Source organism: Ambystoma mexicanum, chromosome 6p (assembly GCF_040938575.1).
Source record: "Ambystoma mexicanum isolate Mex_15411 chromosome 6p, UKY_AmexF1_1, whole genome shotgun sequence".
NCBI lineage: Eukaryota > Metazoa > Chordata > Amphibia > Caudata > Ambystomatidae > Ambystoma > Ambystoma mexicanum.
Window position 1 is genome coordinate 93,965,617 of NC_090935.1, and position 72,089 is coordinate 94,037,705.

The window sequence follows — 72,089 nt, forward strand, 5'->3', positions numbered from 1 at the left end:
AGTGCGTGCTCTTAGTCTTGAGTTTCTGCATGGCCGAAGCTCTAGGTTGAAATGGGAAGAAATAAATCTGATTGTGGCTGCAGCCTAAGTGCTGGATGGGATTGCAGCAAACTTGCGCGAGTAGCATCACAAGGACCTAAACGGAAGCTTTTACAAATCTGTCCTGTGTTTTATTTTTTTGAAAGTGTGGAAACGCAAGTAGATAAAATTGTGATTTATCTTTTCCGCCGTGGGCAGTGGCACAATAAATAGTGAGGGTATGGAAAAATTGTTTGAGTCTCATGTTGCAAACTTGATCCCTAGTCCCCGCCAACTCCCAAATGTCACTTCCCTCAATGTGCCCTGGTAGATATTGCTATTTATTTTGAAGAAGGGGGCACCCCTTTCTCTGTCAAATATTAAAAATAGTACTGGACGGATTAGCACCAAACCACAAAAGGGTCGCGAGTCAATGCTTTGTGCCCAAGTTGTTGCAAACCTGGTCCAAATCCATCCAGTGGTTTTGGCTGTGCAGTGGAGCAAAAATGGACCTTTTTTGTCTATGGAAAAAGGTATAGGGTCTAGGCCGATAGTGCATTTTTTTGTTTTTTTAATAACGTTTTTATTTTTTAAAGAATCTATTCCAAACTTTCCAGTCTAGGGGCTCAGACGTACTAAGTTGTCTGCATATTATCGGCCAAATCCATCACATGAGTCAAATGTTATTAGCGATGATTTTTTTTCGATTTCCTATGTAACTCTGACTCACTTTGAAAATGGGGCAGGGCGATTGTTGTCCTGTCTGTCTGTCTGTCTGTCTGTCTGTCTGTCTCTCTCTCTCTCTCTCTCTCTCTCTCTCTCTATAGATGCATTGTCCCCCATAAGGAACAAAACAAGCATTTTGGCAGATGAGGGAAAGGGGTGGTGTGGGACCTCTGACATTACCATGAGCTGCCTGAGAGGGAAGAAATTTAGGTTTACAGAAAAGGCTGCTTGAAATTTGAGGAATGCACTCACCCGTTTCACATTCCTCAGTATGTTTGGTAGCAGGCTGAGAGATGTGTCAAACCTCACTCTAACATGCTATGGTGATATGCATAGTGGCCTGCTGGGTCCTTTGCCAGTCAAGGGCAAGGCGTTTGTCAGGCATTGGTCGGGCTTGGGGCCAGAATGCCTGCTCGTTTCACCCAAGGGGGTATTTCCCCTGCTGTCTCGCACAAGCTGAAGCTCTTTTCACAAAGTCCAAAATGAATCCCCTCCCCCACTAGCAGCCACAACTCGCCAGGTTTGTAGGCGACACCAGGAATTCGGTATCAGGGTGATGCTGCAGCCCTGCCGGGGGTCCTACATGATGATATGAGGAGCAGAAAAGATGCAGGGTTGCATGTGGACTCCTCAAAAAATATGCATAACTTGGCCTAAAAAAGGGGATGGGGTGCGAGGGCTGCAGGAGGTGGCAGACGGGTGTGTTGGCAGGGACAGAGTCAAGTGTTTTGGGGGGAATATGACAGGCTTATCAATAAGACTGCAATCTTGAATTTGCTCAGTGTCTCAGGGGTATTACCTTACTTGTGGCACAGGAAAATGGAGGAACCAGGGAAAAAACATCCACGCTTTGTTCAACCAGATTTCCAGGGCTGTCCTTCCAAGGAGCAAGTTTGAGAATGAGATAGAGGAAGGTGTTTGGAGGAGTTGGCATGCTACAAATCTATTGAGGGGAGAACTGGCAGCGGAGACTTGGGGCCTCATTACGACCCTGCCGGTCTGGAAAGAACGGTGGTGGTAAAACCGCCACCACCGTTCTTTACAGACCAGCTGATTAAGAGTCTTGCAGGCAGGAGGTGTCACTCCTGCCAGGTCTGACCTGGCGGGTTTAACACCACCCGCCTGCAGGCAGAAATGGAAACACCGGCTCCGTCATAGACGGAACCAGTATTTCCATTGTCCCCATCCCCATGGAGTCCTACGGGACTCCATGGGAATTGGGACTTACACAATTCCGTCTCCGGAATTCTCAGTTCACCGGGGTCGTAATGCCTCGGTAATTCCATAATACGAGTCCGGCGGTAACCTGCCGGTTTTTCCAGCTCGGTTACCGCCGGACTCGTAATGAGGCCCTTGGAGTTTGGCAAGAGGATATTATATTGGAGGAGAATTGTTGCTATCTGGTGGGAGAGTTTCTGAGGAGGTTTGCGGGAAAATGTATGAGGGTGTTAGAGGATAATTGTTACCACCTAGAGCTAGAGGGATAGATATTGAACAGGTTGTAGGGAGAATAATTTAGGAGGTTGGGGGGAAGATTTGTTCTCATCTGGAGTAAGAAAACTTGATGAGGTCAGTGGGGGTAAGCTATCTGAAGAGGAGGAGTTGAGAAGGTGGAAGGAGGAGAGAAAGTTTAACATCTGAGAGGGCGGATGGATAGTAGCTAGAGGGGTAGTGTAAGGAACTCATGGTGGCAACAGTAAAGACAGACACAAGTGATCACGCTTCAAGGGTGTTTATTTAAACAATATGCAGTTTGGAAAAAAGCCTATCCTAAACCTATATCTAAGATGGGAGCAAGCTGCGACCATCAAATGAAAAAAAGGCAGTCATGGTGGTGTCTGGTCAAAGTAAAAGGCATATACTAAAAAAATAAACTATTGCCAAATCCTTACAACTAATTATAGAAAGAGTGTGCAATAGGGGTTTCAACAAAGAAAGAAGTGTTCGCAAATAATAAGTCAGATGTGATTGTCAGGGATTTCCCTTTCCCACGTTTTGAGCCCGGGACAAGGTGGATCTCCTGAGCACAGCACACAATCGAGCTCTCCCAGCAAGAGCCGACAGTTCCGCTCCAGCTATCAGGTTTTTCGATAGTTAAGTCTCTTTTCAAAAAAGTCTCTTGCCTTCGAGGGCCTGATATTTTCAACAAACAGACACAAATGTTCTGTTCCACGTATGGCTTTGGGAGACGGCTTCACCCTTGGGTCCCCCCTCTTCCAGACACAGACCCCTCACAGTCATACTCGACAACTCAATTAAGCAGTTCATTTCTTAACGAACTTTGGGTGGTGACTTTCCACCCCTGGATCTCCCTCTATCGGGTTCGAACCCTTTTTAGATTTACAGCCTCTCTCCTTCGGGTTCACAATGGCTTGTTTTTCAGTTCCTTTCTCAACGAACTTTGGGTGGTGCCTTTCCACCCCTGGATCTCCCTCTGCCGGGCTCGGATACCAATGCCAAGAGGGACAATCCACTTCCCCTGGTCTGACAATACTTCTTGTATTCAAGAACTGAATTTTTCTTTAAACAGTTCTTTTAGGCATTGTTCCTTTTTGTTGCCTTCCCTCTGCCGGGTTCACTCTTGTCAACGTTTACAAAAACAGTTCTTTGTGGACATCCCCCCACCTGTTCACTCTTGCCGACACACTGTTCATGGAACTTTTCGACTCTTACTCTCACGACTCTTAATATATTTTCAAACAATCCACTGTGGACTTCCCTCTGCTGGATTCACTCCTGTCAACACACTGTTCATTGAAATGTAGACTCTTGCACTCACAAGTCCTTTCATACATGTGGGATTTGGTTCCCTTCACTTCACAATAATCCGACGGTCAAAGTCTTTTGACTGTACAGAGGATTTTACAAGACTCCCGTGTGACCACTTTGACCCCTCTTCTTGCCTTTCTCCCAAGGTCGTCTGGTAACTGTAGTTCAACAGCAGGGTAATCGCCTACAGTTTCTCAAGTGAACACTTGCGTGTGTTTGATTCTGCTATGCTGGCTTTCCCCTTTTCTTACATCAACAGTTCTTTGTTTATCCAAAGTTCAATTAGCCACTTGCTACTTTCATTCAACACAGTTCGGTTTCTTTATCGGCTCTCCCCTCGACTCACCGGCTGTGATGAACTGTTTTGCTTTCTTGTCTGTAGAGTCAAGGCTGGTACCATTTGGCCTTGTTTCTCTCCCCAGCTTGGCTGTCAGCGGAGAAGGCGCCTGGGTATTGTTGATATCTGCTGCAACACACGCTGGCTACTCTTCGCGGTCTTACGATTCCTTCTCTTGAGGCATCATGGGTCTCTGTCGATAAGAGCAAGGTCACTTCTCCTCTTGGTATTCTCTTGACTTGCGCGTCCTTCTCCTCCTTCTGAACTGCTGGACTGCATTAGCTCTCACGTTGTGCAGTCTGCCTTGCTCGTCTTGTGCCCTTGTGCTCCACCTTTTATCTCTGTGGGGAAGGGAAAGGGTTGTCAGGTGTGTGTGATTCTGGACTTTGCCTGACTCTTGTATTGGGACATGTCAGGTAAACGGCCCTGTTGTTAGTCCTTTGTGTTTCGTGTTGTGCTAAAGTGTTTGTATCAGAAAAGGGGGGGGGCAGTGTTTTGGAATATCCTATGTGATAGGATGGGGAAAAGGTGTTCAAAGAAGGGGGCTACCGTGTCTCACCCGTCGGTGTCCCACTCCCACTCCCAAGGAGCCTCCATCCAGGTGATCCTCCCGTGAAGTCCACCTCCAGGAACTGGATCTAAAAGCGATGGCCGTGTCCTGGACACCTGGATGACAGATCCCCCGGGACTAGATAGGGAGACACCTTCAGGTTTCTCACATGACCTTCCCCTATGCAGGGTGGATATATCTGTTCTTTGTCCAGGTTTCCATTTGTTCAGACCTTAAAGAGGACAGAGATGAGAGATATCGACAGACTCTCGCCTATCCCATTGTTTGGTGTTAGTTGGTTTGTGTAGAGGTATAGAGGTTTTATTAGTCTCTCTACTGAAGCCAATAAACTGGGTGTCAAGGGTTGTTGTTAGTTTCACAAATGTTGCATTCTTCCAGTTCCATGTTGGAGAACTTTGGGAGTAATAGTCTGCTTGCTAGCTACTTTGGGCTCGAAAATCTCCAAATGGAGATGGATTTTCCGGTAAGGGATTTGAGAAGGTAAGGAAGTCTTGTCCCAGGATAACTTCTTTAAGGAGCCCAGGAATTATGGCTGACAATATTTCACAAGATTCACCCCAGATTTTAATATGTACAGGTATTTTGGGGTATATCTCCTTATCGCCGTGTACACAGATGGCTATAGCTAGGGCGGCATTTTCTAGGTCCTTGGCTGAAACTAAATTGGCTCAGATAGCAGCTTGCTTACTACGTGAGTCGATCAAGGCCTTTAATGGTCTTCTGTTTATCCAAGCCTACTCATATATAAACTCTGTAGAGGTCTGGCATAAACAGATACTAAAGGTTTCTAATTCCTCCTTGGGTTCATCCCATTCCTCTCCCTTTAGGCAACCTTTTTCCATAGGTTCATCCCTTAAGTTCTTTGGGCAATATCGAGCCAAATGTCCTGTTTCTCTATAGGAAAAATGGATAGGAGGAGATGTCTACTCCCTTTTCCTTCCTCTTTTTTACTGTCTTCTTTGGCTTTGAGGTCAATTCTTTTAATGTCTACTCTTTCTCATGGCTGCTCATCTTTATTGCGGTATGATCCCCCGGGTCGCTCTATTCCCTGAAGTGGAGGTCAATGGATCTGTCTATGATCCTTCTGTTCCTCCCAACGATGGGTCGAATGGATGTGTTTGCCTGCGTCTGAGTGGTTTTGAGCAGTTTCAATGGCCGTAGCCCGGATAGGCAGATTTAACTGTAGCACAGATTTTTGCAGAAAAGTGGGTAAGGAATGTATAAACTGCTCCAGGGTGATCATTTCTGTGAGCTCGTCTAGAGATTTACCATTGATCCATAGGGCTACAGTATTATTAACCCGTTCCCCCATTTCTAAGGGGTTTCTCCTGAATTTAATTTTACAGACCTTGATTTCCGTCGATAAAAAATGCAGGTTTGTCCCACTCTTTTCTCAGCCAGATTCAGTAGTTGATATGAGGTTCGTAGTTCACCTTTCAACAGTGGGCCCAAATAACATCTTTAAGGTACTCTTCACACACCAGTTGCACTGCTAGATGTTCAAAGTTTAGAAAAATGTTTCCTAAGTCTTCGCGGTCCAGATACAGTTGAAGTACCTGCTGTGGTAGTAGGGCTCTAGCTTGTAACTCAATTAGTTTAGCCAAATATTCTTGGAGTCTAACCCCTGCTTGCATCTGATGGGCCGCTAATTGGGCAACAACGTTAGCTAGATCTGCCATTTCTTCTAGGGGTGTAAGGGCCCCTTCTGTGGATGGCTCAGAATCTGAGAGAAATCAAGTCTTAATCCCGTCTTTGTCAGGTAAACGGCTCTGGTGTTAGCCAGTTGTCTTTCGTGTTGTGCGAAAGTGTTCATGTCAGAAAAGGAGCGGCAGCGTTTTGTAATATCCTATGTGATAGGATGGGGAAAAGGTGTTCAAAGAAGGGGGATTCCGCGCCTCACCTGTCGGTGTCCCACTCCCCAAGCACCCCCTATCCAGGTGATCCTCCTGCACTGGTCCACCCCCAGGAGCTGGATCCAAAAGTGATGGCCGTGTCCTGGCCACCTGTGTGACAGCTCCCCAGGACTAGATAGGGTGAACCCTTCAGGTTTCTCACAGTAGACACATTTACAAGATTTGAAGGAGAAAAAGTGATTGGCTTACTAGTGAGAGAGAATAGGGATGTTCCTGTGGACCAGACCGATCCAGTTCATACTTTAAAGGTGGCAGGAGTAATGAGACTGTGTAATCTCACCAATGGACATGGAGGCTACAACACAGGGTAGAAAGGGGGAGAGTGTCCCAGAACATCGACTATTAGAACAGGGAGGTGGTCAACTGACAGCAAATCCAAACATGGAAACTGTGGGAGAGAGACATCTGGAAGCAAATCCAACACTCTGTTAAGCCCTGATGTTTTGGACCCAGGGGACACTTATGGTGGATGCTTGTGCTGTCCAAGTCACCACGTGGGAAGTATCCTGTACTCATCAGAAATCAATGAAATTAGTCAGTGAGTGGTTATGCGATTGCCTTGAAATGCGCTACAGTGGGACCTTGAAGTGGGAGGCTTGCCTGTGGTGTTATTGTAACCTGATAGAGTGCCATATTTATATGGCCACATACTGAAGGACAGGTGCATGGGAGAGAACATTGTAATATTTTGATAATATAGTGTAAAATATTATTTGATAATTTCAGTTGCTGCACAGATCAGGATTCCTGAACAGGAGGCTGCGTGTTACATGAATGTCACCACCTAAGGCCGTGACATGTAAATTGCTTGTATAACATTTTATGGTACAGTAAGGTCAACTCAAAGAACTGAGGGTGAGGCATGGGGAGGTCTCCCTTGAGGTGATAGGCCAACAATGTAAGCACAGGTGCACCCACAAGTCTCCACTGGGGTACTCTAATGAACGATTGTAGTTGTTTGCTGACCCCTCACCCCCCGGTGTAGGACAAGGTCTGTATCAGCCGACATTCTTTGGTGATGATAAGGATGCCATTTCTCAGCCATAACTCAATAAAGCCATTCATGAATAGAGGCACACAATTGTGCAAAGAACAAAAGCTTTCAGCCAGCCGGGGGACTTTCTCGTGCAACAAGATGTTTAAGTTAGCCAGGAAAGTCTCAACGTTTTCTATCTCAGGAATACATTTATAGCAAGAAAAGCATCACACATCAGTCCTGCTATAACATAAATCCTACATTGCAATTGGTCAGGTTTCTATGAGTAAAATGCATTGCCTTTTTTCATTGGCCATAAATGCTTGCTGAAATACATCATTATTTCCTCTCTCAAATGACCTCAGACTCTGCTGATTAGCATAAATTGTGTTGTTTCCAATTTCAAAAGAAGCATGGAATCTGTGTTGTAAGCTAGAACTGGTTAGAAGCAGCTTTGAGATGACGCAGGCTGTAGCTGAACTCTGCCAAGAACATAAGGCATGTTGTCGTGTTTCCATTGGCTATTTCATCCCTGTGTATTTCTATCTTTCTGCCATCTTTCAGACTAAGACTCCCTTTCTACTATGGCACCACTAAAATCCCATTTCCCTACCATTTAATACTGCTAAATGCATGCATCTGGCTTTTGCCCAGGCCACCCTCTGATTCCAATAACCTTGGCTTGAGTTGCTATTTGTCTGAGCTCTACACAATTCTGTTACCTGTGTTTTCAGGAATTTGAATTTGAATTTCCATGAGGCTTTGAGGCCTGTATTCATTTTAATGCATGCTGTGGCATCCATTTTAAAAGGAATGGACACCTATTGCTGTAGCATTTCTATGTCATGGGTTACATTCTGCATACATTTTAACATTACATTTAGCTGTTACATTATTTATAATATGTTTTTCTAGTGTCTATTGAGTGTTGGTAACCTTCTTCAAGTCTAAACGCAGTTTCACCTAATGTCTGCATAATGTCATATTTGTCTTGTGTTTCAGGCAGCTACGTGTGTCATAAATGAGATGACATCACTTACTTCTGTCATCCTTGGCTCATACCCGTCAGTGCACTCACACCCCTTCCCACAGACGGCTAGAACACTGGGTTCACGACATGCGGCCACTAAACCTACACCTAATCAACCTTGCTCGCTCAAAGATAGGAATCTCCGACTTGGATCTAGACATTACGCAGAAGACACCACCCTCTCACAGCACCATCTCCACCAAAGAACTCAAGGGCGCCCTCATTAATGCCAGATCTATCACGGCCCACGCGTTGGATATCTCTGATCTTATCACTGCTCAAAACCTCGATTTTGTGGCCATCACTGAAACTTGGTTACACGCAGCCTCTGGCCCACTTCTTGCCCTCGCCATCCCCAATGGATACTCGATTATTAGAGCGGACCGACAACCAACCTCCAAAGGAGGTGGAGTCGCATTCATACATAGAAATAACATTACACTCAGAACTATCCCTAACACTGAGCTTAGCTCGGCAGAATCCCTCTCTGTGAAACGTACGCTTTCCCCGACCAACACTGCTACTCTCCACCTCATCTATAGACCGCCAGGACCTCTTGGCTCCTTCACAGATGAGATCACGGCCATTCTGACTGTCAATACCAAACCCAACTCTCAGGTATTGCTTCTAGGCGACCTTAACCTTGGCCTATCCAACACTAAGGACCACCTGGCTTCTGAGGTCGCTACTACACTAGCTAACTTAGGCTTCCAGCAACGTATAGACAAACCTACCCACATCAAGGGCAGAACGCTCGACTGGATCACCAATCTTAATTGTAACACCACCATAAGTGCCAATTATGCCTGCGCCTGGTCTGACCATCACACCATCATCTTCCATATACCAGCGAACAACCCACACACCATTCCTACGATTGCGCCTGCTGTCCCCACAAGGAACAAAAAAGACATTACCAGGGATAAACTACTTCCTCTCATCCTTCCCATCTTGAATTGTGGGATGTTTTACCCATGCCGCCAAGCCCTACCATAAAACTGTGCAGTACTGGCATTGAAAACATCATGATGACAATCCATTTCCTTCCCCCAATCATGGGAGAGGGGAGAATTGGGCCAATGACAAGTAGAGAGGGGCAGGCTTAGCTAGGCCCAGGCACACACCCATTTTCAAAACACATAAAAAGGGCCACTGAAACCCAGGTAGGACATTCACTTTCCACTTTCTTGCGGGACGCTTTGCCGGGAGACTCCAGACTTCAAATCCATCAACCTCTAGAGACCAGAGATCCAGAGAGACCAAAGATCCAGAGAGACCAGAGATCCAGAGAGACCAGAACTGTGCAGTGCTGAGAGCAGAACCAGAGACCAGACCGCTGTGAGCAGAACCGCCAAAAGTCCCATCCAACCTGACCAGACCTTGACGGCTTATTTCAAAAATATAGTGTGAGTACTCACTGTGCCAAAACCAATCTCTTAGTTTAAAATAATCTAATCCAAACTATTTTAGCCTATTAGAACTGCCTCCTAGAATCGTGTCATTCTGTCCTCTGTAAAACTGAAAACTGTCATCTGTCATTCTGAGCTTTAAAATTTCAAATCTGAAAAACTACTTTCACAAAATCGTCCGTATCTCCGGAACCGTTTGTGCTAGGAACGAGATTTAACTTCCATCTTAAAGCTAAGATAACCGACTTCCTACTCCTTATAGTGCCTCCGTAATTGCGCTCGACGCGCGCGATTAAACTTGCCGCGATTTGACATTTTGCACAATTTCAGCCACGTGTAAAAATCAGCAGCTCCTTGCTTTCCTTTGCTAAAATTCGTTTTAACCTGCAAGTTGCTCTACTCATAGGGCATTGCTAAAGTGAGCCTGAACTAATATCAACTAGATATCACCCACCCTGAACCTCTAGAGGGAATTAAAAGCATTTTTAGCACATTTCTCACTTCATTGTCATCACATTCAAAGCATTTTGGGCCTGTGTTTCAAACTTCTACCTGTTTCCTCTAAGCTTGCTGGGGGGAACTGAATTTCGTATTGTATTTGATTGCATTCCTGAGAACTGTGTGCTCCTCTTTCCATCTCCTTCCATTTCTTACATTGCATAGGGGGGGGAGGTGAATTGCCAGAGAAAAAGTGATTATCTTATCTTTTGCTAAAATCATATCAAGTATTTCTGTACTGCATTTTATTCCTCATTGCTTTTCCCTTGAAACCATGAAAGTATTTTTGCTACCTTATCCATCCTATACTAACTCCTCATTGATTGTAAAGAAGTGTGCTAGTGCCAGATTACCCATTGTTGATCAACATTATATCCATAAGTGTGATATCAATTATTAATTTATTATAAAAGTGTGATATATATCTTGTTAATTTTTCAAATAAACCTTTTAATTTGCAAAACAAACCTACTTCTTGGCTCAGTGGAGTCAGGGGGATACTAAGAGGGGGGTGTTATACAAGGGTTGTCATCCAGAGTACTGAACTGGACATAAAAATACATCAAGAAGGGTTTTCCTCAGCATCCCAGACTAGGCATTGATTTAGCTGTAGTGTTGATTGAATATCGCTTACAAAGTGGGGGCTCGGAGCCGGGATATATTGGGTTAGATTTACCATTTGTGCAGCTTAATACAGTGTGCTAACTGACAGGATACATAATCCTGTAGGATCACCACACCATGTTACACTGTAAAAGCACTCCTCAAAGGAACGCTCTAAGGAAACGGTCTGTTTTGCAAAATAAAATACAAACTTCTGTAAGTCAGGAAGGAACTCAAATTCCAGAATGACGACACTGGTAGACATCAAAATAGCCAGAGAGCACTTCTTACATAAGCTATTTGTGAGAGGTGAGTGGACTCATCAGGACCAAACGGTCTGGTTGCAGGCAATCCCGCAGCAGGTCACTGAAACAGGGTCAGATATATGGAGAGATCAGGGTCCATTACATGTGGCCCTGAGTGAATTATATATCGCTCCTAAAGCTAAAGATGAACACGACAAGATGGTTAGGATAGCTGCATATTTGTATCTATATATGGGAGCCATGCAGGACAAATGTGCTGAAGGCCAAGATCTGGCAAATAGGCAACAGATCGCGTTAGAGAAGGCCCAATCTGATCTGGACTCTTCTGAGCAGAGGCTGCTCAGGAGCCAGGAGTCAGAAAAGGACAGCAGACAGTACATCACTAAAATAAAGGAGGAGATGGATGTGCTGCAACAGGAAAAGGCTGACCAGGATACCAGATTTCTGGCCTTGCAGAAGGAGTACCAAGAAGGTTTGGACTCCCTACTGTAGAGCCAGAAAAAGCTGGAGCAACAGTTAGACTTCAATAGGGCATGTGCTGAGCAGGTAGTCACCCTGCAAAGCCACCTAGATAGGGAGAAGGCAGAGAGCAATAAACTGATTTTGAAAGACCTAGATACCCAGGCAGAGTTTGACCAGGAGCGCCAGAAAGCTGGTGCCTTCCAAAGGCAAAGGGACGACCTGGCGGCACAGATGCAGGCTCTTAGTCAGGAAAGGGATACCTTAGGCCAGGAAGTCTGCCACTTAAAAAGGAAAATGGAAGAAAATCACCCTGCCCTCCAGGGACTGGGTGACCTACAAAAAGAACACCAGAACTTGTTAGAGCCCACCAGGAGGGTGGAGGATGCTCTGGCAAGAAAGGAGCGGGTCAATAGGGACACAGCTCAGGAGGTAACCCTCCTGCAGCAAAGACTGGCCCAGTACTCCAGGACCAATCAGGAGGCACAGAGAGAGAATGAGGCTCTCTGCCAGCACAATGATAGGCTCCAACAACAGGTAGCGATGCAGGAGAGACTGATAGAGTCTAGTAAGGCCTTAACTGAGGAACTGAAAGCGCAGGCTCTTGCATTGCAACAGGGAGCAGGGGCGGATAGAGATGAGGATCGCTGGGAAAGAGAAACTCCTGAGCATAACCTCAGGAGCCCTAGTACCAGAGGCCTTCATATCTCCCAGTCCCTGGACTCTGCCACCCCCATGTCCCCTCGTGCACATGAGCCCAGGGCCACGGGGATGGCAGATTACTATCCAGCTAGAAGTATGGGGCTCATAGGCCAGTACCTCCCAGGAATGGATGGGCGGGCATCCGGGTATGGGCACCCAAGCACAGTGCAATTTAGTGGGGAACCCCAGGAGAGTAGGCCCACTAAGGGCATCCTGAAAACCTCTGCCCAGTTAGGTCAGTGGGGGGGGGGTACCCATCAAATCCTGGTAGCAAGGAGGGATCTGAAGACTCCTCTGAGCGTCACAGGACACTGGAGACCAGGTCCCCACATTCTGCCAGCTATTCCCAGGCTCGCAGAATCCGGGAAAACCTGGAAGATCAGACGGGCACCTCTGTGAGCAGTGCTTCGGAGTCAGAGGATGAATGGACCAGGGTGACCCGAACCAAAAAGGCCAATAAGGCAAAAAGGGCCTTGCTTAAGGACCCATTGAAACAAATAAAGGCAATAAGGAGTGTCATCACGCCTTATCATAAGAACGCCAAGTATTCTGTTTGGGAACACTTGGAGCTCTATGAGCAAATGATGGAGACTTTCCAGTTGAAGGACAGCAGTAGCTGCATCCAGTACGTCAAATGGACATTCTCCCCAGAATACTCCAGTTTCTTTGCAGGGCTGGAGGACCAAAACCATTCAAGATGGTCCGCATATAGGGCGGCTATCTTGAAACATTTTTCTGTTCATAGAAATCCTCAAGAGGCTCGCAAGGCAGCCTACAATTTGCAATGTGGGGAGGATCAGGCCCCACAGAATTTGTGCAAGAATTGAAGCGTGCCTTTGCGCAGACCACAAGAAGGGTGCGCACGGACAGCAGAGAATTTGTCAATACTTTTTTCCATGCCTTGCTCAAATACATCATGACCCAGCTAGTGAGGGATTTTCACGAGAAGAGGTCACTAGACTGGGTCATTGAACAGGCTACCCGGATCTATGAGGTGCAGAAGCCCATAGAAAATAAAAGTAATGCGCAGAAAAACCCCAAAACCAACAGCACCCCTGCTGCTGCCAAGGTGGCGGAGGTAAAGGTTGCCGCCGTTTTAGATTTGGAGATGGGGGGGCCTAAAAACCTGCCTGCACCAAATCATTCACAGCCCAGAAGGCCCTCGGGCCAGTCACAGACAGGGAGTCGAGGAGGTAGTCCCACAAATGGGGTCCCCAGCTCCCCTGACTATGTAAGTCCCCGCCACAAGGGAAACCGACCAATCCTGGGTTATGTGTGGACTCCTCCAGCCCAAGGGGGGGGATCCAGTCAAGCACCTGACCCAGGAAACTTCCCTCCCAACTTCCCTCAGGAGGGCAGAAATTCACCAAATCCTGGGCAGAACTTTTTCCCCAGGTATCCACCCAATTTCCAGCCCCAAAATCATCCATCCTTCTTTCCCCAATTCCCTGAGCCCAGAAAACCTAATCCGGGAGAGGGGAGGCCAAGGTTGGAGGGGTACCAAAATCTTCCCAACCAGGGGTACTACCAGACAAAGGATAGCTACCCTTCCCGGGATCAGCCCAGGGGAGAAAATAGAGCCCCGTATCAGCCTGAGCGGGTTTCACAACTTGAGCGCCAGGTCCAAAATATGGCACGGGATCTGGGTCACATACTGAGGGCTCAACAGAACCCTCAGATGAGCATGCCACCGCAGAATGCCCCAAACTCTGGGCCTGGTGCTCCAGAACAATGACGGGGGCAGCACCCCGATAACCCACCGGTTCCCAGGGAGGAGGCACAAGGGGAAGAGGGGTGTAAAGCCTTGGAGGAAGCTTCCTTCCCCACTCGTAAACAACCCCTGGAAAACCAGGAACCGGAAACAAAATCTCCTGCCCCTGAAAGTCTGCCTCCAAAGGAGCAGAGGGGGGTAGGAGAAACAAAGTACCCAAACAGGCCCAGTTTGTGGAGGAGGTACAGATCTTCCAATTTGAGGGAGAGGAATCCTCAGAGGATCCTGGGAAAAGGATCTTCTCCTTTAGAGATGGGGGAACTCCTCCCAAAGAAAAATGGGTCCCAAGGGATTCCAATCCAGAGTGGGGAGATATGGAGACTGAGCTACCGCCACCCATCATCTCATCCCAGAACCCACAATACCGAAATCCCCTGGATCAAACCCATCCTGGTGACTGCCTCCAAAAAGGGGGGGCGGCCCAGAACCCGAACCAGGGGAACCCACAATGGCTCTGGTCTCCAGTTGCCAACTTTTTCTTTCAGATTCCCCAGGCTCTTCACAGAATTCTGCCCAAATCTCTTCGCTAGCAATTTCCAAAACCAGAAAGTTAGCCCACCAGTTGTCCAGAAATGTGCATTATCTGTGCCCCCTTGAGGAGAAGAAGGGAAGATATTATGCCCCGGTACAAGTACAGGGGCAGGGTACAATTTCGGCACTGGTGGACACTGGATCTCAAGCTACCCTTCTGTCCAAAAGGGCCTTTGATTAACTAAATGCAGGAAGGGGGGAGAATTACCGTATTCCTCTCACCTCTCTTCCTGGACAACTGCAGAACTTTGACGGGAAGGAAATTCCTGTCGAGGGGACTGCTGATTTGGACATCAAAATTGGGCGACACAAGGTGAAACACCCAGTCATAGTAATGACTCCAGAGGGCATCCCTTGTTTACTAGGGAATGACAACCTGAGAAGGTTGTCACCCCTAATAGATTGCATAAACAAGGTCCTCTGGACCCAGACTAGCTGACCAATAAAATTAAAACAGAGTGTCAACCATGTTAGTTTAAATGGCACCTGCCACATGGTTGAACAAAAATCTGACCAAGTAGAATTTCACTTCCAGAACAACCAAATTCCAGACGTGACAGTAATAGCAGTAAGGCAACAGACTGGTGATGGGGGGGTCCTCTCTATTTCTGAAAATCAACCTTCCTTCCAGTTTAAGGTGGTATTCCACACTGGAAGAAAACACTCTGAAATTATTTACCAATCCACAATCAGACACTCCCACTCCTATAGTCCAGAAAGATGTGAAATCAGCTCAGAGCCTGGCTGATATTCAGCAAATTGGAGAGCAGTTGTTCATCCCTGTTCAGTTAAATGATGGGAAGGACTCTGTTCTCGCTCGAGTGTGTGTGAACAACGGTAAGAGTTTCATCAGCGAAGCCATGTTCCGCCAACACCCAAAAGATCCAGCCATTCCCACATTCAAACTGATAGACAAATGGGAAATGGACCTGGAAGCACCCAATTCCAAACATCTCCTGCCAAGCAGGTGTATGCTCAAAATCTCCATTGGCAACAAGAGCATAGTCCATAATTGTTGGGTCGTGCGAGATGTCACTGCCGCCTTTTACTTAGGCAGTGACATTCTCAATCGCTTCGCCATTAGTTTGGACCAAATAAACTTCAAAGCTTGGTCCCGATTAGCGGATAATCTCATGGACTTTGATGATCAAGAAAAAGCATTTAGGTCAGCTCAATTGCTACCTTATGCAGTTGAAATTCAGTTTAAAGAGGAAGTCACCATCCCAGAAAGGACCCGACAATTCTCCCTGGAAGTGAAAGTTAAAAGAGGACAAAAATTGCAAAACCCTGATGCTTATATTCATCTAAATGCTTCTCTCCAACAGCAATGGTTGGGGGCAAACCCAACACCATTAGTCAACATAGAACATGACACCATTCCAATAGAGGTGGAGAACAGCGACTTACAGAGTATTACTCTAGCCGCAGGCACCATCATTGGAATGGCGGTTGATGACCGACATTTCTCCATTGATTTAGGAAATGAACTGTTAGGACCGATCCCCAAGGACTGTTTTGACAGTGACAGTGAGGACAATACAACACCAGACAGGATTTTCACCCGGCATGGGGGGAACTTCCTGGTGTACACTTCTTGCCCTTATGGTAAGGAAAATGTGACTTGTGACTTCAGAGGGGATGAGGTGATTTTCCAGGTCCATGAGGGCTGCCTTCCCCACCTGAAGCCTCCGGTCCAAATCAGCACTCTGACCAGGGACTTCTCCACCCAGCTGGAGGAGGCCGCTGAGATAGCAAAACCAGAAGTCTTTCCAGGCTTCAGGCAGATGGTGGAAGAGAGAGTCAACCTAGCTGATGCCTGTGTGACTCTGGAACAGAAGCAAAAGTTGAAACAAGTTTTCTTGGATTTCCAAGATCTCTTTGCGGTAGACTCATATGACTGTGTCCGCCCCGACATCCACACCACATCAATTCCCATGGACCCTGGAATGACTCCAGTGTTTGTGAAGCAATATCGTTTGCCTCTCGCATCCATGGAGTCCCTTACTGAAATAATTAAGAACCTTGAGTCCCGGGGAATAATCCATCCAGTCCACAGCACTTTCAATAATCTGGTGCTGGGAATATTGAAGCCAAAGGGCCAGTGGAGACTCTGCGCCGACCTTAGGGAGCTCAACAAACGGGTCCATACTTCCCGATGGCCTCTGCCCTACATTGACCAAGGGCTGGCCCAGATTCAGGGGTCACAGGTATTCACAGCAATACACCTGACCAATGGATACTGGACCGTGCCTGTCAGTAGGGAGGACCAATACAAACTGGCTTTTACCTTTGGGGGCCAGCAGTACACATGGACCCGGACTCCCTTCGGATACCTCAACTCCGGCAATGAATTCAACATTTTCCTACATAAGGCCATGCCCGACCTGGGTGCAAGGGGTAACCTGGCTTATGTAGATGATGTCCTCATCAAAAGTTCATCTGTGGAAGAACACATAGCGGAGATCCGTTATGTTCTGACACAGTTGAGGGCCGCCGGAGCAAAACTTTCCTTTCAGAAAGCGAAGTGGGGTAGAACCCGTGTTAATTTCTTGGGGCATGAGATTACTCCTCAGGGTCTCTGACCCCAGGAAAAGAAAGTGGAAGCACTTCAGAAACTGAAGGATCCCACAACTCTGCGGGAACTAAGGAGCCTCCTTGGACTGACTCTTTGCAGCAGAAAGTTCATTGAGGGCTACGCAGAGATCACTAGACCCCTGATTCATCTCCTGAAGGGGGGGTCAAGTGGGAATGGGGCCCAGAACAATCCGAGGCAATAAGACAACTCAAGAGAAGCCTCTCACAAGCGCCTTTCCTAGCTTACCCTGTCAGAAACAAGGAGTTCTTCCTGGAGACAGGGTTCTCTAATACGTGCTTGACGGCAGTATTATACCAAAAGCATGACAAGGTCAATAAAGTAATCTCCTATGCGAGCAAAACTTTATCCTCTGTGGAGGAAAAATTCAACGATTGTGAGAAGGCACTCCTGGCAACGGTGTGGGCATTGAAGAATTACCGCCCGTTCATCCAGGGGGAACACATCGTAGTGGAGACTCCACACTAGCCTCTGCAATATCTCCAAAGTGACAGAATCCGGGCCGGAAATGTGAGTAATTCCCGAATTACTTCCTGGATTCTGTCAATGCAAGGCTTTCCTGTGGAGGTCAGATATGGCCAAAACAAGAAGAGTCCCCTCGCGCAAGGTCTGGCTGACTTGCATGATTGTGCCAGAGAAAACTGTCTCGAGGACGAAAGTCTAAAAATCAAGGACAACATGGAGGCATACCTCAATTCCCCACACAAAGTCTTTGAAGAAGACAAGTGTGAGGGAATGCCCACTGTTTATGTGGATGGATGCTCTTACCATGTTGACAACAACGGGGAAAAAGAACTGGTGGCCGGCGTAGGGAATGCATGGGTGAAGGAGTTTCCAGAACCCTCCGCTGGATACACAATTGGTCCCCGAAGTAGTCAGGTGGCAGAGTTGATGGCTGTGCATCAGGCCATCCTCACTGCTGTCCAACATCAACTCCACGAACTGGTCATAATCACAGATTCGGATTATGTACGGAACGGGTTCGTGGAGCACCTGGTTAATTGGAAAACCAGAGGCATGTTATGTGCTAATAACAAACCCCTGAAACATGGGAAGTTAATCCAAAATATTGATGATCTAGTCACATCGAATGAGATGACCATCTACTGGAAAAAGATCAAGGGTCATTCCAAAGTAGAGGGACCAGACAAAACTGGAAATGACTTAGCGGATCATCTGGCCAAAACCGGGGCCATCCAAGGGGAGATAATAGAAATAGAGTCCCTGTTGGGGGAATTCCAGGTCACTGCTATCACTAGGTCCCAGACAAATGCTCACAATGATCTTGCAACTGCACAATGGAGTAAGGAGACCCCAGATGCTGATTTGATTACGGCTCAAAAGGGGGATCCAATAATTGGTAAGTTTTACCAACACATTGAGGACCCTGAGAACTTTCCATTGACGGATACCGATTACATCGGGAAAGAGGACCTAAGAGTGTTGATGAAATGTCCAAAAATGTTCCGAATCCAAGACGGTTTGTTGGTAAGGAAATCCCAAGCTGGCCATGATCAGTGGGTGGTTCCTACCTCATTCCGAAGCCTGATGTTAAGTCACACCCATGATGCGGCCACCGCCGGTCATAGGGGGTTTCACACAACACTTGAGATCTTAAGAGAGATTGCATACTGGCCACACATGGGGCAGGACCTCGACCAATACTTGAAGGGGTGTCTTGTGTGTGCACAATTTCAGCAATCCTCCCTCACGCACCGTGCACCTCTCCAAAAGAGGGGGATGACACTGCCATGGTCAGATTTGCAAATCGACTTTGTAGGCCCTGTAATTCGCTCGTCTAGAGGAAGCAAGTACATGTTGACCGTTACATGCTTGTTTACCAAGTGGGTGGAATGTCTCCCGGCCCCAAACTGCAAGGCAGAAACAGCAGATGCCCTGATGATTAACCACATCTTTTCCCGTTTTGGTCTACCTCAAAGGATTGAGTCAGACAGGGGTAGCCACTTCACCAGTGAAGTAATGACAAAGATGTGGGAAATACTGGGAGTCAAAAGGAAGCTACATATTGCTTACAGGCCAGCTTCTTCTGGAGCAGTGGAGAGATACAACCGAACCATTGTGAGCATATTAAAAAAGTTTGTGGCAGATTCTGGGCCAAGTTGGGATATCCGACTACCTCTGGTCCTAATGGCCATCAGATCTACCCCTTCATCTGCAACTAAAATGTCACCATTTGAGTTGATGACTGGACGCAAGATGGTGCTTCCCCAGCATTTGCTCTACAGAACCCAAGAGCAAACGTTGATAAATGCCTCCACAACTCATGAGTATGTGGAGAATTTAAGGAAACACCTCCAACATGCTTTTGCCTATGCTTAGCGGAATCTAGAAAGATCAGCTGAGAGTATGAAAACGCACTACGACCTGAAAACCACCAGGAAAGTCTACAAGGTGGGGGACCGGGTCTATCTATACATTTTCCAAAGGAACCAGGCCAAACAGCGAACATTTTTGCCCACATGGAAGGGACCGTTTGAAATTATAGACAAAATCTCCCCTGTTGCATACAAGATCCGCATCCCCAAAGGCAGTTTGGCAGAAGGGGCAGAAGGGGAAGACAAGTGGGTCCATATTAATCAGCTAAAGTGTTGCCATCCCAGGCACACTCTGCAACAACTGGAGGAATCCTCTGGAATCCCAGAGGGGGCCGCCCCAGATCAATAAAAGCTCCAACCCTAAAATATTCCACATACCAAAAATATAGTAACCTAATGTCAATATTTCCTGTTATATCTTGTTTTTAAAACAAGACTGAAAAATGTAACCGGATGTATAAAATGTATGTGTTCGCCACACCATTAATAGTGGTGGAGAAATGTCTATGAATAGGTATTGCCGCTTTTGCTTTATCATCCTTGGAGAGATGAAACCACGGAGACTGACCAAGGAGGTGACCTGGGCACCGGGAGCGAAGATCCGAGGGGCCCGGGGTACCGCCCAATCCTCCCATCAGGACCAGCAAGGAGAACTGATTGATCGACTGGAGGGAGGAAAAGATGCTGAACTGTGCCATCTACGGAATTGGAAGAAGATGTGGCGAACATCCCACATCCATCAGTGAAAGATCAGAATGGCCATCGCAAGAGGGGGGGCTTGTGGGATGTTTTACCCATGCAGCCAAGCCCTACCATAAAACTGTGCAGTACTGGCATTGAAAACATCATGATGACAATCCATTTCCTTCCCCCAATCATGGGAGAGGGGAGAATTGGGTCAATGACAAGTAGAGAGGGGCAGGCTTAGCTAGGCCCAGGCACACACCCATTTTCAAAACACATAAAAAGGGCCACTGAAACCCAGGTAGGACATTCACTTTCCACTTTCTTGCGGGACGCTTTGCCGGGAAACACCAGACTTCAAATCCATCAACCTCCAGAGACCAGAGATCCAGAGAGACCAAAGATCCAGAGAGACCAGAGATCCAGAGAGACCAGAACTGTGCAGTGCTGAGAGCAGAACCAGAGACCAGACCGCTGTGAGCAGAACCGCCAGAAGTCCCGTCCAACCTGACCAGACCTTGATGGCTTATTTAAAAAATATAGTGTGAGTACTCACTGTGCCAAAACCAATCTCTTAGTTTAAAATAATCTAATCCAAACTATTTTAGCCTATTAGAACTGCCTCCTAGAATCGTGTCATTCTGTCCTCTGTAAAACTGAAAACTGTAAGATTTAACTTCCATCTTAAAGCTAAGATTCTAGGCTTTCCAACAAACCTAGAACCGACTTCCTACCCCTTATAGTGCCTCCGTAATTATGCTCGACGCACGCGATTAAATTTGCCGCAATTTGACATTTAAAAATCAGCAGCTCCTTGCTTTCCTTTGCTAAAATTCGTTTTAACCTGCTAGTTACTCATAGGGCATTGCTAAAGTGAGCCTGAACTAATATCAACTAGATATCACCCACCCTGAACCTCTAGAGGGAATTAAAAGCATTTTTAGCACATTTCTCACTTCATTGTCATTACATTCAAAGCATTTTGGGCCTGTGTTTCAAACTTCTACCTGTTTCCTCTAAGCTTGCTGGGGGGGAACTGAATTTCGTATTGTATTTGATTGCATTCCTGAGAACTGTGTGCTCCTCTTTCCATCTCCTTCCATTTCTTACATTGCATAAGGGGGGGGGGTGAATTGCCAGAGAAAAAGTGATTATCTTATCTTTTGCTAAAATCATATCAAGTATTTCTGCATTTTATTCCTCATTGCTTTTCCCTTGAAACCATAAAAGTATTTTTGCTACCTTATCCATCCTATACTAACTCCTCATTGATTGTAAAGAAGTGTGCTAGTGCCATATTACCCATTGTTGATCAACATTATATCCATAAGTGTGATATCAATTATTAATTTATTATAAAAGTGTGATATATATCTTGTTAATTTTTCAAATAAACCTTTTAATTTGCAAAACAAACCTACTTCTTGGCTCAGTGGGATTCTACGAGGGGGGTGTTATACAAGGGTTGTCATCCAGAGTACTGAACTGGACATAAAAATACATCAATAAGGGTTTTCCTCAGCATCCCAGACTAGGCATTGACTTAGCTGTAGTGTTGATTGAATATCGCTTACAGAATGACTGCGTGTCCCATTACAACGACCCCACAGTCCTAGTAGATACCTTCAATCAAACACTGCTTAAAGCCATTGACAATATAGCACCATTCAAACTACAAAAAGCTAAACAACAAGCCCACCTGAACTCCTGGTTCACCCCGCAGTTACGAACCTTACGTAAAGAAAGCGTAAAGCTGAATCACTCTGGAAGAGCCACCCATGTGACTGGAACAAAAATCGCCTCATTATCACCACCCACAACTACAAGGCTGCAATCCTACAAGCCAAAAAGGAGACTTACAATTTACGTATCTCCCAAGCGGAATCTAACACTAAGGAGCTATTTAAAATCCTTAAAGAATTGGAATCCCCCTCCCCTGCTCCTGATACTTGCATTAAAGACAGCTAGTGGTGCTACAACATCCAAAACGCTCTCCTCAACAAAATCACCACCTTGCAAGCAAAAATGAACGCCAAACAAACCACCTTACTCACCAACCACCCTACCAAACCTCCCATAACCCCCTTGACCTCCTTTTCTCACACCCCTTTTAGCTTTACCCCACTCACCATCCTCGAGGTCGAAAACATCATTTGCAATTTAAAACCCTCTAACTGCCAAGGTGACTCATGCCCAGCACCTATTATTAAGGAAGCGGCACATGACCTCGCTCCTTTTATAACCACCTTCATTAACTCCTCTTTCTTAACCTGTACGGTACCTAATAACTTAAAGGACGCATGGGTTATCCCTCTCCTAAAAAACCGACTCTAGACCCTGAAACACCAACCAACTACAGTACCAACTATCGTACCGTTCTTGCTCAAAATACTTGACAGAGCAGCATACCTGCAGATTCAGAACTATTTGGAAACTAACAACCTCCTTGGCTCAAGACAATCGGGCTTCAGACCTAAGCACGGGACTGAAACGGCTCTCTTAGACCTCAAAACCCAAATTGAGGACATTAAAGACAACGGTAAACTGGCCCTTCTACTTCTACTGGACCTATCCGCAGCCTTCGATTTGGTCAATCACCAAATACTATGTCGACATCTGAAGTCCGCCGCCCACTTTTCAGACAATGCATCTAATTGGATCAGGTCATTCCTTGACAATAGGCACATGAGAGTTTTCTCTCCGTCCTCATCGGCAGATCCCACACCAGTCCCTTGTGGAGTCCCTCAAGGGTCTTGTGTCTCCCCAACTCTCTACAATGTCTTCACCAAACCACTATTTGATGTGCTTGGCCATCTGGGCATCACCTACACGAATTATGCCGATGACACCCAGATACTCATACCCATCACTGGTGATTACATTGCCGACTCCAAAGCCCTCAATGACATCTACCTTGTCATCCAAGCATGGATGGCCCAACACGAGTTGTGCCTCAATGATGACAAGACTGAGCTTCTCATTTTAGGTACGCAACAGAGACTGAACAAACTGAGTTCTCTATTCGGTTCCTTTAACATTGACGGTAACCTAATTAAAGTATCCAAAGATACTAAAACTTTGGGCATTTATCTGGACTCCTCCTTGACTCTCACTAGACAAACCAAGGCAGCAGCTACCACATCTGCTTACACCTGCAAATTGATCTCAGCCTGTCGCCCATTCCTTAACACTCAGAATTGCATCACCTTGGCCAGGACCTTGGTTATGTCCAAACTGGACTATTGCAATGTTTTGTACCAAGGCACTAACCAGGGTAATCTTAATAAACTTCAGATTACCCAAAATAATGCCATCAGAGCGGCCCTCAATATCCCTCGTTCTGCTCACATCTCAGAAACCAGGAAGAACCTCAATTGGCTTTCAGTCGCCCAAAGAATCTCACTTAAAGCACTGGCCCTCACATACAAATGCGTAAACCATCAAGCCCCAACGTACCTTGCCTCACGATTTACACAGCATATTCCATCGCGAGCACTTAGATCTGCACAATCTGAAGGTCTTGCGATCCCTAGATTCAAGCTCCAATCTGCTGGAGGCGCCAGCTTCCCAGTCCTGGCGGCCAAGCTTTGGAACACCGTACCTCTTTCTAACAGAACACTACCTTCATTCAAACTATTCAAACACAAAGCCAAGCTCTGGCTAGCCACATCTCACAATCGTTCCTCTGATCATGGCTGGCCCATTGGGACCCTGTTATGCTCAGCTCCTTCACTACTGCTTTGTGTGTTGTGTTGCTCTGAATTGTAACGCCAATTGTATATTTTGTTCACAATTTATTGTAACCACTGCAACTATATGTCATGCCTGTAACGTTCTTCTAAGATATGCGCCTGGTTGCCCTTGGGCCTGGTCTGCGCTATATAAATAAAACAAATACAAATACAAATACACTGTTGTAGAGGAGGTCTAGAATAAAGCCTGCACTCAAGTACCAGGAACGTTCACACCAAAATACGTGACGTATGACGAGAAAATAAAGCAGCAGAAAGCCGCAGTAGGGCTCTGCCCAGTGCCTATCAGGAGAACAACACCTGTTGAAATATTGATACCTAAAAAACCATGGACAGTAAGGTATCCATTGAGAAAACCCTACCAGCAAATAAGATGAAATTAAGATAGCCTAAACGCTGTCCCGGAAGAAACCCAAAAGGCCTTAATGGAAGACGAATGGTGGCGTCACGAGGGCCCGGACTAATGGGCAGAACCAATAAATGGCACACGGAGACGAAACGCCATGAATAAGGATATCGTGAACCTAGAAGGAGAGATGATGTTGAAACAGAAAGAAGCTTAAGCTGTAAAGCAGGGTGAAGTCATTCAACCAGCTAATGCCTGTACATATGCTTGAAACTGCAAGAAAGCTAAGAAAACAGTGCAGCTTGCTATGCTCAGTAGAAGATAGATCGCGGTAAGCGCCACCTATACATATCTACCTCAACGAAGCACATTATATAAGTGCGAGTCCACTTTACACAAAAACAGAATCAACTCAGGTTACTAGAGGCCAAACAGGACAGGATTTGTATTCCAGCTAATACGAGAAGAGATGGCTGAATCGAAACTTAGCAGATGCAACTTGCGCCAGGAAAGAGCCACGGTCAGACCAATAGAAGGAGCGACAGTAGCTTTGCAGAAATGAAACTTAAGAACAGAATATCCTATATTTGGAAGGTCTAGATGAGGAGGCTTAGGCAGGTGGCAAGCCGAATAAGAACTAAATGCACAAATTGAGGGAAACTAGGCAGATTCACGGTTAGTGGCACGTGACCATCCGAGCAAGAAGAGGCACGGGTTCACACCTACGCTTGGCAGCCACCCAGACAGAGATATCATACCTTTTTCTGACAAGAAGATACAGTTTCGAGGCCAACCACAGCCAACTAACTGTAACATAGCCACTAAAGTAATGATTGATTGAAGGAAGGCCGGGTGAATCGTGGCACACCCTGCACCTGGCTGACCATTCTGTGTGCTGCTAAGTAAAGTGGAAATGTATGCATGGGGTTGAAGCCAATCCAATCTCAATGGACCAAATAAGCTAGGGTCCTATAGATATTAGAACCAATGGGACGTCGTACTCTTAGTGATGTCTATAAGAGTGATGTTAGAAGGAAGGGCTTAGACGCCCACCTGATAGAGTTTATCCAATCACCTCACTCCGTTACCATATACAGATATAGTACCTATATTAAAGTTACCTTTTCTCAAACCAATAGAATTGCATGTTTACCTTTAAGTGTTACACGTCAATTATGACGAGTTTTGAATATAAATGTTCTTGTTTGAATGAAGTTCAGTGAGTCGAAGCGAGGCGGACTATCGCATCACTGTTGATTTCCATGACTCCCTGGTTTTTGTACTTGTCATTACACGAATTCCCTTTGTCAAACCATCAAGTTGTCCTTATTGATTGGTGTTGGAGTAGAACACCTGCACCCCCATCCATCTCAAAGGTGCATCTATCTTGTCTTAAAGTACTCTGGAGCAAACCCCAACTCTATGGGCTGGCCGGGGGTCTCCACAGTACACTTGGTAGCAGAGGATGTTTGTCGACTATCGATTATTGACTAAAGTAAGACAACTATTGACCGTTGACATAAAGCAACTCTAGGTCTCCAGCAATATCACAAGTCCTTTGCCATTCGGCTGAGTAGACCGTGAAGCTCCCCGTAGACAATGGTAGCCTAAGAAGAATCTGCAGAAAGTGCCTGAAGGGACCAGTTTTCCCCACACATCCCTTCCCATTCCTACGGGCAGCTGAGCGGGCGAAAAGCTGAAGAAGGCGGTAGCAAAGGCGGTGATCCTGAGTGTCCAGAGAGGAACTATGCGAACGGTGAGTGAAAATAAAATTGAATGTTTTAGCATATCATGCATGCCTTAGAACAAGTAAAGGGAAAAAGGTAACGGAGGGAGGAGGGAAAACAAAATAGAGTTAGAAGTAGAGAAGACTTTATATATATAAGGGGATAATGATTCGAGAGTAATAAAAGTATAGAGAGGTTACCGGGGTAGACACCCGAGGAGAGAGAGGTTACCGGGGCAGGCACCTGAGAAGTGAGAGGATTCACCTTATTCCTGCGCTTTAAATATAGCGGCTAGAAGAAACATGTACCCAGAGTCCCACATAATGGGGAACAATTAGACTACCACAACGTTTAAAGATGTTGTGAAAGGGGTACGTTTACACTCCATGAAGGGGTAATCATTAGAGGCCGAGATATCTGTGTCCTGCTGGTGTCCGTCTAGTCTGTCAAGCGTCTGTTTTACATGTTTCTCTGTTGTGACGTCATATGTATTGGACATTTTTTGAGAGAACCGATTTAAAATTTCATGCGATTTGATAGCTGAGACAAAATCGCACGTGAATTGATGTTTTTTGAATAAATTGGAAGATATAAAATTTTGTGGAAAATTTGGATTGATGCTCGCTCACATTGTTAGAAGCTGTTTAAGTCGCACAAAAACATTGACAAGTGTTATATAAGAGGGAAGGGAACAGATTTAAGCAATGAAGACATAACTCCATTGGCACACTTATGCAAACAGTTGCCAAAGCATGCACCCAAGCTAAAGAAATATAGTACTGAGTGGGTTAAAGGTACCGCCCACAAGATGTTTATGCCATGGCCACAAAATGGGTCTCTATCTAAAGCCGTTTTACAACATATGACGACATATTTGCATGCCACATATACAGGCAAGAAGTTAGAAAAATGCCTTGCTGTTCTCGAGTTATGGAAAATGTGTGAACAGGGGAAGGAGCAAGAACCACCAACATATTGGATACTCAATGTATGCACAGAGGGGGGGTGAGACGCCTACCGTGCCATCTGCCCCACCCGAAGCGAAAGTCTAAGAAAGTAAGGACGAGGGATTATACACGTTTTGGGAACTTAAAGCAGCCACGGGGTACAGCATCCCCGCATATGAGTCACCTACACACAGTAGTGACGAAAATCAAGGGAAGGATAAGGACAAAAATATTACCTCCATAGTCCCAAGGGACAAGAGGAGACGCGATGACGAAAAGAAAAGATCAGGCACAGACAAGTGCATCTCTCAACAAAGAGAGAGAATGGAAGAGATGGCAAGGAAGCAAAGACAGAACTGACGAGATAGCATTCATAAAAGATGAATGGATGGGAAGGCACATTTTATCAAAACTCGATGGGAAAGGCATTGATGACGTGAAACAAAAGGAGAGGTTAGATGTGACACAGAGGAAGGAGAAAGAAAAGGAGTTAAGAGACGAAAGAATAAGAAGGAAAGACAGACAAAGGCGAGAACAGCTATATCGCGAAGAGCAAGAAAGACAGCTCGATCGCAACCCAAGAGCAGCCTAGGATCAAGACAGACAGAAACAGCAAAGGTTAGAAGAAGAGCAGAGAATATGTGAAAAAAGAACAAGGAGACAAAGAGATGAGGAAATTCGAAAGGCATGTGGACGTAGAAATGAAAAGAGAAAGGAAGAAGATAGGGTCAGAGAAGAGGCGAGGAAGCGCAAAGAATTTGATGACGATATAGAACGTAACCGAAGACAGAGAGCATGCGATCTTGAATATCTGGGAAGAGAGGTTAAAAAACCTACTCCAGTTGTAGACTGGGAAGACATCAAGGAATCCTTTCCCACCTACGATTCAGTACCAGGCACGTCTAGGACAAATATTGACGATGACTTCGACACCAGAAGCATCAGAGAAACGATCAATAGAATATATGATGAAATGGGGCTAGAACAAATACCCGAAGGGGAGGGGGAAGATGAGCGCCTGGAAAGCACTCAGCTGTATTGCACTGAGGATGTCACCCGAAGTAGTGGGGATAGAGAGCTATGCCTGGATAGATGGGAAATAAGTAGGAACAAAGAGGATACAAGAAGTCGCACTAGTTGGGGACAACCAATGTCTGCCTCCAAAAGGGAGAAGCGCAAGGAACATGAGGAAGAGGGATGGAGCGAAAGACAATTCCCAAGAGAAAAAGGAGTAAGGTGGTCAGGCAATAGCAAACCTATACCCAGAACATCAGAGTCCACCACGCAGCCTGACTGATATGAAGAAGTATCTCATGGTCAGAGGGGGGTGTCTTCACCGCCCTATGTGGACAGACTAAGGGCATTGCCAGGTAGACGGTGATGCAGGAATATTGCCTCTGCAATAGACAGGAGAACAATGAGAGGGCTACACATTCCAATTTCCGTTGCTCGAGAAGGGGGGAATAAGACCACAATATATTCCATGACCACACATGGATGGAGAAAATTTAAAAAACAAGCTTCCAATGCTGACATCGGGAGCCGGAAAGTGGATATGCGAGTTAGAAAAGATGACAGCAGGAAATATGTTCGCTATAGGGGATATCAAAGGTCTTCTGATTGCCATACTTGGTGAGAGAGCAGACAATGTATGGGCACGAGCAGGTTACCCTGGCGTAACCACAATTAATACAGCGCATGACAAAGCGCCTTTTAACAATTGTAGAGCCGCAGTATGGAAAGTGCTACGAGTACTTTACCCAGATACTTCTGATATGGGAGATATAATGACTCGAAAAATGAAGGAGTCTGAAGATCCATTAATTTATATACAGAATTTCCAAGACGCATGGGTGCTCGAGACTCATGAATCGTGGACGAAATCTATACCTGTGTATTAACATATCCTATGCCAAGGGCTGCCAGAGCCAGTGCAGAAACAACTCAAAAAACTGGTGGGAATCAATGCAAAACCTTGGGCTGAAATACAGTTCACCATTCCACAATATTGTAGACTGTTGCAGGAAAAGAATCGCAAAAAGGAAGCAACTCAAAAAGGTGAGGAAGCGAAATTGGTGCAAAAGAAAACGTCAAAATATGCTCTTGAGGGAGCCATGATAACTAGTACAGCTGCACCAAGCATGCAGCAGGTGGCTAGTCTGCAGCAAAATAACCAAGGCAATATGGGATTTTAGCCAAGGGGAAGAGGATTTAGGGGAAGAGGATGGCAGAGCAATCAGGGAGGTTTCCAAAACAATCAAGGAGGCTTTCAAAATATGTAAAATGGTAACCAAGATATGTGAAATGGGCAAATGATCCGACCACTGCCAGTTTGTTGACCGTGTGCAATGACAGGTTATTGGCAAGCACATGCAGAATCAAGGCATGATACAAAACGGCCAAGGAACAGGCGCAGGCATGACAAATCCACCTGCATTTTTACAGCAGGGTGGTGCACGGAATCACACGGTGCAACAACAAGCACAAGTAGCGCAGCAAGGGGTGCAACCACAAAACATGGGGCATTTTCCACAAGGACAATCCCAACAGGCACCGCTGCAACTATCACAGACCATGAGCCCTGGAATGGGAGGTAACAATGGAAATGGGCGAAATCCACCAGCACACAGTGGGCCAAATTTATATATAAGCTAGGACAGCTCACTGGGAACCCTGATGTGTTCTATCCTATCAGTGACACCAGACCCTCACAGGGAACCCAGGTTGGATGTTGTCATAGGGGATAAGGAATATTCCTTCCTAGTTGACACGGGTGCGTCACGCTCGTGCATACGTGAAGGCAAATTTTCCTTGTCCGGCGATGCCATAGATACTCAGAGTTTTACAGGAGCGACCAGTCAAGTTCCGTTTACAAAGGCACTTCCAGTCTCTATAGGGGATTGCAAAATGAATGTACCTTTAGTATATTCGCGGCAGACCCCAGTAAATATTTTGGGTCGAGACTTAATGACAAAGTTGAACATGACAAACTCGTTCACGGAGGAAGGCATAGTATGTTCCACTCCAGAAATGCACTATTCAAAAGTATGCAAAATGGTTAGAGCATACTCAGGACACGTAGCCATGAGGGCCATACCATCAGAGCCAGAAATCTTCGCATATGGCATGTGTGTGCTTATGACAGGATTATCAGGCCTTGCAGACAGAATCATGAGGACCCCTGATGAGTTTTTATTCAGACCAAGAATACCAAGGCACGAGGAGAAGAGACAAGTATTACCCTTGATGATACACACAGCTGCAATTCGAGGGAAAGTGGTCTTGGTTGCCGGTTACGATGACGAGGGCAGACTATGGTGGACGATAATTGCCATTGAAGAAGGATATCGAGTGACTGACGTCACCGATGACGATCTGTTTGAAGAACAAACAGAAATGGGAGATGGTGGAAGTGAGTCTCACCTTTTGGGTAAAGATGATTAAAAGAGAAGTACCTCAGAGAATGATGTCGGTACTAAAATGTCCTGAATATTTTGATGATGACATAGCTAAGGTGCCTGTGTCAGTGTGGATTACAGGACTCTATGACGTGGGTCTCTTGAAGGGGGTTGGAGAAGTAAGGATTAAACTGAAACCAGGAGAAATTCTACCCAGAGCCCGACAATATCTTATGTCCAGAGAAGCAGATGAGGGGATTTTCAAGACAATTTCTGCCATGATGGACCAAAACATCTTAGTGACGTCAGAGTCACCATGTAATACGTCAGTGTATCTTGTGAAAAAAAGTAAAGGGGGGTCATGGAGGCTAGTACAGGACCTAAGGCCAATAGACGATATTGTTGAGGCCGAATTCCCTCTAGTCCCTAACCTGTCTACAATCCTATGTAATATACTCGTTGAGGCACAATATTGACTTGAAAAATGCATTTTTCTCAATCCCGTTGCACCGAGACTCACAAGATCTGACGTCATTCATGTTCAGACAGATGCGTCTGAAAAGCACGAGGCTGCCATAGGGGTACTGTGAGTCTCCTTCTATTTTCAACAGAGTCCTGCAGATGGACTTAAGCAATATCGCACTAAAAAGTGTGATCCTGCAGTATGTGGATGACATCTTAATCTGCAGCAGAACAGAAGAGCAATGCAGGCACGATTCTGTCCAGCTACTGGCTATACTAGCTGAGAAAGGATATAAGGTTGACAAGGAAAAGTTACAAACTGTCAACAAGAAGTGCTGTACATAGGCCAGTTGATCTCACATGAAGGAAAGAGAGTGACCCCAGAAAGGGCTGAAGCCATATTGAACACGGCTAAGCCGCACACGATAAAGCAGATGCAGAGCTTTTTAGGCCTATGCAACTATGTCAGGGCATGGATCTTCAACTACAGCTCTTACACCAAACCTTTACTACAGGCTGTAAAGAAGGCCCAAGTGACGAAAGAAAGGATCAAATGGTCTGAGGCCATGGAAAAAGGGTTTGCTGAACTCAAAAGAGCTATTTGCACAGCTCCAGTTCTAGGGATCCCCAATTATGTAGAGGAATTTTACCTGTTTTCACACACAAATGGCAGCGTCATGACGGCAGTACTTGCTCAAAGAACCTCCATGGGGTACAAGCCCCAGGCTTATTACAGCCGGAATCTGGACCCAGTAATGAGAGGCCACTTCCCATGTGAACAAAGTTTACCTGCCGCAGCGTTCACCATAGAGAAGGCGACAACCATTTTAATGGGATGCTCAATGACATTGTACGTCGAGCACTTATTATTTGCCATTTTAGAGAAACCGAGAGGCACATTGACATCTCAGAGAGCTTCTGCTTAAAAAGTGATCATATCGTATCCCTCGATAAAAATAGTCAGATGTAAAATAGTAAACCCAGCCATGTTCATAGCAGAGCCAGTCACTGAGGGAGAGCCCATACATGACTGTGTAAATTATGAAGAATTCTATGATGAAATCCCCAGCGTGAAAGAAAATGCCTTGGCAGGAGGGGAGATCGGCTTTATTGACGGATCTTCAAGGATCGATCAAAATTACAGACAAAGATATACAGGCGTCGCTGTAATGAAATACAGCAAATGAGGAATTCTGAGTACCTATTAGTGCGCGAATACCTCCCCATTACTCAGCACAGGCTGCAGAATTATTGGCGTTGATATTCGCCATTGAGAATCATGCAGACCAGGATGTAACGGTGTACAGCGACTCCGCCTATGTGACGTCAACAGTACACGCAGGCTTAGTGTGCTAGAAAAGGAGGGGCTACCTCCGAGCAGACGGCACGCCAGTGCTGCACGCAGCCCTACTGGACAGGCTGACTAAAGCACTACAGCTCCCAGTGGGCATAGCGGTTGTGAAAAGCGCCGCCCACACGAAAGGGACAGATTTTATCTCATGAGGAATCCAAGCAGCAGACACGGAAGCCAAGCATATGGCATCCAAAAGTGAGACGATTATGGAAGTGGAAGTCTCCTGTACCAATGAAAGCATGATGGTTGCGCCAACAACCCATGAAGCCTATAATAGCCTTGGGCAAACGCAGATAATGGAACTGCAGGGGAGGCACCACAAGAAGAGAAAAACCTGTGGAAACGTCGAGGGTGTTCCTTAAACCCCTCTAACGGCTTGTGGCGACAAGACAGCACTGGTAAACCAGTAATGCCTGTAGCCCTATTAAAAATAGCGCTGGAGCAGTTACATTACCCAGCACATATGACCAAGGAGAATGAAGCAGCAATGCTCGCGGAAGACTGGTTCACACCGAATTTAGCTGAGCATGTTGCATTCTTTATGGTGAACTGCATAATCTGCCAGCAATTCACAGCTGGGCACACATTAAAAGTAATGGGAGGAGTCATCCCCAGGCCAAATGGGCCTTTTCAGCACTTGCATGTCGATTACGTCGACATGATTCAAGTATGTAACCGGTACAGAAACTTAATTGTTGTGGTGTGTCCATTCTCTAGATGGATTGAGGTGGGTCCATGTACCCACCCAAACACTACCTGTGCGGCCAAATTTTTTGTGAGGGAAGTGTTCCCAAGGTGGGGGGGTATGCAAAGTCATGAGATCAGATAATGGCCCTCACTTTGTTAATTCAATATTTGAACAGATTAGCTTGCTGCTTGGTATAAAGCACAAGTTCTCGTCGGCTTATCATCCGCAAGGTAATGGAATCTGTGAGAAGCTCACCGGCTTGTTGAAGGAGAGAATATCCAAGTTGAAGCTTACTCTAAGGAAGGGATGGTTGCTCTGCCTTCCATTGGCATTGTATGCACTCCGGAACCAACCAGGCTCCGACCATCATCTTACGCCACACGAGAAGAATGAGAACTCCCCTGAAACCCTGAGATAGAGCTAGATGTGATGCCCAGTCAACAGGAGAGATTTTAGGGTCTGAAATGCAAAATTACCTGAACTGCATGACATCTTGCCTTACTGTAATTTCAGAAAAGCTGCAGCAATGACGAAAAGGGTGCAGCGCAGCACACAACGCAGAAGGAGACACTGCATCAGACTCAGTTCAAGATCTACGTGTTCCACTCGTCTTCCATGGAGATGCCGTCCTACTGAAAATCTCAGTGATATCAAACCCTACATTGGAGAAGGCCCCCTGCGCCCCAACAAGAGGAATTGACGAGCGACGGGGAAGAACCAGAGCACATGCAGACACGATCCATGACGAGGGAGAAGGACTCATGACCAGCAAAGTAAAGACAAATAACTTTTTGCAAATTGTGGCTTAAATTGGACTCTTCCTCTAAGCAAAAAAGGGGTTAAGGATATAAAAAACAGATACTCTGTGCATCCTAGTTGCAGGGTGAAGAAGAAAAATTTCACGCATAAGCCACAATATAATCTGTTGATTTTGAACTTCGGATTGAGGCACACTTAAGCCTCGACAAGAAAAAGATATGCCAAATTTTGACCAAGGACACTTACATTGGAAGCAAATACAGTATCCCGACTCGTTCCACACCGGAACTCTATTCAGAATTACTTTTTGGTGTCCCACAGTAGAGACATCAGAAAGGACCTAGTCACCTATTTTGACTTATTACTGAGGTCATACCCGTCACTGGTAGGGAGGCTCACCAGTGTCACAGATTTTTTACAAGATCCTGAAAATGAAAAGACAATAAAACAACTCCTCACTGTCATTGTCAAACAACTTATCCTACTCCCTGAGGACAGTGGGAAAGAATCAAATGTTCCCAACACAGGCAGAAATAAATGAGCTTGTCAACACACTGTTCTTTCACATAATCAAAGACTGTCCAACTCTTATTGGAAGATTGACAGACACACTCACATTTCTTCGAGACCCAGCAAACACTGAACATTTAAGCAATCTTTTAAATAAGATCAGAATTCCAGTCGCAATCCACGCGACCGGACAGTGCAGACATTGTTTTCATCAAGGAAAAAACATACAATCCTGAATCCAGCAAGACAGGACAGATGTCCTGTTAATATGTAAATGACCACGCTTCACGCTGATGCTTGTCTTTATAGAGAGGCTTTATTTCTTTAGTTCATCCAAGAGAAAGGCCCCAAGCTGTGGCTGTCCTCCTGCTCTCAATCCTCTCTCTCTCTGCTGCTAGAATGTGGAACCTTTGCTTAATCATAACAACAAAGGTTCCTTGGTAACTAGGTTACATGGCAGCAGCTGACTTGATGTGATTGTAAACTCAATGAAGTAAATGTAACCACCTCCTAACACCTCCCTTCCTTTTACCAAAATATAAGTATTTGCCTAAACTAGATAATAGATTTCATTGAACATAAGTAGTTCATTATTTACATAGTATCTGATACACCGCTATATGAAGAAATAATTAAATTGCTTTAAATACCTTGCAGTGCAGTTACAAGTTGTTGTTTACCTTTTTGCAAATTGCTATCCTCTCCTTGTTCCAGACCCCACCCCCTTTAACAAGCACCGAAGATCCCAAATCTTTAACAACTTGTTTGGGCTGTGAAAATATGGATGCACCTTTGCGCACCTTGGTGGGAAGTTTGATCTTGATCCAATCACCTTCCTCAAGACTGAATTCTCTACAAGCATTCTTCCTGTCATATTGCTCCTTGGATCTGACCCCAGATTCAAATATCTTCTCTCTCACTCCCTCCAGATCTATTCCTACGAATTTTGACCTTCCCATCCAGCCTCGACACATGTGTGAGTTAGGTTTCCTCCCTCTTAATAGTTCAAATGGGGATACACCCGTAACACTGTGTGGTGCTAGTCTATATTGGAATGTTCTCTCCATTATGGTCCTGATCCAGTCACCTCCTGTTGCTACCGCAATTCTAATTGCATCCATGAGAGTGCGGTTGAAGCGTTCTACACACCCATTGGTCTGGGGATGATATAATGAAGTGGTTACTTGTTCTATTCCATGGTTACTCAAGAACTCTCTAAATTCCTTGGAAACCAATTGGGTCCCATTATCTGATAAACACTTTCTGGGGAATCCCTCTCTCCAAAATAATTGCTCCAAACATTTAATGATGCTACTGCTGGATATGTCTCTTAGTGTAAATATTTCGGGCCACTTGAATAATAAATCTATGACAACCAGTACATAGGTGTCTCTCCCACCCTTGATATTGAAAGGCCCTAGTAAGTCTAAAGCAACCTCATCCCATGGAACTGTGGATGGCTTTCTAACAGTCATGGGTACCTTTTGAATCCTGAGACCCTTATTACCTTCAATGCAATCACAACAATTGTTGACCACTTCTTCAGTATCTTTGTCAACATTAGGCCACCAAAATTCTGCTCTAACCAAGCCTTTGGTTCTAGGCAGTCCCAAATGCCCAACATGAGCTAGCTCAATTATTAATTTTCTCATTTTAATAGGTACAACCATCTGATGTCCTCTATGTAAGTATCCTTTATCAATCCAGAGTTCTTCCTTAACTTTGGCAAACCCGCCTAAATCACCAATATAGTTTCTTATTATGTTCTGCGTCACCAATGTTAAAACTCTCTGGTACAATTCATCCTCTGAACATGCATTGTCCCACTCCTCTTTCTTTACTGACTCATGAACCTGAAATATTTCAACACCTTTCTCACGAGTCAGAGGAGACTCCTCAGACACTGTTTCTCTCACTACTGATCTGGATAAGGCATCAGCAACTACGTTGGTTTCACCACTAATGTGAAGCATATCATATTACAGGCCTTGTAGGGATGTCACCCACTTCATGATGCGTCTGGAGACTCCCTCCAGACCACCTTTGGTAAATATTCCTATTAGGGGTTTATGGTCTGTACATACTGTGAATTCTCTGCCCCACAAATATCTTTTGAACTTTTCCACTCCCCAGACACAAGCCAATGCTTCCTTTTCTACCACTGAATATCTGTTCTCAGGTCCTTTGAGAGATCTAGAGGCAAATGCTATGGTGTGTAAGCCCTCCTGATCTTCCTGCATTAGGACTGCCCCAATACCATAGTCACTTGCATCCACAAATAGTAATGAATGTCTACTTTCTTCAAACGTTTTCAAGATGGGTGCATTGACTATAGCATCCTTAATCTTACCAAACTCTTCCTCACAAGATTCATTCCACTTGAACGTAACACCTTTACGAGTCAACATCCTCATGTTCCTTGACAAATTTGCCAACCCTCTAACAAACTTGCCATAAAATTCAACCAGACCTAGAAAAGATAGTATATCTGCTTTGGATTTTGGTGCTTCCATCTTGCGAATAGCTTCTATGGCCTTTTCTTTGGGTTTGATCCCTTCACCTGTAATTTCATGACCTAGATATTCAACTTTGTCAGTTTTGAATATGCATTTCTCTAACGATACTGTAAGGCCAGCCTCTTTGAATATGTTCAACACTCTCTCTAACCTTTTATCATGTTCTGCTTCATTTTTCCCACATACTAGCACATCATCCTGGTAACACATGACACCTCTCTCTCCTCCCAGTAATCTGTACATGACGTTCTGAAATACACTAGCTGCTGAAATCAATCCAAATGGCATTCTTATACATCTGAAAAGGCCAATAGGGGTAATGAAAGCTGTGAGATCTCTCGAATCAGGGTGTAATTCTACTTGGTGATATGCAGATTTGAGGTCAATAAGAGAAAATACTTTGGAATCAGACACCCCTGCCAATAAATCATCTATTCTGGGTAAAGGAAATTTGTCAGCCACTACATTTTTATTCAGGTGTCTAAGGTCTATGCATATCCGCAGAGATCCACTGCTCTTTCTCACTATTACAATAGGACTAACCCACTCTGAGGAATCAATTCTCTCTATCACCCCTTCACTTTCCATTTTATTCAATTCACTCTCTACATCTTTTCTCAGGGCCAAGGGAATGGTCCGTAATTTGGCAACTTTGGGAATGGCATCCCTTTTCAAACGAATTTTGTGCACAAATCCCTTCAAGCACCCTAACTTAGTGCCACTCATATGCCCTCTGGCCCCTTCCATAACAATGCTCGAGACCGATTTTCCACCGGATCTTCCACCTTCAACAGTCAAAACCTGTTCTGGGTGGCTTGCTTCAAGTCTTATCTTGAGCTCTGCCTGATCGCTCCAGGACAGCAGCTCTCCACCTCTGTTGGCTACATGGATAGTCCCTAACACCTTCCTGTCTTTGAATTGGAGCTCAGCTTCAAAGCACCCTAAAATTTCTATGGGCATGTGATAAAAATGAGACAGATTTCGTAACAAAGACACCCGCTGGCTCAGGCTCTGTTAATACTAGGCAGAAAGTCCATATGAAGGGTTAATTGTTGAGATCTAAAGAAAGGGAGTAATTGACAGGTCACTGGGCCACTCGCAGAGAAGACATCAGGGAGATGACTGTGATGGCAACAATTGTCCTTTCTTTGTTTTCGTTCTCTTTTTGGTTACCAGGAGACGGAGGAGGATGTTTTGAAGGAGGACGGTTGGAGCTGGGCATACTAGGAGAGCAGGAGAAAGAAAAGGAGTTGTGCCGTTGCACCGAGAAGAATAGAAGTTCATGAACTGTATAAATCTTAAGCGATAGTTCGAAATCGCTAAGGACTTGGCTCCAGGTGAGGCGGAGAGAAAGCGAAGAAAGCGAGAGTCCGAGTGCGAGGGGAGAAGATGATCTGCCGAGGGGAGTGACCGCCGCGGAACTTGTGGCAGCGGAGATCAGGCCGAGACGAGCAGCGGATGACTCGCTGAACCTCCCGGGAATGAAAACCCTTTTGAAGCGGTGGAATCCAAGTCGATTGTCTGATCGCTTGTCCCGAGTGAGAAGAGGATGCGACAGTGACGGTCTCCTAGAAATAACCTGGAGGTGAGACAGAGAGAAAGTTCTCGCCGGAGGATCGAGGGGACCGAAGATGATATTCGGAAGAGGCGTGAACTACCATGGACCAATTCGAAGAAACGAAACAGGGGAGTGTCAGCGGAGGATCGTTCTGAAGACCCATTAAAGTAACGCAGCGGATTATCGGTAAGCGATTGTTATGAGAGAACGAGCACCGCTATAAAAGTAATTGAACGGCTGCCGACAAAACCTTACGTAGACGATTTATGAGGTTGAAAGGGGGGCGCCGTTGCGCTACGCATGAGTTAAAGAATAACCTGCTACGAGTTCTTGAGGAGATGCCAGTGCGCTAGCAACTAGATGCCAAACGCCGAGGTGTAGGTTGAGAAACCCTGAATATAGACTATTATAAGAGGGAAGAGAACAAAGAGGGCGACAAGTATTAAAGAAAAGGAGAAGAGACTAGTTATCATAGGAAACTCTTAACCAGTGCGAGAGGAAGACAAGGAAAAGAAGCGAGTCTGAACAAAGGGAAAGGAGAAGAGATTCAGCCACTATTATAGACATTAAAGAAAGGAAGACACGAAAACCGATAAAGTCTTACCTGAGATATTCCGTTTCGCTTGCACCAAAAAGAACTCGATCCCCTCCCGAAGATACGAAGACCGCCTGTATCCTTTTATTGGGTTATCTGAAAGAAAGCATAAAAAGTTTATTAGAAAAGTTGTATGTTGATAATAAAAGTTATCTTGGGAATAAGACTATACATTCTCCGTGGAACTGCATTTATTTAACAACATTGTGTCCAACCATCACAGGGCACATCTCCATAAGCATTTGCTCTGACTACATTCTCCCACAATGTACAACATCCAAATTTCTCCTTCCACACTTGCACACTTATCAAAGTATAATCTGCTCCACTGTCCATGAGCATTGATACTGGCACCCCTCCAACTAACACAGTTGCATATGGTTTCTTTTTCTTGACCTTCCCATCAATGGCATTGACTGAAAATATAACTTCTCTACCAGCATCATCAATTGATATAAATTCTTGATCTGCATTGACTTCATGTATTTGAGTTGGGGCGGTATAAAAATTCCTACAGCATCTAGCCATGTGTCCTCTGACCCCACATTCATTACATATAATGTTTGATGCATAACATTCTTTGTCAGATGCTTTGTGATATAGACTCCCACATCTGAAACACCTCCTAATTGATGCACCTTTAGGATAACCAGAGTCCCTGCCACCCCTGAATGTAACATTCTCACTGGGCGACCCTCTGGTAGATGATCCTTGTCCCCATGCTCTAGTTAAGGGACCTTGGCGACCCTCAGGTCTCCTACCCATTTGCCAAGTGCGACGCGCAGTTGCCGCACCTCTCTGCATCACTCTCGAAACCTTATGTATGGCAGCTTCATTGTCATCAGTTTTGGGCTTATCTTGAGATGTATTATCCACTTGAAGCATTTGTATACATTTGTCTGTGTGTTCTATCATTTTCGCTATCTCAATTGCTCTATCAAGAGAAGGATTTCTTTCCTTCCATAACTCCTTCCTGATGTTATCATTAGAACACTTAATCATGAGTTGGTCCCTGACATGCTCATCTCGACAATGGTCAAATCTACATTTGATGGCTAAACCTCTAAGAGCAGTTACAAATTCCTCAATACTCTCTCCAGTTTTTTGAGTTCTCGTGGCAAATTTGTACCTTTCAAGAATTATATTTTCTTCAACACAGTAGTGTTTGTCTAATTTTGCTAATGTTTTCTCATATGGACCCCCATCAGGAATGTCTGGAGGTTCTGGTAGCTTTTTGACCACTTCCTGTTCTGCGGCACCTAAACAGTGAAATAGGAGCGCCTCTTTGCGCTCATTGGAGAAATTGGGTCCAAATGCTGCCAGTGCATATTTTTGAAAACCCTCTTTCCAGTCTATCCAACGCACTCTGGGCTCACCTGGTGTAGGCAGGAAGAAAATTGGGGCTGGGACGTTTGCCATGTTGTGAATTAATTAATGTCACCCCCAGGTAGGAAACCTTACACAGCCACACTGTCACTTACTTGTACTTAAATTTTATAAGGTGTGATTTCAGGTGGAACCTGTGCTGATATTGTCAGCGCTGTCTGTGGTAGTTGCAATTTGTGATCCACAGGTCAGCCTCCTCCGTAATCCACAGGTGATCCAATTTGTGATCCACAGGTCATCCAACCTCCTCAATATTCGTGCTCAGCTCCAGTATGCTTTTATGGTTCTCTCCACTGCCAGGCACTGACTTCTTTCTTGGTGCTCCGCTCCAAAATGCGCTTTGCTGGTTTACTCTGCTCCAGGAGGATGGCCGTGTTTCTCGCCTGCTATTACGCAACACATCTAGTGTAACACTCCGTCCATTTGCATCCAAACTGTAATCAATATTGCTGCAGTGTTGCTGCTGCTGGGGGCCTTTTCTCCTTGGCCCCATCCTCGTCGCCAATGTTAATATGTAAATGACCACGCTTCACGCTGATGCTTGTCTTTATAGAGAGGCTTTATTTCTTTAGTTCATCCAAGAGAAAGGCCCCCAGCTGTGGCTGTCCTCCTGCTCTCAATCCTCTCTCTCTCTGCTGCTAGAATGTGGAACCTTTGCTTAATCATAACAACAAAGGTTCCTTGGTAACTAGGTTACATGGCAGCAGCTGACTTGATGTGATTGTAAACTCAATGAAGTAAATGTAACCACCTCCTAACATGTCCCTGTCACCAGAAGAGAGCAGATTGGCACACAATGTCCTCTTTCGCCTAGTCACTGACTTTCCAGAGGTAGTGGGGAGACCTATCGATGTTGACGTCCTCACATTCATCAGAGATCCAGCTAATGTCGCACCTTCTCATAGCACCAATCCTAAAACCACTTCCCTAGCAGCCAAATCTCAACAGATCAAGGGCGCCATTATCAACGCCAGATCTCTTCCAGCCCACGCACTAGACATTGCAGACCTTATCACGTCCCAAGAACTTGACTTTATTGCAATAACCGAAACATGGCTACATGCTGCATCAGGACCTTCACTGTCACTGGCCTTACCACCAGACTACGGCATCACTCGATGTGATCGCAATACTGCCCAAACTAGAGGGGGCGTAGTTGCCTTAATTCACAAAAACTCTCTTGGCTTAAGAGTGACTTCCAATTCCAAACTTGAGTTGACTGAGATACTTTCAGTCAGATTACCACTAACACCCAACCAAACTGCCACCCTCCATCTTTTCTACAGACCTCCTGGTCCTGTACCTTCCTTTGTTGGCAAAATGTCCACCTTACTTCTCGAGAAAACCAAAACTAACTCGCAAATTATCATCCTAGGCGACCTTAACCTGGGACTCGGTGACTCTAAAGACTCTATTGCCTCTGACTTAGAGAATGTACTAACTGACTTCGGCTTCACTATGCACATTCAAGAGCCTACCCATACCAAAGGTAGGACCGTTGACTGGTTAGCCAGCTCCAACTGCAATATTAATGTTCTCTCAAACACCCTCTGCGTATGGCCTGACCATCACATCATTACTTTTAATATTGTAGCAGCACAGCGCTCTCCTCCTGTGTAAGCTCCAGCCCTCCCCACCAGAAATAAAAGGGATATAACCAAAGAGAAACTTCTCCCACTGCTACTCCCATCTCTCACTGCAGTCACATACTCCTGCACCGACCCTACAACCTTAGCAGACAGCTATAATCGCACCATGGTCTCAGCCATAAACTCAATCGCCCCTATCAAACTTATGAAGTCTAAACCACTTGCACATCTTAACTCTTGGTTTACACCTCAGTTAAGAGTGCTCAGCAAAGCTAAACGCTGCAGTGAAAATCCCTGGAAAAGTCACCCTTCTGATGAGCATAAGGACGGCTTCATCCTTGCCTCCCTCTTGTACAAAGACGCTATCATCACTGCAAAAAAGGAGTCTCTCAACAACCGCATCATGCACGCAGACTCAAACACAAAAGAACTTTTTAAGATCTTAAAAGAACTTGAATCCCCAGTCACCCCCCTGACACCTCCACCAACGATAGTAAATGGTGCGCCAACATTCAATCCGCTCTTCTGAATAAAATCTCCACTCTACAATCCAAAATCAAAGACTAACAAGACAGCCTGAAACAGGACAATCGTCCACCAACCCCATTAAGGGTCACTCCCTTAGCTTCTCTTAATATTAAACCTTTTGCCTTCTCCCCTCTCACCATTGCTGAGGTGGAAGACATTATAAAGAGAATCAAACCGTCTAACTATCAAGGTGACCCTTGCCCTGCGGCGTCCCTCAGGGCTTTTGCATGTCACCTACACTATATAACGTCTTCACAAAACCTCTCTTTGATGTACTTGACTATCTGGGTGTCTCCTACACCAACTATACAGATGACACCCAGACACTCATTCCCATCACTGGCGATTATATGGCTGGCACCAAGGCCTTGAACGACGTCTATCTGGTCATCCAGGCTTGGATGGCCCAACACGAATTATGTCTTAACGATGACGTCTTAACAAACTAGATCCATCCTACCAGTCATTCATCATAGATGGAAATATCATTAAGGTCTCTAAAGACACAAAAACATTAGGTTTCTATCTTGACGCCACCCAGTCACTGTCACAACAAACTAATGCAGTTAGATCAGCCTCTGCTTACACCTGTAAACTTATTGCAGCTTGCAGACCTTTTCTGACCACTCCAAACAGTATCACCTTAGCCAGAACGCTCATCATGTCAAAATTGACTATTGTAGTGCCTTCTACCTGGGAACTAGTCAAGGGAACTTGAATAAGCTACAAATCACCCAGAACAACGCCATCAGGGCAGCGTTAAACATTCCCAGAAACCACCACATTTCTGAAGCTAAAACTAATCTACACTGGTTACCGGTCAAGCAGAGAATCTCTCTGAAAGCACCTGCCCTCACTCACAAATGCCTGGCATACAAGGCCCCCCTACCTCTGCAACCGACTCTCCCTCCACACTTCCACCCGACCTCAAAGAACCGCCCAGACTCACTGCCTATCTATCCAAAGGTTCAAATGCCAGAAAGCTGGTGGCATGAGCTTCCCTGTCCTTGCATCTAAGCTATGGAACACTCTCCCTGCCATCGTCACATCCGAGGACTCATTTAACACCTTCAAGTTGAAAAAAAAATCATGGCTCCTTTCTCAGAACTGAAACATCCACTATTGATCCACACACCACAGTTCTCAGTCGTTTGCTTTAATTTGATGGCACATTCTACTAACCTAATTTTGTTAAGACTATGATCGTCGTCTATTTTCCCTGTCATATCCTGTTCACAAAGCAATGGACCTTGCTCGCCTTACATGCCTGCCTTTTTCTTATCACCTCAACTACTGTTGTAAATACTTGTATGTAACAACTATGTATGTAAATAATCTCAAGCTTTGTGCCCTGATGCCCTTGGGCTGGATGGTGCACGTTACAAATAAATAAGATACAATTAAATACAGATGGGAATGCCCCTTCACAGAATCATACTCCAAGTGGAACTTTCCAACCAGCAGACAGACTATCTGAGGAGATTCTAAGAAAGCCCTCCGCCGAGGGACAGATCGAGGGAGCAGAGTCAAGAACTTCATTTGTTATTTTTATTGTCATTTTTTACCTATTTCTTCATACTGATCAGTGTCCAATATGTCCTCAGGACTGAAGCAGATTTGAGGAGTGGACTGGGAACTTATTTGGAACATGCACAGTAAAGGAACTCACTGAAACATTATTTGATTAGATTTTTCTTCCCAAAGTCTAGCAAAGGAACTGCATCCTGAAATAAGAGACAATTTGTCATTCACAAGAAGGGGGACACTTTTGAAGCACCTCACACTCTTAAACACAGAACTCAGAAGACGATATTGGGTGTGGGAAGAATAACAGTGAAATTTGTTGAATGATTAAGATGGGGGTCCAGAGCAGCAACCTGGTCCTCCCACAAGCAGAGAGCCACCCCTGCTTCACTGGAAGGAAATGCTAGCCCAACGTATAGAACCATAATGTACTTATGTGTCATATTTATCATGATTTTACTGCCATTAACGATCAGAACTGCATTCTTTATTGGTGCATGAAGCGTTCCAATTTCAGTGCACCCACATGATGATACACGTATGAAACCCACAAAAGCACCCAGACCTTATATAGTCATTCCAGCCTCTAAAAGATCTGACAATGGAGTGAATGAACCCGAAATGAATGTAATTAGCAATGATACACACACACTTGAGGTAACGAATGAAAAGAAAATCCGGAGACAGGGTCGGCACGAAATGAATGAAGTGAAATCACTGACAACTACACGCACACAAACGCTGAATGCACATGAAACAGGCCTAGTGTCAATGACCACAGAACCACGAACCAAAGTAGGAGATGATGAAAAGAGACTGCCTGCCATAAAAACCTTCACAACAGATATTGTAAGAAAACAAGAAGAATTAAGAGAAAAGCCAACAGAAGCAGTCATATTAGAAACTCTTGAGAAAATAAAAGCCAACTCGAAGAAACTATCTGCACAGACACAACGGATAGTAGACTCATCTTTCCCATTCATAGCAAGAGCGAGAAAACTCCAAGAGGAACTGAAGAACAAAGCCACAGAGACTGTATTGTCAAGCACACATGTCCTAACACAAGTACCAGTTCTACAATACAGCCATATACCGGACCGGCGACAGGGTGGCTGGCATGGGCATTTGCACGCAGCTAGAAAAGATGCATGAGGACCAGGAAAGAGTTGCCAGACTCCTGTCCACTCAAATGGCACAGATGAGGAAACCTGCACCATGGACCGGGATACCCGAGAATCCTCTAACAAGAAAAAGTCATATTGATGCATTCAGGGATGTCGTCATAGCCCACTACAGGAAAACATTAAGAATCAAAAGAAGTATGCATGGAGATGACAATGAACTAAATGATTATCTGTATAGCACAGCACATCTGGGAAAAAAACATTTGGTACCAGCATATGAAGGAGGTTCGGAGACGAAATTCTGGAGGAGAATTCTTTGTTTGTGCACTCCTACCATACAGTATGGGGAAGTCCAAGATCTTCGTAGCTGTAGAAATGTATGTCCCGATAGCACAGTCTCTCACAGTCTCTCACACGTAGCAATGTGCAAGACCAGAGGCCAGTTCATGGGAAGTGACGCCTCATTGATCTTGGCAACTGAAACAGCTTATCCCGATGAAGATGATTATGTCCAGGACATTAATACGAGAAATAGAGCTCATACTAGGAATCATGTGATCAGGTACGAGAAACCTGAAGTTAAAGGAGAAGGAATGCGATGGGAAGTAAACCTGGGACTAAACATCCAAGGGAAGACTCCAGAAGAGGCTCAAATTTGGAAAAACAGAGGCCAAATGCAGATTTGGGGAACAGCACTCTGACCAAATGGATGGGAGCAAGGAGTAGTGATATGCCGAGCATTGATGGTCCTTGGAGCCTGCAAAGAAGCAATTCACAAAGACTGTGCAAACCAGTATGGCCAAAACTTGCAAAGCTGCTGACATGGGTCGAAGACAGAGGAGGACCCCTGCAGATAGTGCTGCTAGAAAGCCCAAAATTGTGCTTCAGGAATAATGGCACAAGGAAGATGGGAGAGAATCAGAACTGTGGACGAATCTTTGACGCTCCAGGAATGGCACATGGAACCGCAGTAATTATGGATCATTATTGGGCATGCGGATCCAAAGCATACATCAGACTGCCGAAAAACTGGGGAGGCATATGCACAATAGTAAAGGTCCACGTTACAGCACTGGTGATCCCGAAAAGCGACCTGAACATTGACAGTTTCCCAAAAGCAGACGAAAGAAGAGATCTGACATCTGATAACTCAAATAAAGAGAGAAAATTACTTCTCTGCCAAATCGGAAGAAGCATTCCACACAATTCCATACAAGCATAGACTGTTCAGTCTCACATCATCAGTGTTCACGACGCTCTTCGTGTCACTAATCCAAGTTGGAGTAAACACTAAATGGTGGCAGATAACCAGATCGGAATTGCTACAGACGATCAACACGACCATATAAGGATTCAACGTGATTAAGGAAGAGTTAAGAGCAATCTGACAGATGACTCTCCAGGACAGATATGTCCTTGACATGATCACAGCTATGGATGGAGGAGCTTGTGCAAAAACTGGAGAATCATGTTGCACATTTATACCTTCTCACGATGAAGAAAATTGAACTTTAACAAAAGCCATAGGAATGCTGATGAAGCTACAGAATCAGATGATCAATGAAACCGACGAAGTTGACGATGACAGCTGGTTTGGATCACTATTCTCATGGGCTCCACAATGGATGGCAGACGCATTCAAGTTCTTGGGAGCCCTGCTAGTGATGATATTACTAGGATTTTGTGTCATCAAGATAATAATCTCCTAATGCCAGAAGACTGCAAAGAAAGCGATAGGGATGAAAATCATGATTGATATCAAGCCAGGATGGAAGCCCAAATATCTAACTGATGATGAAATAAGAGACTTTGTGAAGGCCAGCAAGCATGCACCAGAAGGTGCAAAGTTTCTTTATTTCAGGAGATGCAGAAATAATGATGGAAAATGGATTTACTGCAGCCCAAATGGACAATGCCAATTAATGACATGGAATAAAGACGAACATGTAAGAACAGCAGGAAGCCTAAAAGGAGTAATAAAAATATGGACTTCAAACCATCATGTACAAACCCAGAAGATGAAGAAGGAATGAACGCAGACGATGGAGCGAAGATGAATACAGAGGAACCAAGTAAGCTGAATCCAGAGGAGGAAGTAGTAGTGGTCGATGAATCGCCCAGACGGGGGAGTGCAGAGGAGGTCCCAAATAAATCCTGCACTCCCAACGCCCACTTTGAAGTACCAGGAACGTTCATACCAAAATATGTGATGTATGACTAGCAAATAAACCAGCAGAGAGCTGCAGTAGGGCTCTGCCCAGTGCCTATCAGGAGAACAACACTGTTGAAATACCGATACCTAAAAATCCATGGACAGTAAGGTATCCATTGAGAAAACACTACCAGAAAATAAGATGAAATGAAGATAGCCTAAATGCTGTCCCAGAAGAAACCCAAAAGGCCTTAATGGAAGACGAATGGTGACATCACGAGGGCCTGGACTAACGTGCAGAACCCAAAAATGACACACAGAGACGAAACGCCATGAATAAGGATATCGTGAACCTAGAAGGAGAGATGATGTTAAAACACAAAGAAGCTTAAGCTGTAAAGCAGGATGAAGTCATTCAACCAGCTAATGCCTGTACATATGCTTGAAACCGCAAGAAAGCGAAGAAAACAGTGCGGCTTGCTATGCTTAGTAGAAGATAGACGGCTACATATCTACCTCAATGAAGCACATTATATAAGTGTGAGTCCACTTTACACAAAAGCAGAATCAACTCAGGTTACTAGAGGCCAAACAGGACAAGATTCGTATTCCAGCTAAAACGAGAAGAGATGGCTGAATCGAAACTTAGCAGATGCAACTTGGGCTAGGAAAGAGCCAAGGTCAGACCAATAGAAGGAGCGAACAGTAGCCTTCCAGAATTGAAACTTAAGAACAGAATATCCTTATCTTTGTAAGGTCGAGATGAGGAGGCGTAGGCAGGTGGCAACCCGAATAAGAACTAAATGCACACATTGAGGAAAACTAGGCATATTCATGGTGTGAGTAGCACGTGACCATCCAAGCAAGAAGAGGCACGGGTTCACACCTACATTTGGCAGCCGCCCACACAGAGATATCATAACTTTTCCTGACAAGAAGACACAGTTTCGAGGCCAACTACAGCCAACTAATTGACACATAGCCACTAAAGTAATGATTGATTGAAGGAAGGCCGTGTGAATCGTGGGGCACCCTGCACCAGTAAAATTGAAATGCATGCATGGGGTTGCTGCCAACCCAATCACAATGGAATAATCTAGGGTCATATAGATAGTAGAACCAATGGGACATCGTACTCTTAGTGACGTCTACAAGAGTGATGTTAGAAGGAAGGGCTTAGCCGCCCACCTGATATAGTTTATCCAATCCCCTCACTCCGTTACCATATACAGATATAGTACCTATATGAAAGTTACCTTTTCCAAACCAATAGAATTGCATGTTAACTTTTAAGTGTTACACGTCAATTATGACGAGTTCTGAGTATAAATGTTCTTGTTTGAATGAAGTTCAGTGAGTCGAAGCGAGACGGACTATCACATCACTGTCTATTTCCATGACTCCCTGTTTTTTCTACTTGTCATTAAACAGACTCCCTTTGCCAAACCATTGAGTTGTCCTTATTGATTGGTGTTGGAGTAGAAAATCTGCACCCCCATCCATCTCAAAGGTGCAGCTATCTTGTCTTAAAGTACTCTGGAGCAAACCCCAACTCTAGGGGCCGGTCGGGGGGTCTCCCCAGTACACTGTGTTTATTTTCACTGTCTCTGCTTAGGATATGAATGAAACAGTTGCTTAAGTGAATAACTCTTCTCATATTTGCAATATTGGACCGGGGCGGGGGAGGGTGCGGGCTCTAAGAGCTCGGAATGACATGTTTATCAGTTCATCACCAGAGGAGGAAGGGTAGTAATTTTTGGTGTCCACCTCTCCAGTGATTTATTCATACCTATTGGTGAAATAATCAGTTCTTCCATTGGTTGCTTGGGGACAGGTCCAGCTATACTTCAAGAGAGGTGTTGTGGTACACTGAGAAACGGAGTGATTAAAAGGGTAATGGCCAGTGATTATGGTGTGACATTGCAGTCTTTGATCTTGCAAAATCATGGAAATGGTGGCAATGGAAGAGTGGACTGTTGCCGGATGAGTGACCAAGTGCTACTATGAGTATTTTGGAAACGGTGGAAGAGAGAAAATTGAGCACTGGGTACCTTGAGTATTCATCCAACGTGTACAGAAAACACAACACTGGAGTCTAGCCATGGCCGGGGCTTGCAGACATGGTGGCAGTGATCTGATCAGTGCTGTGTGGCGCAAACAAGTTTACTTGGTGGCAGTAAAGAAACTGGCCAGGGGACACCCCTTAAAAAATGGAAATGCCGTGGTCAGTGTTTCTGCTGCTGACCAAAATAATACTGCCACATTTGGCAGAAATTGTGCAGTGTTGCAACTTGGCAGGGATTGTAATGGCGGACTATTTGCGCAATAAGGCTGTCCAAAGTGGGGACACAGACTTTTTCTCTAAGATGTCTTTCCTTTCATGATTACTTGGTGACCATTGTATATACTATCTGTACTAGAGGATGTCACACAGACTGCAGTGGTATTATGCATTGTATTTGTATTTTGATGGTATTTGATTTCTTATGAGAAGTCCATCCATCGGCAAGTGGGAACTCCTATCACACTTGGGAGAGAGCACGAAATATCATCTGCGCTTTTGACGTGCACTGTGGGAGGGCGGATGAGATCTTCAAAGCTGTTATGATGAGCTGAGGCACCCATCCAGTGCATATTGTGATGAGAGGCCTTATGTATTAGTGCCTAATAGGCAGGGAGTGAAGCAAGGGGTGGACTAGTAGACCTCTGCACCCTGGGCAGGGTTGGGCTGGCCTATAGGGGACTCTGGAGGTTTCCCGGTAGGCCTCTGCACCCTGGATAGGAGTGGACTGGCCTACAGGGGATTCTGGAGATTTCCTGGTAGGCCTCTGCACCCTGGGCAGGGTTGGGCTGGCCTATAGGGGACTCTGGAGATTTCCTGGTAGGCCTCTGCACCCTGGGTTTTTTTTAGCACTGATTTAGAAAGTACACTAACCACATGATAAACCAACATGATATGATATGGCATTTATAACACGCGTATACACAAGTGTTTCAAGGCGCGACGAGGCAAGGGAGGGGGAACAGAGGGAAGACAGACAGCGATCCTACTAGGCCAGGTTTCATTCAGATCGCGCAAGTGCATGGGAAGGGGGAAGGGGAAAGTGCAGGGGGTGAAGGGTAAGGGGACAGTGCAATACATGAATAAATAACAAAAATAAAGTATGGCCAGCAATTGGCAAGTGCAAGGGAAAAGGGTAAGTGCAGGCATCAGTTGTCAAGTGCTCGTGGTAGGACTATAGGGATACAGAGAAAAGTCCCCAAGTGCAGGGGTTTCCAGGAGGGCGGTGCAGGTGTGCGACTGGCAGAGGGGGGGACCTGGGCCCGAGATCAGAGGGTGGCCAGGTAAACCAGTGTAGTTTCAGTATAAGTATAAGCCAGGAAATCAGCAGGGGAGAGGAGGAGAAAAAGCAGAAGCAAAGAGAAAGGTTTTGAGGTGCTTCCGGAACCGGAGATGGTTCTCCGCAAGTTTCAGACTCACCCTGAGGGAGTTGGAGGTGGATGAGCAAAGAGCTCGAGAAGGAAGATATTTAGGAAGAGAGAATTGAAGGTATTGAGGCCCCTGGCCCCAGTTTTTTGTCTTATGACCACATTGAACAAAATACCTGTATAGAAAAATGTTGTGTAAAAGGAGCATGATTGCGGGTTTATTATTTAGCCACAAAGGGACGTCTAAAACTACAAGAATCCTAGATGACTTGAGCTTAGAAAATGTCATCTGAATTTTAACTCTCTATTTTCTTTTTTCAAGATATTTTTAGTGACATTTTCTTTAAACATAAACATCTGGATTTTAACATCATCCCTTGCCCCCTCACGCTCCCTCCTCCCCCCTCACCGATTATGCAGTCCTTCCCTTTCTTCTGCTTCCACTCATCGCGTTCTGTCTCATCCCGTAAACATGTCCAGTATGCGCATTTTGTGCGGACATCATTGCAGCATGTAGTCGCTTTGTAGGTAGTCTATCACCTCTCCCCAGTCCATTATACATTTTTATCTGTCCACTTGAATGTTGTATGTGATTCTCTCCATCGCCACAAACGTCCAGATTCTCTGTAGCCATTCTTGATTGGAGGGGGGGGTGTCTTTTGTTTCCGTTTTTGTGCTATTGCTGCTAGCCAGGCCGCTGTGAGGAATCCCATAAAGTTTCTCTTCTGTTTCTTTGTTAGTGTCTTGTCTCGAGGGTTCCACATGCCACACATCCATATCGCTTCTCCTAGTGTTCCTGCAACTTTAAACATTCCTTGTATTTGGGTCTTTACCTCTGACCAGAAGTTTTGTAGTTCCGGGCAGTCCCACCAGATGTGCCTCCAATTGCCCAATGCGTCGCATCTCCTGCAGCATCTGTCTTGTGTAGTGTTGAACATTTGGTAGAGTCTTTCCGGGGTGTAGTCCCATTGTATGATCATTTTTATCCACGCTTCTCTTGACTGTATCGTCCGTGTCCACTTGGGGATTATTTGCCAGATGTATATCCATTACTCCCTTGTGATGTTTTTCCGTAGAGAAGTTTCCCATTTCTTCATGTATTGCCATTTTATTTCCTCTGTCTGGGTGTTTATGAATTTGTATATTGTGGAGACGAATTTTCTTTCCCCCGTCTGGGTCATAATGTATGTTTCAAATGGGGTCAGGTCTCTTGTTAGTGCCTGTGTCATTCTCGGGGTTGTAAGCCAGTGATGGAGTTGCTCATATTGAAATCTTTCCTTTTCCGTGAGGCCCAATAGTTCCTGGCATTCCGAGAATGATCTGATCTGTACGCCATCATACATGTCTCCCGCTTTCGTGCAATCTGCATCCCACCATTTCTGAAATGTTCCTTTCTCCGTGCCTGGAAGAACTTCTGGGTTGTCAAGTATTGTTATGAAGGGGGCTGGGTCTTTTGTCAGAGTTCCTAATTTAGTCGCTCTGTCCCATATTTCCAGGGTCGATCTCATAATCTCACTTATCCGGACATTTTGGTGTCTGTGCTACGGTTTGATCCATAGCAGGTGTTGCATGTTTGATCTTGCTACCGCTCTGTCCTGTGCCTCCCATAATTTTCCTGAAGTGTTTGGGATCCATTCTTTCAGGACCCACATCTGGGCTGCCTCGTAGTACTTTCGGAAGTGGGGGAGAGCCATGCCGCCTTCTGATTTTTGTGCCGTTAGTGCTTGGTTTGACTGTCTCAGGGTTTTGTTCTGCCAATTGTATTTCGTTATTACTTTGGAGAAGGACTTGAAGAATGTCGCTGGTATTCTTATTGGGAGTGCTTGGAAATAGTATAGTAAGTAGTCTGGGCAGAATTGTCATTTTTATGACTGTAATTCTGCCCACCATGAAATCGAGAGAGGGTCCCATCTTTCCAGGTCTCTTTTCACCTGCTCCATTAGTTTCGTGTAATTCCCTGCACAGAGGTTTTTTATCGAGTTGGTCAGTATGACTCCAAGGTAGCGTATCCCTTGTTCTGCTGTTTGCAGGTGAAGCTCTTGCGTTTTTCTCTGTATAGCTTGTATGTCTCCTGTCAGGATCATTACCAATGACTTTTGTCTATTTATTTTCAGACCTGATATTGTTCCGAATTCTTCCACTTCTCGTATAAGGTGCGGTAGTGAGTTTATTGGGTCGGTTAGGGTCATCAGCATATCATTCGCATATGCCGCTGTCTTGTGTATCTGCCCTCCCATTTCTATGCCCTTGATGTTGCATGTCGTCCTTATCTTTGCCAGCAGTGGTTCGAGAAAGATTGCATATAGGAGGGGGGACAGTGGGCAGCCCTGTTTGGTGCCTCTCCCTATTTTGATCTTGTTTGAGAGTTCTCCATTTACTGCAATTCTTGCCATGCGTGAGTTATAGTTGGCCCGTATGTTGTTTATGTACGAGCTACCCATCCCCATTTTCTCCAGCATAGCAAACAGCATGGACCACTCCACCCGATCAAATGCTTTCTCGGCATCCACCGCTAGAATTGCTGCCGGGGTGTTAGTGATACCCACTTTCTCCATCAAGTGAGCAATACGTCTGATGTTGTCATGAGTTTTCCTGTTTGGGATGAACCCTGATTGGTCCTGATGTATCAGTTTGGGGAGCAGAGGTGAAAGTCTGTTAGCGAGGACCTTTGTGTAGAGTTTTGCATCTATATTTATTAATGCTATTGGGCGGTACGAGCTCGGATTCTCGGGGTCTTTGCCTTTCTTATGAAAATCCAATATTTTAGCCTCGTTCATTGACGTAGCGATATTTGCCATGTCTTTGAAGGTGTTGAAGAGGTTTGTTAAGATCGGGGAGAGAATTTCCATGTAAGTTTTATAGAAGGCAGCCGTGTAGCCGTCCGGGCCTGGGGATTTATTTTTGGGGAGCTCTCTGATTGCTTTTGTTACCTCTTCTATTGTTATTGGTTCATCCAATATTGCTTTTTCTTCTGGGGTAACGGTTGATAATATGATCCTGTTGAGGTATGCTTTCTGTTCCTCCTCCTTCGGTTTGTCTGAATTATATAGGTTCTGGTAATAGTCTCTGAATATTTCTTTTATCTCTTTGGATTGTGTTAGCCTTTGCCCTGTTCGTCTTTCAGTGCTTTTTTCGTGTGGCTTTGTTGTTTTCCTTTCAGCTGCCTCGTTAGTAATTTGTCCGCTTTGTTCGATTTCATCACGTACCAGTGTTTTAAGTGTAGTAGTTGCATTTCCGCTCTTTTGTTTCTGATTGTTTCTAGCTGGCTTTGGACGTGTCGGTAGGCACGCTGTATTTTCAGAGATCTATTGTCTGCCATCTCTTCTCTTATCTCTTCCAGTTTGTTTTCTAATTCGTCTTTCCATTTTCTAGATTACATGTCCTTCTGTGCTTTAAGGGCTATTACTTGTCCTCTTATCACCGCCTTGAAGGCTTCCCATAGTGTGGTTTTGGAGACTTCCTGAGTATCGTTCTGTTCAAAGTATTCTGTTATTTTATCTCTGATTGTTTCCCTCGTAACAGGCTCCTGTAGTATTTCTCTTGGAAGTGTCCAGCACCATAAACCTGAGGATTTACAAATCTTGGGGCGTGACATCCACAAAGGGGCATGATCTGACAGGGAGATCTGGCCTTTTTCTATGTCCTGAATCTCCCCTAGTATTACCTCGGTATTTTAAAAAGATGTAAATACACCTAGCAAAATAGGCTCTACAATAGGTTGACCTGTTTGTATCAATTAGTTGCCGCAGACTGCTAATTGTTCTTCATGATATGAAGAATATTTGAAATTCTAGAAAAAAGCAAAACAATTTCTGTATAAAATTAGCAGACCCGAAAACATGTTGCAAGAGGTCTTCCACATTTGGTTATGTCCTGTGGGCTTTGATAGCGGTCTTTAAAAAAAAAAAAGAGCAGGCAATAGGCTAAAGGCACCAGAATGTGAAAAAGCGAAACATTTGACCGCATAGTACTGTACAGTAATATGAGAAGAACTGTCCAGGATCACAGGAGCCAACAAATACATAACCAACAAACTACAGACACTACAAAATAACGCTCTCAGAACAGCCCTCAACCTACCCTCTAAGGAACACATCTCCAACAAAAGGAGAGAACACAAATGGTTCAAAATCTCTGACCGCATCGCTCTTAAAAAGGGCATCACTCACTTACAAATGTTTAAGCAACGCAGCCCCCCCCTATCTCGCATCCAGAATAAAGAAAAAAACCTCCACCCGCCCCACCAGATTGATTAACTCTTACTGCCTGCAGGTACCCAATTTCAGACTAAAGAAAACCGGCGGCAGTAGCTTCCCTGTCTTGGCAGCCCAATACTGGAACGCCCTCCCACTCAACATTAGGACAGACCAATCCTACTATAGCTTCAGGCGAAACACCCGCACCTGTTTGCGGCCCAATGATCCTCATGACTAACCGTGCCATCTCATCTGCCCGTGCCGTTGTTCTAACCTGACTGCCATGCACAGCTTTAAATATGTAAATATGCAAGTGCAGCCAAACTGCCCCTATGCACAGCACTAAATATGTAAGCATTCGTTTAACTATATTTATATATGTACACTCCACGCAATGTAATGCTATGCCTCTTTCTTTTTTGTTCTTTGCTCATGTGTGCCTTATCCTGCAACTAAGTTTTTATGTAATCCTATCTTCCTGCCCTCTGTTGCGCCCTGTTACCGCTGGGTTTTTCGCGCCATACTCAATAAACAAACAAACAAACAAACACAGGATCGTCCAGTGGAAAAACCAGGAAAGGGGTCTTGCCTCTTTGGTTCGACTATCTTGAATTTAATTACCTAATCACCTCTCCCGACTAACCGGCTCTTCATTTGGGATGGCTGCCAGTTTTTCTAGACCTGCAAAATACTGATGCTATGTGAGTTTTTATAATTAGTACTTACCGGTGCAGGGGCTTTCGTTTGTGACACAGTAGGTGTCACTATCACAAAGCTTATGTACACAAGCTTATCAACCTCACAGAGTGGAAAGGCAGAGTCTGCTTTGCTGGGATTTGGTACTCTGTTGTGCCATATGAACTCTCTGTAACAAGTGCTTAACACACTGCTCTATCTTCTGAACCATTATGATATGGCATCTAGTGTTTCAAGGCGCAAAATGATGGCACTGACTTATTAACATTGGTTGGCGTGCTTGATAAATATATGCCACACAAGTCGTGTTATGGTACACAGACATCATGTACTACAGTCAAAACAGAATACATCACATGGTTAATCGAACAGATATGAATCTAGCTGTTAATAACAGCCAGGCCCCCTTAGCAGTGCACGCATTTTACCAAATTATGTAAATTGCTTATAAAAAATGTGCCTAGACGTTTTTGCATCAGGCAGCCAGGTGCCAAACCCCCCACCCCCCTCTTTGCACGCTCATTATGTCCACTGTGAACCTTGGAATGTGGTAAGGATAAAAAGTATTCTAACTCCAGCACACAAAAATGAGAGTGATAGGCCCACCTCGCCCTCTGCTTCCTACGCCTCTGCGCCTGCTGTGCCATCCCCCATGCCCCCACCAGCCCCCTTTTCCCTCTGCTGAACCTGTGGAGCCGCCTTTCAAGTTGAAAGGGGTCTAATTACTCGGCTTTTCGCACCTGTGTGTGAGCGCGCGCTGCCTGCGCCTGCAGACACGTGGCAGAGCTATTTATAAGCTCAATTACTCGCCGAATCCCCGGGGGAAGGAAGGCTGGCAACACGGATGCCTCCTGCTTCCGCTAACCGGCAGGGTGGCGGCTCTGCATGCAGTCGACGCCGGAAACAGGAAGCGATGCATGCGCCCAGCAGGCAACAGGTGCTTGACAACAGCGGCGAGGTGTGAAGCTGCAGCACAGCAGCGTGCACGAAGGAAATGCTGGCATCAATTAACCTTCTTCCCATTCAAGATCTTTATCACATCAAAAGAAGACACAGAGAGCAGCCACTTTCCTTAAAGCACTTTCATACTTGCCAACATTGTGTGACCAAAAAGATGTAGGATTTTTCAAGTTTCAAAAATAATAATTTGCATAACAATGACATCACAGGAAAATACAAAACATACATTGTTGGCACCATTGAAACATTCTAAAATACACAACCCATCAAACATCACAACATGGAAAAATATTCAAATAGTAAACATTTATAATTCTGAATGGTAAATTAACCCCAAATTCAAATACACAGAAGGTAATCACACAGAGCTGGTAGGCAACTTTTGCCACTGCTCTGTAGCAGTAGCCCGGGCAGTACATATTTATTGCTGCAGTGTGAGTGAACACTGAATGGCATGGAGACTGATACCCCCCTCAGCCCAGTCTGATAGGCGGATGCTGTGTGATGGTGTTATGCTCTGCCGCTTGCCTTCACTGGTGGTTCACCTAAGGCCTGTCCCGGCCAGAGTACAGGGCAGAGTCACGTAGCTGTCAGGTCAGTTGATTGGTCTGAGCCCAATCAAAGTAATCAAGTACCAGTCCACTGTATAGACAGACTAATTAATGTGTTGCATGCTTTGTCCTGGGCTGGTCTCAAGCAGATTGCCTTAAAGTCACATAAATTAACTGCCCCTGTAAAAAGCAGTAGGATCTGTCATCCAAATCTCTAGGCGGTAGGACTGCTTAAAAAGCAGTAGCATACTGCCTAAATCTGTAGGGTTGGCAAGTGTGCACTTTCTATGTTCCCCTTACAGCAACCCTCCTGCTCCGCAAGCCCCATGGATCGGCAGAACAGCTCTACGCAGCTGGCAAGTAAGGACTAGGACTACTTCAAACAGCAAAAAGAACTACGGCCAAGGCCTGCCCTGTTACACCTACCCTGTAAGTCGGCGTGATGGCAGCGCATCAGCGCGTATTACCAAAAAAAGGGCTTGCGCTGAGCACGCCGAGTAGTGCACGAGCGGAGACCCATGCACACACATCCAAGTCTCCGGTGCGTTATTCTTGGAGTCTGGGGACATGGTGAGGGACCACCAACAATGGTGACGAGGTGTTAAAATGCCTCTGTATACTGCATGGCATTATTGTTGGCCTGAGTAAACCGAATCCGCGATCTCCGGTGTGGTGCTTGGCCATGCGCTTGGCCCCCTCTGGAGCTGCGAGATGGCAAATTCTAGGTCGGTGAGCTGGCAGTTATGTTTCGGGTGCAGCTGTGAGTCTCCTGATGCCAATTTGCCTCACTTAACAGCATTTCAGTGATATGGCGTGCACCCCACATTTTTTGAACTTTTCCAGGCACCATTGTGGTCTGGCTTCAGAACAAAGCTGGGCAGTGAAGAGGGACATTAAGAGAGGAGAGGCACTGTCAGATCAAGAGGGCCTTTTCAACAGGTTGCGGCTCCTGATGGAGTGCTGGTGCGCCTGGTTAGGGTTCTGTGGCATTGTGCTTGGTCAGTGGTGTCCCATCTTGATTGCTGTACTTGTTTAGAGCCTAAGTTGACTCAGCAGCTGTGACATTATGGATCAAGACCAGGAAGATGGAGGTCCACCAGCTGTTGGTCACCTCCCCCCCTCGCCGAAGTCGACATCAGCGGATCCCCAGCAAGTCTTGGGCCATGCTGGAACCTGTGGCTGGAACATGTGGCTGGAACCTGTGGCTGGAACCTGTGGCTGGAGCCTGTGGCTGGAACCTGTGGCTGGAGCCTGTGGCTGGAACCTGTGGCTGGAACCTGTGGCTGGAGCCTGTGGCTGGAACCTGTGGCTGGAGCCTGTGGCTGGAACCTGTGGCTGGAGCCTGTGGCTGGAACCTGTGGCTGGAGCCTGTGGCCGGAACCTGTGGCCGGAACCTGTGGCCGGAACCTGTGGCCGGAACCTGTGGCTGGAGCCTGTGGCTGGAACCTGTGGCCGGAACCTGTGGCCGGAGCCCGTGGCCGGAACCTGTGGCTGGAACCTGTGGCCGGAACCTGTGGCTGGAACCTGTGGCTGGAACCTGTCGCTGGAACCTGTCGCTGGAACCTGTGGTTGGAGCGGCTTAACGTGTATTTTGATGCCACGGGAGAGTGGAGCGACAACGCTAATTGGTCCACTCTCCTGTATTTGGGGGGCCCAGCAGTCCACAAGGTGTTTAAGACTCTCAGACCTGTAGATAACTCTTGTGCAGCTGCCTCGGAGGCACAAGGTGTGTACTTCACACCAATGGTTAACATCGATTATGAGAGATTTGTTATGAGGTCAGCGAAGCAGAATGAGGGATAGAGTGTGGACAGTTTTCTTGGAAGATTGTGCCAGTTTGCATTCCCGTTCGCCGTAAAAAATGAGGGTGAGGAGGACTATCAGCAGCGCATCCAGGGCTGCGATTCAGTGAAAATGAGAAGGGAAATCCAACGAGAGCCCAGCATTACGCTCCCTCGTGTTCTTGAGCTTGGCAGATAACATGAAGTAGCTGATGTCAGAGCGTCGAAAATGGATGCGGCAATGAGAGCAGTTAAACTAGAGGAAGTGAGTGCTGTCAGTAAACAGGTGCCCAGCAAGTCCGGCAAAAAACCACAGTGGACAAGGAAAGACTCAAAAGGCAAAGGGGAATAATCCTCGGTGTGCCTCCAGTGCGGATACAACTCGCCTCAGGGTATTGTCCAGCCAAAGCCCACACATGTGGCAAATGTGGAGTAGTGAATCACTTTGACAGAATTTGTCATTCCCTAACTCCGTCCACCCACTCCAGAGGGAAAGAGAGACCACGGCAACCCTTTCAGAAGAGGACTCAGAAGGTTTTAGTAGTGGAGCCTGATGCACGTGAGTTGAAACAACTGACCCGAGATGAGGGTGAAGAGGATGTGTTTTTCATTTCCAGAATCCTGGGGGTGGTCAAAAAGAAGAAACGGCAACCAGGGGTGTGGCTAGGTCTGGAAAAGATCCGGGGCTACACTAATTTTGGGACTGGGGGCTAGCTAGCCTTTTTTGGTTGTAACCCCTGGGTTTCTATCCGGGGCTACAACCAAAAGACCTGGGGCTATAGCCCCCTCAGACCCACCCTAGCAACGCCTCTGATGGCAAACCAGATGTGTGGTGTGGATTCTATGACAAGACTGAAGGCGAGCATCATGCTATGTATACAAGGGGAGGTAGAACTGTGGTAATTGTCAACAGGTACTCACTATTAAAAAGATTTCATTATTTCGTCCCAAAATATTTTATTTTTAATAATAACTGAATAAAAGTTTCATATAAAAGATTTTTCTATTAGATATATTCATCATAATACTCTAAAAATACACAAAAATACATAGTAACAATACATGTTTTCTAAAATGTTTTTTTCTAAACAGATTCATTAGTATGTAAAACAGCCTATAGGAAAAAAGGCCTATTTGGTCCAGGTATTAGATCAATCACAATCTCTAAATATTTTTATATCACCAGTCTAGGATAGTTCCTGGACTGTAAACTCGACATGTTTCAGTCCTCTAGCTGTTGACAGGACTTTCTTCAGGAGTAGTTGTTAGCAATATTAGAGTGATGAGAGTCTTCCTCTTTTGAAGTTAGTTAGCTATAAAATGAAGCAACTGAATTTCCAAGTGTAGTTGGTCCCTCTGTGGAGGAAGAATAAAGCCTTCTTAGGTAGGCAGTTTTATCTTCTAGGGCGAGCAAATCTTCCCCAAACTCCTTTGTTATTTGAGGTAGAGTTACGTGGGTTAAATGTTCTGTCAATGCTGTTCTCTTGACCACTTTCCAGTTTAAATCTGGCCATGCAGCCTTGTTATTTCCTGGAATTTTCTTAAACTAATTAGTCTCCATGTTTATCCTTGCGGGCACGATTACTCCGCGGGTGCTGTTGAGTGCATCTTTAGATTCAGTTGCTCCTTTTTATAGCTAACTAACTTCAAAAGTTCCCTTCCCCCTGACTGGCTGTTGTGTGGAAGTGCCATATATGGTGTTGTTGTGAAGGCCCGGCCAGACTAGCTGGTGCCTTCCCAGTGACTGTATGTTGTGGGTACCTCCTGTGGGTGGGACCTGGGTGAATGGAGTGTGTGACCAATATGCACTACTTGTTGTGGTTGTCTGGTTTCTGGCATGAGAGACAAAGACTGAGACAGCCCTGTCCGAAACTGGCCTGAATGCAGTGTGTAGTGTTGAATGGCTGGGTACTTGTCCCAATCCACATTCCTTGTTGTGAGTGTCTGAGAGGGAGGAGGATGACCTGAATGCACTGTGTTTCTGATTGGCTGACTGACTGCATGAATGCCCTTCTGTATGATTGGCTGCTGAGAGTGACCCAGCAGTGTGAATGAGAGACAAGATAGTATATCTGGGAACCTCTCACCACTGGAAATTGTTCAGAAGCGTTCAGAAGCTGTGTCTACACTTTAAGAGTAACTGAAACTGCTGATCCTCGACGCCGAGCTGGAAGACGAAGACTTGCTATTGCATGTGCTTCGACCTGATCTAAAAGCTGCCTAACTCGTCAAGGACTGATCCAAGAGAGGACCTGGTAAGGCGCCCTCTTCCCATGCTCTGAGGGACCATCGAGCACCGCTAAAACCTTCGCCGAAGCTCCCTGGAAATCAGACTCTCGAAAGGCTGCCGACCCGAGACGGGACCGCTGAGGAGATCGAAGTGAAGCACCCGGACTTCACCGCCGTTGAAGTCCATTGCCATCGACCAGGGTTCGCAGGTTTGTGTAACCGCTGGAGTCCCGTCGAAGTTGTGTTGCCAAGCCGTGAGGACGACTTGACGCCGTGCCGCCGACGACCTGAGCCGCTCCTTTGCCTAAGAACATTTGAATCCAAGGACTCCCTTGTCTGCAACGTCGACCGCTTTGTCCCGCCGGAGAAAGTCGAGGACGACCTACGCGCCGAGGAGAATCCGCTGGTGGGTTTCCCGCCACCTGAAGGCCACAAAGACTTTGACGACTCGACGCCCTTGTTTGGCCACAGTTCTTCCGAAACTCTTTGCGGTCCTGAACAATCTATCGCCGAGGTGCCCCGCACACCTCATCCTCGCAGGACGTCGCTGACGAGCACCGCCTGGATCGACATCAGGGTCTCTGCACCCTTGAACTTCTCATCGCCGCCGACGACAAGTTCACCCTCTTCGACGCCTCTCGACGATCCGTGGCTCCTGCTTTAAAGGGAGTCACTCAAGAAGGATCCTTTGACGCGTCTTTGAAGAACTCTACTCCACCAGGTACATTGGGGGGTAAAACCTTAATAGGAGGGAATAAGGCTATTGAACAATATATGGACTAGGCTTGTGCTATGTATCTTTATTTTACAGGTTGCCCCGGTGGGGGGATCTCCACACAGAACTGTGTCTATCGGTATAGGTCAGCATTCTGCCTATTGTTTCAACCATCTTACGTTCCTTCCTATCTCTATTGCTGGTTTCCTCGTTATTGATCTGTGTGACATTTTAACCGTACAGTTGATGCACTTTAATTAGATTTGATAACATTGGTGGTACCACTTTAGAATTGTATATATTTATCATTGTTGATTTCCGAGTACAAAGTGCGTTATTGTGATCGTGTACATACCTTTGAATATTAATTATATAAAGACTGTAATACAGTGTGTGGACATTCCTTTGTGGGGATTCGCAGACTACACTGTAGTAGTACACTACTGTACTTAAGAACCAGCCTGCATCACCTCCTGAGAAGCAAGGCCTTGATTGCTCGTCCATTGCTACCGCTTGAGAATCTTGGCTGGGGTCCTCTGTGCCTCTCCTCTACCATATAGAGAGCGGAAGTACAGGCACCCCCCACCAGTATTTTTTTGTTGTCTTAGTTGCGTATTTATAACTTCACAGTATACATAGCTCTTCTAGTCCCAAATTTGAGGTAGGACTCCATTCTGTATTTAGAATGGTTTTGGGATCTCCTCTTAATGTATAGTGGCGAGCATTATGCTTCAAATTCATTTATTACTACTCTCCAGCAGTTTCAACAAACTGTACAAAAAACAACCACAAAGAAATGTCCCACGTGACTTTTTACTTTTAAAACTACAAATCCTATAGTCTCTGTAGTCCTTCACACTCCAGCTCAGCTTATGACCACTTCCTGTCCCTGAGCTCCCCCTCTTCTTTTACTGCTCTCCAAGCAGATAAGTGACATTTCTTTTCCTCCCAGCTATTGGGAATTTTCTTTAGCATTGTAGTCAGTTATTGGGAGGTTTTTTATAGCATTGCTTTAGATTGCGATGATATATGTGGGCATAGAGCCTTATATCTTTATTTACAAGTTTGGCAGTTATTGAGACTGTGGTGTAAGCGCAGCGCAGCCTCAGGTAATGCTTTAGAATTGAGCGCATGAGTTGTACAGAGCGCAATCCGTGCCAGGAATATTGCAGACTTCAGGGCGAAGCCACTGAGGTTAACCGCGGTCGTCACCAGGGACCGAGAGCTCCGTTGGCAGGTCTTGGGGCCTAGTGCCGCATTTCCGGCACGTCAGGGTTTCCCCAGGGAGCCGCGGAGCTCCTACCGCAATACGCAGCTACTCCCTTTCGAGCAGAGCAAGCTCGCATCAGCGCAAGCCCCCACCCTTGTGGGGGAGGAGACAAGCGCCCAACACATTCAGCCCGAGAAAGGAGCTGACGGGGAGTACTCCGACACCCTCCCTTGCGGAGGCGGAGCTGGCCGGGTGCCCGCGTCGCGTCACACTGATTAGGCGACGCGGCTCGCAGCACCCAGAGGTTCTGACAGTACGAGCGAATGAGTGGGAATTATTAAGATTTATAGAGCCCTAGCTCTTCCGCCGTACGCTGGAGAGACAGCACAGAGTGCATCACGCGCACGTGAGACAGAAGCTGAAGAAGGGAAGAACAGCTCGCTCACGAAAGATAGTGCAAGCAGGCCATCACAGGCACTCAAAACTGAAAAAGTCAGGTGCAGCCACAGATAAAACATTGAAACATTTTTTTAAAAAGGGGAAAATAAGTGAGAGTATACAGATCTATACCCCAAAGGCATCTACTAGGAAGTGGGCAGTGAAGACACCTTCCTACAGGTACTAAGGCACACAGCACCCCTTAACATGTCAGAGTTCGAATGGAGTGAGGAGGAGCAGCCTCTAGATTTAGACGCCAGTTTTAAGGAGGTGCTGGGGAATTCCCTAGTAGATGCAGTGGCTCAAGGGGTGAAATCCCTGCAAGACAGGCTGGAGACGCTGGAAGCGATGCTCCACCACCCTAAAGAAAGCACCAAAATGACACACAGCTTGCCCATTGAACCCTCTGGATCAGGGTCTAAGGGGAGTATCCAGGCCCACAAGAGGAAATCCTCTGCAGACCCCCAGGACCCTATGGAAGGGGTGGATAACAAGGCCCCGGAGGTCGCTGCCGCCTTCGCAAAGCTTAAGGAAGCATATTTGCAGTGCCAGGCTGTGCCAGACCTCACAACCCCCTCTCCTAGGGAAGAAAATGAAGGAGATGATGACCCGGGCTCGGAAGAGGAGCCAGAGGAAGGGGACCTATCCCCTCAAGAGCTGGAGGAGCAATTCGAGGAGGACTGGGCGAAGCCCAGCGGGGGAAAAAGGACCCGCAAGGAGAAGCACCTCGAAGAGGAGCAGGACGATATGTTCGATCCGGAGAGTATTAGGAATCCGAGATCTTCCGACTGGCAGCCATCTCCGAGAGTGGCTCAATATATGACGGCAAGACTGAGGAAAGCATTAGATAAGGAGGTGAGACAGCGCCTCCGGGCGGAATGCCCCCGCCCAGACTTACCAGGAAAAGTGTCAGAAGCTCCCGAATTGGACCCCAAAATGCTTACCTTTGTCTCAAAGATCAGTAAGGACCCCCGTAAAGGCATTGATAGATCATGGAAAAGTTGCCAGGAAAAAATACTGGACTTAGCCGGCCCTCTCGCTAAGATTATGGACTTAGCTGAAAGAGTGAGGGACACAGGCGAGGAAGTGGATCCAGAAGCCCTAGCAGGGTGGGCGCAAAGAGCAGTTTGCCTTTTGGGGAACACGAATTGCACAATAGCTTGAGAGAGGAGACAAGGGCTATTATTGAAGATAGACTCAAAGCTCAGTGACCTGTAATCCTATGAGGCTGGAAAAGCAGCCCAAAGACTCTTGTTTGGCGAAACATTCGGGAAGGAGATGGGCCACTTTGTAGGCACATACACATCACTGGAGAAGGCGCAAGCATCCATTCCTAAGATCTTTCCGCAGAGAGTTTTTGCCGGGACCGGCCGTTTCAGGGGTCGCTCGGCCGGTCACCAACAAGGAGGGAGAAGACCCCCTAATCACAGAGCCCAGTAATGGGAGAACAGGCAACAGGACACGTTCTTTCCAGCCAGAGGCCGCAATACCAGAGGGCGCAGAGGCAGAGGCTTCAGAACGGGTCAAGGATTTACACCAGGTAAGGGCAATAACCTACCCCCCAGTAGGAGGGAGAACCAGTATGTTCTGGGAAAACTGGTGCACGCTTTCCAGCGATGCTTGGATTTTGCATATTGTCAGAGGTCTGCAGTTAGAATTTATACAAGCTCCAGTGCAAACCGAGTACCCCAGCACCCGTGCCTAGCGAAAGCAGAGCAAGAAGCCCTAAATGCTGAATTAGAGATATTAGAGAACAAATGAGCCATAGAAAGGTGCCCCAGTGCCCCAAGCTTCATAAGCAACATGTTTCTTGTGCACAGGAAGGAGAAAGTGCACCCAGTAATAAATCTAAAGGAGTTGAACGGATGGATAGTTTACCATCATTTCAAGATGGAAGGGATCCATCAGCTCAGAGACTCTCTGAGAGAGGTAGACTGGCTGACCAGATTTGACCTAAAGGATGCCTACCTAACGATTCCAGTGCAGAAGCATTTCAGGAGGTTCCTAGCTTTTCACTGGAAGGGACAGCTCTGGCAATTCTGGACGATGCCATTCGGGCTTGCGTCAGCGCCTTGGGCTTTCACGAAACTGATTAAACCAGTAGCTGCGGCTATTCGAGAAAGGAATAAGACTAATAATATATCTAGACGATCTTCTACTTCTGGCAGAAGATCGAGGAGCGCTGGAGTATCAGACAAAGTGGGTCCTAGACCTGTTTCAGTCGCTGGGATTCCTAGTAAACAGAGAAATCAGATACCAAACCAGCGCAGAGGTTGGATTTCCTCGGTTTCATTCTAGACACGAGGAAAGCCTCCTTGGAACTTCCAGCAAGGAAGAAATTAGATATCAAGAGGGGGATCAGAGCGTGCTTGAGGAAGAAAGTGATCTCACTGAGAGTTCTAGCGAGAATAGTGGGCCTCCTAGCAGCCTCTACACAAGCCATTTTTCCAGGTCCCTTACATTATCGAGCTTTACAAAGGTTGAAGATAAGACACCTCCAAAAGGGGTTGAGATACCATCAATCGATACCATTGGATCAGGAGCCTATCACGGAGCTGGAATGGTGGTTGCAGAATATGGATGCCTGGAATGGGCATGCCATATTCGGAGACCGGCCGGACCTTATAATAGATTCAGACGCCAGCCGCCTAGGCTGGGGAGCGCGGTGCAGAGACTTGCAGACAGGAGGCAAATGGGAAGAGGAGCTGAATTTGCACATAAACTGCCTAGAACTTCTGGCAGGATCCTTCGCAATAAGAACCTTCTGAGAGACAAAGTGAAGTCGTGCGTCCTGCTAAAAATGGACAACATTTCGGCAGTACGTTACATAAACCACTTAGGGGGAACGAAGTCCAGGATGCTAGCGGAGCTAGCGAAGGATTTCTGGCACTACTGCTTGCAGACAGGGACATCAGTGACAGTGGAGTATTTGCCCGGGTCACTGAACGTAGTAGCGGATTGGAACTCCTGATACCTCACGGACTCCAGCGACTGGAAGCTGGTTCCAGCAGTATTTCAGATACTGGATCAGAGGTGGGGTCCGCTGCACACAGATCTGTTTGCGTCGCACCTCAATGCGCAGATACCCAGCTATTTCAGCTGGAGGCTAGACCCAGAAACAAAAGGTACGGATGCATTCCTGCAGGATTGGGCAGGCAGCCCTCATTACGCGTTTCCTCCTTTCATGATGCTGAGCAGAGTGTTAGCGAAGTGTCGGAGGGAGAGCTCGGAGCCAGTACTAGTAGTGCCTTTGTGGAAAGCTCAAGTATGGTTCCCGACGCTGATGGAACGCTTGATAGACCTGCCGAGAGTCCTCCCTGAAGGAGAGCGACTGCTCACGGACTCAGCTGGACAATGTCATCCTCTGAGAGTGAGAGGGACACTGTAACGCTCACCTGATTCTCGCAGAGGCGCCGGTCTTGACTGGGCGACTACCGTATCTTCAAAGGTGATGTGTAGCACCCAGTTGGCTCTTTGGGCTGGACCTCTGTGCACTGTATGCCTGACGTGTAGAGTAAGCTGTCTGCAGATAGAAAATAAGGGGCTAATGAACTGGGGTTATTGGGGTGTCCCTATCTCTTTCCTCTTCTCCTCTCCTGTAGACCCCCAAAGGTTAACGCTCTCACCTTAGGTAAGTGAATGCCGAGCTCTCCATCTGCCTCGGGGCAGGGTGCTGTAACCAGTTTCTTCACTGGATAGGTAGCGCAGGCCTCTTGACTTCAGAGGACTGCTGTCCGTCGTTTACTGCACGAACGGTAAGTTTCGAGTCATTGAAATGTCTGTAAAGTCTTTAGTAATGATGTCTCTTGTTTTGCAGGGTTCCGGCGATGGCGGATGACGGGCTGAAGTGAGTTGAAGATGGAGCCCGTGTGATGAATAGAAGCGCCTGGAAGCACGTAAGTAAGCGCTTGTTGCCTGCTTCACGATGCGCTCTAACTGTCTTTTTATTTTGCAGGTACGAGTTCGGAGCGGCTGCAGGGTGCCGGAATACCCACTGGATTAAATGTGGAAAGGAGTAATGGCACGTGAGTATTAAAGTTCCCCAATGTCTTAAACGCACCTTGTTTTGTCTTTCAGATGCGGGATGCAGCGCCGAAGGCCTCCGGAGTGTGCGAAGAGTTGGTAAGCTTTTGTCTTTCAGATGCCGGAATGCAGTGTGAAGACCTCCGGAGCGCACAAAGAGTAGGTAAGCCTTTGCCTTTCAGATGCCGGAATGCTAACCTGTTCTTCCTTGTCTTTATAGGTGTTGCTGAAGACTGGATTCAGGATGGTAAGCCTTTGCCTTTCAGATGCCGGAATGCTAACCTGTTCTTTCTTGTCTTTATAGGTGTTGCTGAAGACTGGATTCAGGATGGTAAGCCTTTTTCCTTAGGCCCAGGACCGGATGCAGAAGACACGATGAGCGTTCTGCTGCAGAGGTTGCAGAATAACGCAAAGCAAGATTTATCCACCGGGTGTGGTTTAAATAGCCTCCTGTAGTGCTTCGGTGTCTCCTTCCACAGCCACGCCTAGGTAAGAAAAGAGTTCCTGCTTTCCAGAAGAGTTCCAGTGTTCTGAATCTAGGGAGTGGCTCCAGCCCCACCCAACAGGAAAAGTAGTTCCAAACAGAAGGGGATCAGAGGCTCAACTGGCAGGCAAGTAAGCAGCATGGTCTGCTGCAGGTAAGTCCACCCAAGCATTATGAGCCCGGCGCTTCCAGCGCTGGGACTGGGCATATTTATGAGCCTGGTGCCACTGGCGCCAGGACTGGGTCCAAAAGGTCCCAATTGGGACTGGTTGGCACTCGGAACCTGGGTTATGGATCTGCTTCCAAGGGAGTTGGGAAAACCCTGACCTTTTGGAAGCAGAGATCATGACAGTACCCCCCCTCAAGGCCCCTCCCAAACCGGGCTTCTCCGGGGGTTTTGGCTTGTCAGGAAATGTTCGGTGAAATCTTTTGATTAGGCGAGGAGCGTGGACATATTCAGCAGGTTCCCAGGATCTCTCTTGGGGACCGTAGCCTTTCCAGTCAATTAGGTAGAATAGTTTAGATTTGGAGATCTTGGAGTCCAGAATGCTTTTGACTTCAAACTCGAGTTCTCCATCAACTAGGATAGGTTTTGGAGATTTGGTTAGTCGGGTTTGAGGTTGCACAGGTTTTAATAGAGAGACGTGGAAGACCGGATGTATCTTCATGTGCGGGGGCAAGTCCAACTTGACCGCTACTGGGTTGACTATGGTAGTGATGGAATAGGGACCAAGGTATCTTGGGTTGAATGTGCGTGGCCCTTTTAGAGATAGATATTTGGTGGATAACCAGACTTGATCCCCTACTTGATAGTGAGGGGCTTCCTTCCGATGTTGATCTGCTCCTTTCTTGTATTGTTCTTTAGCCCTTTGAAGGTGAGAAACAGCTTCCTTAAAGGCTTGGGTGATTGTAGAATGCAGGTAGTCTACTGCTGGTGTTTCAAGATCTTGGAGGGGATCCAACTCCGAGGTTCGAGGGTGACTGCCGTACAAAAGAAAAAACGGGGTTTTCCCAGTTCCCGAATGGACAGAGTTATTGTAGGCATATTCGGCTATCCAAAGGATATCTTTCCAAGTTTTTTCAGTTTGTTGCAGCATGCAGCGTAAATACTGTTCCAGAGTTTGATTGGTCCTCTCGGTTTGTCCGTCGGTCTGAGGGTGGTGACTGGTCGATAGTCTCACATCAATTTGAGCCGACCGACAGCAACTTCACCAAAAATGAGAAATAAATTGACTACCTCGATCCGAAATTAGAACCGAAGGAAAACCGTGCAGTCGGACGATGTTTTCGAGAAATTCTCGGGCCAGAGTTGCTGCTGTTGGCAAGCCTTTGAGCGGAATGAAATGCGCCATCTTGGAGAATAAGTCCACGATTACTAGAATCGTATTGTATCCGGAGCATGGAGGTAGATCGGTGATGAAGTCCATAGAAAGCGTATGCCAAGGGCGAGGTGGGATGTCAATAGGGCGTAAGAGGCCTGCTGGTCTTTCCTTTTGACTCTTGTTTTGGGCGCATACTCCACAGGACATTATAAAGTCTCTGATATCTTTCTTCCAAGACGGCCACCAGAAGTAGCGCTTGATCTTTTCTGAGGTCTTGGCCATACCGGGATGACCTTCCATTAAAGAGTCGTGATAACAAGAGATTACTTTTTTCTGTAAATCTGTGCTGGGTAGGTATAATCGTTCTTGGAAATACAATAAGTTGTCCTTTACTGCAAAGTCCTTTCCCTGCAGATGCCAATTCTGTATGTCTGCTGGAGTTACAAGTTGCCTGGCTTTATCCTTAACTTCCTCTATGGATTCGGTGGCAATTACACCCAGAATTCTTTGTTCGGGAATGATTGGTACAGGTTTAGGGTTGATCAAGTGTTCTTCCACTCCCATCCGAGAAAGGGCATCAGCTTTACCGTTCTTTGTACCAGGTCGATAGGTAATTATGAAGTCAAACTCGGCAAAGAATAATGCCCAACGGAGTTGTCTAGAGGATTGGGCTTTTGCGGTTTTCAAATATTGCAGGTTTCGGTGATCCGTAATCACAGTAACGGTGTGTCGGGCCCCCAGCAGATAATGCTGCCAAGCCTTAAAGGCAGACTTGATAGCCAGAAGTTCCTTGTCAGTAATCGTGTAATTGATTTCAGGAGGCGAGAATTTGCGGGACCAAAATGCCACGGGATGCAACTGATTGGTTACCGGGTCCTTTTGTGATAGAACTGCCCCCATGGCAAGGCTTGAAGCATCAGTTTCCACGATGTAGGGGAGTTCGGGGCGAGGGTGTTTTAAGATTGGTGCAGAGATAAATTTAGTCTTCAAATCCTGGAAAGCTTGTTCCGCCTCGGTAGACCATTCAAAACGTTTGTTTTTCTTTAACAAGGCAGTGATGGGCTGGACTATTCGAGAGAATTCGGGGATAAACCTGCGGTAAAAGTTAGCGAAGCCTAACATGCTTTGCACACCTTTTACGGAGGATGGTGATGGCGATTTGAGAACTGCATCGACCTTCTTTGAATCCATACGCACTCCGCCAGGTGATAATATGAATCCCAAGAATTCAACTTCAGTCACGTTGAAAACACATTTTTCCAACTTAGCGAAAAGTTTGTGTTGACGCAATCTTTCGAGGACCATTTTCACGTGTTTCCGATGTTCAGATTCCGATGAAGAATAAACGAGGATGTCGTCAATGTAAACAACAACACATACATCTATGAGCTCTCTGAGGACATCGTTCATAAAATATTGAAAGGCGGCCGGGGCATTGCAAAGTCCGAAGCGCATGACCTGATATTCAAATAGCCCATACTTGGTGCGGAAGGCCGTTTTCCATTCATCGCCCTCTTTTACTCGTACCAAGTGGTAAGCTCCTCTAAGATCCAGCTTTGTATATATGCATGCTTTTCTGACTTGGTCCAGGAGTTCAGGGATCAAAGGTAACGGATATCTATTCTTAACAGTGATCTGGTTCAGGGAGCGGTAATCGATACAAGTTCTAAGGTCTCCTTCCTTTTTTGGAACGAAGAACAAAGCTGAAGAAGCAGGGGACTTGGAAGGACGAATAAACCCATTTGCCAGGTATTGATCCAGGTATTGTCGAAGGTGAAGGTTCTCAGGCTCGGTGAGGGCATAAATTCTACTACAAGGAGGAGTAGATCCAGGTATCAGGTCTATCTGGCAGTCATAAGACCTATGAGGAGGTAGAGAGTTAGCCTGATCCTTCCGGAAAACATCTTGGTATTCTAGGTATTCGGGAGGTAACTGGGGAGTCTCTGAAGAAATTGCGGCCAGTGCAACACCAGGTGGAGGGTGACAAGTAGAGACACATTCTGGAAACTGGACCGTTCTTGCTCGCCAATCGATCAGAGGATTGTGTTTCTCTAACCAAGGTATTCCTAGAATAATCTGAAACTGAGGGGCCTTGATCACATCGAACACGATCTTCTCATGGTGTCCATCTTGACTTACTAGCGTCACCTCTTGAGTGGTATGCGTTACTGGCCCGGAGGCTATCTCCGTACCATCCACCGTAGTAATGACGTCCTTTACAGCCTTGGGACAAAGAGTTAGATTCATCCTCAAAACCATTTCATGATCCACATAATTGCCGATGGCACCGCTGTCGACGTAAGCTTCAATTGCATGTAATCGATCCGGATTATCAGGGCTAATGAGGACCATCGGTATCACGAAATGCGAGGTCATGGAACTGGTTTTCACGCTCGGCAAGAGGACCTCTATTCTTGTCGGGCGAGGTCGTTTCCCTGCTCAGAGTTTGTAACTTTGGTAACTGCAGCTCCTACTGCCTTCTTGGCAGGTTTCACCGGACAGTCTCGAAGAAAGTGTCCTGAGTTTCCGCAATATAGGCATAATTGCAACTGTTTCCTCCTTTCCCGCTCCCTTTGTGTTAGAGGACCTTTCAGACCCCCTATTTGCATGGGTTCCCCGGAGTCTACTCCTTTGGAAGGAGTTGGCGGTTTGGAAAATACTCGAGCATCAAACTTGGAACGATCGGCCTTCCTGTTCTGCAGCCTGTGATCTATTTGAACGACCAAGTCTATATAATCCGAACAGTCTTGTGGGGGATTCACTACTTGGGCTAAAACGTCTTTGAGCTCTCCACGTAGACCTCTATAAAACAGCGTAATCCTTTTGTCCTCAGGCCATTGAGTTTCCACTATTAGTCTATTGAAAGATGCAATATAAGCCAAAAGGTCTTGATTACCCTGTCGCAACGAAAGAAGCTCATTGTCCAAGGCCTGCCCCTGTGAATGTCT